This window comes from Salvia miltiorrhiza, chromosome 1 (genome assembly GCF_028751815.1).
Source record: "Salvia miltiorrhiza cultivar Shanhuang (shh) chromosome 1, IMPLAD_Smil_shh, whole genome shotgun sequence".
Taxonomy (NCBI): Eukaryota; Viridiplantae; Streptophyta; class Magnoliopsida; order Lamiales; family Lamiaceae; genus Salvia; species Salvia miltiorrhiza.
In genome coordinates, this window is record NC_080387.1 from 14,705,903 (window position 1) to 14,777,991 (window position 72,089).

At 42.3% G+C, this 72,089-nt stretch overlaps 2 protein-coding genes, 2 long non-coding RNA genes and 1 pseudogene across 4 annotated transcripts; 2 read left to right on the plus strand and 3 right to left on the minus strand.

Annotated features, from left to right (window-relative positions):
- Positions 1-20,778: 20,778 nt before the first annotated feature.
- On the plus strand, positions 20,779-28,519 carry LOC131006670 (DEAD-box ATP-dependent RNA helicase 20-like). Its single transcript, XM_057933832.1, has 15 exons — positions 20,779-21,191; positions 21,866-21,958; positions 22,046-22,210; positions 22,320-22,415; positions 22,985-23,059; positions 23,180-23,341; positions 24,200-24,280; positions 24,478-24,576; positions 25,452-25,547; positions 26,560-26,691; positions 27,315-27,389; positions 27,674-27,763; positions 27,850-27,924; positions 28,033-28,235; positions 28,320-28,519. The coding sequence occupies exons 1-14, from the start codon at positions 20,916-20,918 to the stop codon at positions 28,207-28,209; spliced, it is 1,692 nt and encodes a 563-aa protein (XP_057789815.1). The 5' UTR covers positions 20,779-20,915; the 3' UTR covers positions 28,210-28,235; positions 28,320-28,519.
- A 52-nt stretch (positions 28,520-28,571) lies between these two features.
- On the minus strand, positions 28,572-30,503 carry LOC131006671 (protein NETWORKED 4A-like). The gene has a single exon (XM_057933833.1). The coding sequence runs from the start codon at positions 30,389-30,391 to the stop codon at positions 28,889-28,891; it is 1,503 nt and encodes a 500-aa protein (XP_057789816.1). The 5' UTR covers positions 30,392-30,503; the 3' UTR covers positions 28,572-28,888.
- Positions 30,504-30,740: 237 nt separating this feature from the next.
- LOC131006703 (uncharacterized) lies at positions 30,741-32,593 on the plus strand. Its single transcript, XR_009095718.1, has 2 exons — positions 30,741-31,386; positions 31,830-32,593. It is a non-coding gene; the product is annotated as an uncharacterized LOC131006703 (long non-coding RNA).
- An 8,663-nt stretch (positions 32,594-41,256) lies between these two features.
- On the minus strand, positions 41,257-45,248 carry LOC131006668 (uncharacterized; annotated as a pseudogene).
- Positions 45,249-67,910: 22,662 nt separating this feature from the next.
- Positions 67,911-70,300, minus strand: LOC131006696 (uncharacterized). Its single transcript, XR_009095712.1, has 3 exons — positions 70,146-70,300; positions 68,695-68,757; positions 67,911-68,220 (listed from the first exon to the last, which is right to left on the minus strand). It is a non-coding gene; the product is annotated as an uncharacterized LOC131006696 (long non-coding RNA).
- Positions 70,301-72,089: the final 1,789 nt, after the last annotated feature.

Below are 72,089 nucleotides of genomic sequence, written 5' to 3' on the forward strand. Positions count from 1 at the left end.
TAACTTAAGAATATTAATTTGATTAGTGATTCACTCATCAATCATCACTAATCTAATATTATTACTAAGAATTCAAGATTCTTAGTAAGAAACTTATAATTATAACTTAAGAAAGTTAATTTGATTAGTGATTCACTCATCAATCATCACTAATCTAATATTATTACTAAGAATTCAAGATTCTTAGTAAGAAACTTATAATTATAACTTAAAAATGTTAATTTGATTAGTGATTCACTCATCAATCATCACTAATCTCATATTATTACTAAGAATTGAAGATTCTTAGTAAAAATCTTGTAATTATAACTTAAGAAAGTTAATTTGATTAGTGATTCACTCATCAATCAACACTAATCTAATATTATTACTAAGAATTCAAGATTCTTGGTAAAAATCTTATAATTATAACTTAAGAATGTTAATTTGATTAGTGATTCACTCATCCATCATCACTAATCTCATATTATTACTAAGAATTGAAGATTCTTAGTAAAAATCTTGTAATTATAACTTAAGAATGTTAATTTGATTAGTGATTCACTCATCAATCATCACTAATCTCATATTATTACTAAGAATTGAAGATTCTTAGTAAAAATCTTGTAATTATAACTTAAGAAAGTTAATTTGATTAGTGATTCACTCATCAATCAACACTAATCTAATATTATTACTAAGAATTCAAGATTCTTGGTAAAAATCTTATAATTATAACTTAAGAATGTTAATTTGATTAGTGATTCACTCATCCATCATCACTAATCTCATATTATTACTAAGAATTGAAGATTCTTAGTAAAAATCTTGTAATTATAACTTAAGAATGTTAATTTGATTAGTGATTCACTCATCAATCATCACTAATCTAATATTATTACTAAGCATTCAAGATTATTAGTAAGAAACTTATAATTATAACTTAATAATGTTAATTTGATTAGTGATTCACTCATCAATCAACACTAATCTAATATTATTACTAAGAATTCAAGATTCTTGGTAAAAATCTTATAATTATAACTTAAGAATGTTAATTTGATTAGTGATTCACTCATCCATCATCACTAATCTCATATTAATACTAAGAATTGAAGATTCTTAGTAAAAATCTTGTAATTATAACTTAAGAATGTGAATTTGATTAGTGATTCACTCATCAATCAACACTAAGGTTATGAATGGTGTATAAACTAGATTGATAAAAAAAAAATCAAAAATCAAAAATCAAAAATTAATAATAAATTAATTAATAAATATTTTTCCGACATAAAAATAAGAACGGAAACGAGCCCAATCCGTAATTAACAACATTTTTTGTATATCATCTCGACATATTCTAAGGTTATGAATATATATGATATTGTATATTGAAGTAGACTTTAAATGAATTAATAGATACTATATATATCAATAATACGAGTGTTCTGTACTGGTGACCATTCGAAAAGAACTTCAAGGTTAAGCGTGCTTGACTTAAAGCACAACTAAGATGGGTGACCGACTGGGAAGTTCGTCTAAATTATGCAATACTGTATAAATACCGAAATAAATTGTGGATATACAATAAAATAAATAAATAAATAAAATAAAATAAATAAATAAAATAAAATAAAATAAATAAATTAAAAAATATTACCGAGGGAAAATGCCGTCGGTAATTACCGACGGCATTTTGCCCTCGGTAATACCGTGAACAACTCCGGCGTGTGCGCCACCACCGTCCGGTGGAAATTACCGACGGTGATCTCGTCGCCGCTAATTACCGACGGCATTTGCCGCCGGTAATTTTCCGGCAACTCTCCGCCGTTCAACGGCGGTATTTAACGGCGGAAATGCCGGCGGCTTCGCCGCCGTTAATTGCCGGCGGCGGTCGATCGCCGTCGGTAATGGCGTTACCGACGAGCCGATTAGCGACGGCGAGTTGCCGCCGGTAACGCCGCCGGTAGCCTTTATCACCGGCGGCCGTGTCTTATTACCGACGGCAAAATGCCGTCGGTAATCGTGCGTTTTTTTGTAGTGTATGCTCTACGGGCTCTTTCGTAAAACTTACATTATCTCCATTCTTAATACTATAGAAATCTTCTCTCGAGCTCTGTCGGCAATGTCATCAGAGGAATGGTGATTTCTCTGTCAGAGCAGAGGAATCACTAGCCAGAGCAGCGAAATGAATCGCCAGAGAAAAGGCTTCCGCTCTGGCGCAGATATTTCTCATCTCGTCACAAACTTATGTATATATCTCAGCGCTCCCGTCTCATCAAAAGCGTAACTCAAAAAGCTCATTTATATCGTAGCGCTCTTGTTTCATCTTACTTTCCTCTCCCAATCATCAAGCAATACTAAGTACAACCCATAGTTCTATAGTAATTCATCAATTAAATCTATACCCACTCACTTAGGTTTCACTCAAAACGTAAACTCTCTTTTTGCCTCTACTCTATTGTATTCCTCATCATCTCATAGTTCTCGTTCATCAGTTACTCAATTCTATCGTCACACATCACATTAAGCAACATCAACCTTAAGTCAAACAACATCAACATCAAGTAAAAAAAATTAAGACCCTCTGGTCATCATCATAAATAGTGAAAATTGCCTCTTCGAGGTCTTTTTACAAAAGTTGGGATCTATGTGCATCAAAACAATCCCTATCACTACCATGATGCTCCATCTATACAGGCATCATAAGTACTAACATCTATAGATACACACTAATATAGTATTCTAACTATGTACATTAGTTAGGCATCACCAAAGTCATACTAATATCCAGGCATTCAGCACAGGTCATCGCCCATCATCAGTTCCAGGCATTCCACTCTCTACTTCATCACCTTGCCTGTCCTCCCTCGGCTCAATCTCTTCATCCTCATATTCGTCAATTAAGTGGTACACGCTATCATCATCTGTCTCATCTTCCACATCCGTATCCATCATCGGCCCATAGACAGGTATCTCGGGAACAGGCACCCATGTTTCCTCGCCATTAGCGGCCGTCTTACGCTGCAGTGGCCGGGTCCGTCCGTAGCCAACCGTCATATCGGTAGTTTCTTCCTCGGAATCGTCCTCATCGCTATCAAGTCGGGCAGGCCGTGATCCTCCCTCCTGGGCATCTCGAGATGGCGAAAACAGAATCGCGTGCATATATGTCTGAAAAGCCAAAGTGCCCGGCTCGGGCAAGGGAGTAACCCTTGTATATGGATTAAAGGGGACAATCTCAATCAGCTCAGTAGAAACAATCGGCTGCTCAGCAACCACAACAGACGGTGTCATCTCAGAGGGCGGTAATGGCAAAGGTGCCGTCACCGAAGAAATATCCCATGACGGGAAATTGGCACTGGGAAATGGCATGAGTGTTAAAGATGAAAATGGATCATGATCCCTCACAGGGGAATAAGCCTAAAATACAATCGGCTCTGAGACAACAGGCTCAGATGTAACTGGAATAGGATCAGCTGGAGGTGGAGGAAAAGTTGGATAAGGCTCTGTTGGCAGTGGAGGTGCCTCTTCTGCTCCTCCTTGCGCTGGTCCATTAAGGTTCCCATAAGGCGGTGAAGGTGGATCGCCGAAAGCAAAATAGCGATAACTAATCATCGCAATAAACCCGCGAAAGTCGGCGCCCAAGTAGCGTCCGAAGTCAGTCCGGAAGATATAGTGGGGTACTAGCGAAGCTGCCCAACCTTGCCACTCCGGAGGTAGATGTGGTATCAAGTGAGTAATGGCCTCAGCCTCGCCGATGCCGCAAGAAGTAGTCTCCATCCAGCGACTATGGTAACGCGCTAGGAATTATCCGAGCGTATCACCCTCTCGAGGTCCAGTCTCTCTGAACCATCTTCGCATTGCCTCTCGATATCGTCTTTGCATCGCTGTATCCTCTCGACTCTGCATCCTATAATAGTAACATCGTGTTTATCAAAAGTGGACGTAGCACTTGCCTGATATTCCTCAATCAACAACATACTCGTTCTCATTTGGTACGGTGGTGCAACGGCTATACTAGCCTCAAAATCTCTCCATAAAAGGAACAATTGTTGTCTCATGTCATACTCCATCTCCTCAAGCAGTTCCATCATTAAACCAATTCGTTAACTCATTAGCGAAACAAGTTTAAAACTCATCATAAAAACTCATCATAGAAGCAGTAAAGAACATCAAGAACATCAAGAACATTAAGAACATCAAGAACATCAATAACTCTTACCTCGGTAAGCAGGCGGAGATGGGGTGTCGGGGTGTTGTTTCAAAGAAAAACTCTCAACTAGTCTAAGATTCAAATTTAGACTAGGACTCCTTTTAGGGATAGGTGCTAGCAAAGTTTGACTTAGTTAAGAAACATACTCAGAGCAGACGACCTGCTTTGATACCACTCTGTCGCAGCCCGCCGCCTAGCCATTGATAGCGTAGACCAGGTATCGATACGACTAAATGAAAGAAAGAAACAAATGCTGAAAAACTAATCTCGTTTGTGCAGAAGCGTAAACAACTCGTAATAACTTTAACATTCTTCTAGATTATCAACATCGGTATTTTTATAAAAGTTAAGCATCAGAGTTTTTGTCAACAAATAACAAACGGTCATAGGTCAATATGTACAAGGATTCGATACGTACAGAGTTACACAACAAAAGGTGATCAAACTATATGTATGAAGACATATAGCTGAGAGTGAATTCCTTAAGTAAGTCTAGCACAACTCAAAACATCAAGCTGCCACCGAGGTGAAAGTGTGACAGAAGGTGATCATCCGAAACAACACTCCCCGTCAACACCACACCATCCTCCGTCCATGCTTAACCTGCACATTTAGAAATATATGCAGGGCGTGAGTACATAATACTCAGTGGGCAGGCGCCGAAAGACAAGAAAAGTGCTCTTAGAGCTATATGTTTGAAGCTTGCCATAACATCAGCAATACACAGAAATAAAGTTAACATCAAAGAAGCTGTGTATGCAGTTTTCATAATCAAACATCATAATAAGTGTCTGCAGACAAAAATAATCAACATGTATGTACCGCATCTACAACTCATCATCATAACCAAGGTACTGAGAAGTAGGCCTCCTTCTCAAGCACCGTGATCGGCCGACCCGAAGACGGCTCGCAGTCACCTCTGTGTACACAACCCCGCTTGTGGCAGGATCCAAATTCGTCTCATCAGTAGAGGGTAACACACAAGTTAATCATCAGAAATATTGGCAAGTCAAACAGTTCATAAACATCATTTTAACTCAACATTTGATAAGCTCATAACATCAATAAATCATTTCAGAAAACTCGGTATAATTTCATACTCAACATATTCTCAACATACTGCCCACCTGTAGTGCTCGGCTTACTGGAGGTGGTACTCAGGAAGATCTTCACTTACGTCCTTGACTGGTCTCTGTAGTTGTAACGTCGGAGTTGTGCATGTGACAAGTGAGGAATTAGTTAGAAACTTCCTCACAAAAAGCTTAACCTTAATCTTATAATAACACTCATCATAATTATTCTCCAGCTTATCTCCGTCTAATCGCTCAACTCTATGACAAAAACTCTAATCTTATTCTCAACTTAACGCTGAGATGGCTAGATTAAAAGCAATCAAGCACATAAGCCTGCATAAACACTTAAGCATACAACTCACTCATAAACATATCACAAGTAAGCAAACACAAGTTGACTCGTAGACCAGAGCAGAGGAATGCTCGGCGATCGGAGTGAAAAAACTTAGCAGAGCGGATCGGAGTAGCTCGGCAGAAAAGCGGAGAAAATACGCGCCAGGGCAGAGGAGTCAACTTGCTAAGGCAGCGAAATCATGAACTCTCTGGCATAGTAGCAGAGAAATGCCAGAGGAATGGCGAACTCTCTGTCGCCAGAGGAATCAAACGTCAGAGAAATCAAACGTCAGAGGAATCGATCGTCAGAGGAATCGAACTCAGAGGAATCGAACTCAGAGGAATCGAACTCGCTGACAGGCAGCGGGGAAATGAATTCTCTGGCGTGCCAGCGGGGAAACGATTTCTCTGGCATGCCAGCGGGGAAACGATTTCTCTGGTATTCCCGAGGAATAACTTCTCGGTTCCGAGTAGAGCAAGACTCAAGACAGAACGGTGTAGTCAAGAGCAACTCGAAAACTCATCAACTTTTTCATTCTCAAACATCATCAAACACTCAAAAACATGAAAACTTATCATACATCATCATAACTCACTCACGAACTCTATAAACTCTAAAATCATCAAAATTGTGTTAATCCTATCACGAGTTCTTACTCAACATCAAAACATCTTGCAAGACATCACTTTACAGATCTTTCCCAAAATCTTATCTCAACTATTTTTTGTAAAAACTCATATCTCAAGACTCGGTTTTGCAAAATACACGTTAATCACTTCAAAGCATCACATAACACACAAAGCAACACATATAACACATTTCTCATCTCCATTTAAGAAAAGAAGGATTTTTACAGGGCACGCGCCCAAGTTTTTCGAAAATGAAGAAGAAAGGAGAAGGGGAAGTTTCTCATGCTTAAAACATCTTATTACACACACATATCACCACATACTTCTCACAGCAAGTCTAGACTTAAAGGATCAGAACACTTACTCAAAGAGTTTCAAGAAAAATGGCGTCTTTTATCGATTTCTTCAGGTTATAACTCAACAAATCTTCTTGAAACAAGCGTGGAAAGTGTTTAAGGGTAGATTTAGCGGAGTATTTTATCTCAGTTATGACTGGTGAAGCTTCGAGCTTAGTCTCCAATGGAGGAGAGAGAATGTCGTGCGGGAGAGAGAATAAGTTGAAGGGCCGAAATTGATGAGAAATGACGGAGAGAGAGAGAGACGCTTCGGTTTTAACAAGATTCTTATTCCATAGGATAAGTAGCATTAAATGCTCAATAGTAACTTGTCTCCCCCTTAGCAGCAAGCCTAATCCGGCTAATTATCCACATGTGAGAAAGGGATTAAAAAAATTGATTGTGAGTGTAGGAGTGTGCGACGTTAATTCAAATCATTTGTGCTAATTTCGAAAATTATACTGACTCAACTAATATAAGTGCGCACGTATCATATAAATCGCATAACATCAAATAAATAACTCACAAAGTTATCACATTAAAACAGATCATCACTCGTCATTACTCTAATCGTCACTCTAGATTAATCCTCTCTATAGAAATTCTCAATCACTACCTCGACTCTATCTCTCGCACTTCGTCTCAACTCGAAAACAAATAACATCTCCATCTTAGCTCTAACATCATTCTCAATTCTCTTAACATCTCTATTTCACTCATATTACCATCCATCGATAACTTCATCTCGACTATAGAAAGCTAGTCCTTAACTCTCAAAGTTCTCAATAGTATCGATGCTACTTCAAGGTATTATCATCAAGGGTTCTCTCCTTCTCTTCCTCGACTCTATGTCAAACTCGAAGTTCCTATTTTTCTTAATAGGACAATCAATCTCTGATAACTCGGTATCCGGAAATTCTATTCCCGGTAGTCGGAAGTAAAATAAAATCTCGACTCGTTTCTCAAGTCTCATCACTCCAACTCCATCCTTGGTTCGTCTACTCATAACTCTATTTAATAGAAAACCTGTTTTATCAATCATGAAAGAAAATAATCTAGCATCTCGACATCGCAGTATTCCCAATTGTGTTAAAACTCTATCTCTCAACATAAGGAAAAGTATGGGGTGTTACAAATAATCACTAATCCAAGTCAGATAGTGTGCTTCAAGAAATTGAAGACATTAGACAGGCGATTCCATCACCCAAGCCAAGTGTGCAAGAGTTTTGTACCACAAGACACTGCACGCACTGTTGACACACATGTGCCACCACAGATCCATTGTAGTGGGAGAGTTGTGGGACAACCCGATCGATTTATGTTCTTGGGAAGATCTTTGGATTCAGTCCCTGATAGTGAATATAAGAGAATCGACCCAGATATCTACTTGGAATTAGTGGGAGATGAGAATGTAGATTCCTGGCACGCCTCAATGGAACAATCCATTAAGAATATGGGTGTATACTAGAAAATCTTGCTACCAGGAGGCAGTAAAGCCTTAGGTTGTAAGTGTGTATACAAGATAATAACAGGCCCGAATGAGCAAGGTCGTAGCTTTCGAAGCTAGACTGGTGGCGAAAGGTTATGCCCAGTGTAAGGGTATAGGTTATGATGATATTTTCGCTAGTGCCATGCTCAGAACATTCGGATCATTTTACCCATAGCAGCTCACTTAAACCATCGAGGTCTGGCAAATGGATGTCAATATATTACCTTGAAAAAGGTAAGGACAGCCATGTGCAACAACCTGAAGGTTACGTGAGGGAGGGAGAGAAGCATCTCGTGTCAATCGCTCTCGTGTCATCGGTGATGTGGTTTATCTTGCATTTTATGAGATAATATCCTCCTAATTGGCGACAATATGAAGCTATTGTCAAGACATAAAGTAATGGTTATCTGAACAGTCTCAGATGAAAGACTAAGGAGGTACAGTATACATCTTTGTGATCAAGGTTATAAGGGATCTAGAAAAAGATGTTGGGCTTATCGCGAGTGTCTTACATTGATACTGAGAATACTCGTTGTAGTATGAATACCGCCAAGAAAGGATTGCTACCTTTTAGATATGGCGTTCCTTTATCTATAAAGACTATGTCTTAAGATGCCTTTTAAGGTTGAGGAAATGAAGGCAGTATTCTACGTTTCCGCAGTAGATAGCTTCATGTATGGATTGCTATGTATGAGATCTTATATTTGCTATGCAGTTAGCATGGTTGTAAGATATCTGTATAGTCCTAGTTAAGGACACTGAACTGTGGTAAATTATTTTTTCAAGTCCCTGACTAGAGAATAAGGATAGTTTACCAGTTAGACAGTTTAGTTTCTTTTTGGATTATACGATTTCGGATTTCCAGGCTGACCGGAACAAAGAATAATTACCTCGAGCTATGTGTTTTCCTTGGGAAGTAAAACCTTTTGGTTTGACCACTACCTCCAGGATCTAAGGGTGATTCCTAGTTTGCGTGAGAGCATCACCTTCGTGATACCTCAAGTGCAGTTGCAAACTCTAAGGAATCCAAGAACCACAAGGGGTCAAACACATGGAGCAGTACCAAGTTATACGATTATTCGTAAATCGAGGTTTTTGTGCTCATAGAATAAATTCTCACATATTGGAGAAACCTACTAATTTTTTCACAAAAGGCTTATCGCAAATGGTCATTGGAAGATGGGAATGCGGTTGATGCCACCCACTTAGGAAACTTTAAGTATAAGTGGGAGAAGTGTTAAGTGATTGGTAAATAGACGTATTGTATACTAAAAGTTTGCTTTAGTATAAGTGGGAGATTGTTGGATTTGTATACTGAAAGCAAGAACGTTTTATGCTTGTATACAATGTTTCCTAAGTTCACTATCCAATCTCCTATCTGATTGTGTTCATGATTGCATATGTATGTTCTCTATCTCTATACAAGTAGATTATATGGTGTGTTGTAGATCACAGAAGACCATATAATTGGATTAACCTTAAGAGATATAATATAATCACAGACGAAATAACTCTAGGACAAGTTATTGGTTTAGGTTGCGGTATAGATGGAAGTAGTTTGTCTTGACTACTTATCTATACTGGTACGTCATACGTATTGATAGGACCACAGTGAGATATATTCTTCTATCTGACTTAAGTGAAGAATTAGAGATCTCGGTGACTTATAAGATCTTAATACTAATAAGATGTCAGATATATATGTTGATTCGTTTATCACTTTGACTTACTATGAGCGAGAGTTATATAGTAACTTGAGTACTCTGTATCTTGGGTGATAGCGGTTAATATATGATATCTGATTATCTGTATTAGTACTCGTATCCGATATAGGATAATGACATCCCCTTAAGGAGCTCAATAATGTTTATTGCGCTAAACCCTGCAGGTTGATTAAGTTCAGGCGCAATAATAAGGTTTGAGTGGTACTGCTTAAGGATTACAAAAGAGATTAATTAATTAAGGCTGTCAGAGCTATAATTAATTAATGGATGCCGGAGATTTTAAATATGAGGATTTAATAAGTCTAAATACAAGCCCCGACTCATCACCGGCAATAAAGGGGTAAGTCAATATTGGTTCTCTAGTGGAATGAACTGATATTTATAAATTAATTATGGTCTGGGCTGACCATAGATAAATTAATTTATTTGAGGCCCATCTTTATTCCTTGTATCTGGTCCCTGGACTGGCCCAAAGTCTCTTAGCCCTAGAAGAAGAGAAAAAATGCCTCCTACACTAATTATGTGCCTACACGTATTTATTTTATTATTATAAATACAGTTGTCAGCTCTCAGGAAAACACACTGATAAAATTAGGTCTTTAAGAGCTGTGTGGGGCGCAGGAAATCGTGTGGAGAATTCTCTCTTGGGACTTTCACAGTTCGTTGTCCATCCAACGGTGAAAGCTGAGCGGGATACAGTTCAGAAGATCAGAGCTGGAGTCAGATTTTTCGCAGGAAATCAAGTTCTGGCAGTTTCGGAAGAACAGCCATAACTTCCTCTACAGAAGTCCGATTGATGTGAAACAGGCGTCCACAGAAATCTCTTTCGAAGACGAAGAAGTCGTATTTCTGCACAAAATACGATTGGAGGTCGTTTGAAGGGTCAAACAGAGCGTTGAAGTTGGCTGACCTGTTCAGCGACGGATTGACGAATTCTTAGGAATTCTTCAGGTATTTTCTAACTCCAACGTGCAGTTGTTAAATTCATAGGAGCATGTTAGGGATTAATCGTTGTATGATAAATTAATAATATTCCAAGAAACGATCTTCGGGGCAAATCGAGTATTAATTCAGTTTAATATTCCTTCAGTACCTTCCTGAACTCTGAATCACTCAAACACTCAAATCTTTCTGTCTGAAAGGAGGTTTGAACGGGTGCCAACTTTACTGCAAAGAACAAGTTCTTTGGAGTAAGTTTGACCTTGGCTTCTGGGTAAACAGAGCTTTGCCTAAGGTCTAAGAGAATGTGTGTAATCAGCAGTGACTGATTTTGGCTTTGGAATTCTCTTCTTCGATTCAAGCTTTGGGGAGGTTAAGCTTTAGGCTGAGTAGCGATTTTGGCAGAGCTTCAGCTTATGTCGTTGAATCGGTGAAGATTGAAGTGATCCTCGAGCGCTATTTGTAGGAGAACTCTTGAATAGATCCGTTGGCGTAGAACGTCCTCAAGATTTCTTCCGTTGGAGAGCAATTCGAATTTGGGCTGAGGCTTCAATCTTCGAGGTTCCTTGTCTGGTGGAAACGGCTCTCTTGAGGGACAGGAGATGTGACGTCTCTGATAAAGTAGCCACCAAATAAGAATGACCTCTGCAGAGATAAGAAGATCCTGAGATCTCTGCATTTAATGCGGCTGTACTTTTGTGAGTACGTGGCTTCCTTTGAACGTTGGAAGATCAGTTCGAGGAAGAATGTTCAACTGATACTTGACTTTAGTATCAGTCCGCTGAGTCCACGTGGCACGCATTAAGTAATCAGTTCCAAACTGATTCTTCAACTGATACTTCAGTTGGTATCTTCAGTCTTCAGTCTTCAGTCCTTCGTCCTTCAGTCTTCAGTCTTCAGTCTTCAAAACCGCAAGCTAAACTAGAAACGAACTCTAACACTTGAGTTCAAAATTGTTCTAGTCTATTACAATTACGACCTATGAATTTTGGTATCATCAAAATAAGGATTAGGATATTCCACAAGGTTCCCAACAATTTTCCCCCTGTTTGATGATGCCAAAACCATATTGCAGTTCTAGACAACAAAAAAACTGAACTCACAGCACAAGTTCTAAAATTGGGGTGAAAACAGTTCCCCCTTAACAATAGAACCTAAAAACTTGTACTTAGAGTTAAGAACGAAACAGTTCTAAAACAGAACAAGGAGAAGACAGAAAAACATAATCAGAGCCTAGACAAAGAGTCATTGTCTTCAGGTTGAGATCAAAAAGAAGTTCTTTCCATTAATGAAAGACTGATAAGCCATTAGTCGAGGTACAGAGCAAGACTTACATTGGAGTAAAAAGAAAAACCAACAACAACATGGGAAACCCATGGACTCCAGCAGTCTGTATGGCTGCGCCTTGAACTTCTTGATCTTCATCTTTTGTCTTCGTGTCTTCATGTTCCTAAGCTTGTTCCACTCTCACTTATTTTCCGTTGAGTTGAGGTCTTATCCTTTTGGCTAATCTTTCTCATGATCATCGGATGAATCGGATGATCATTTTGCTTGATCGTCTTCAGTCTTTTGAGAATAAGTCTCTGAAGAACTTTCCCCCTTTTTGGCAACATCAAAAGGTGGGATTGACTGAAGGATGAAGCTAAGACCACTGCGTGGAAACAGAATCACAGAATGGTCCAGAGAAAGATGCTGAGGGTAAGAGGTAGACGGAGAATACGGAGGTTTAGAAAAAGAAGAAAGTGAAAGATGAGAGTAGACGAAGAAAGGGGTAGGGGTTGATTTGCATGGCTCTCGAAACAGGGAAGAAGAGAGCAGTGAACATGCAAACCAAAGGGGGTTGAGGAGAGGGTTTTTGGTGAAGAGAAAGAAGCATAGGAGGAGAGGTGTGTAGGAAAAGAAAATCGAATCAGCGGCTATCGTGAGGATAGACACTGTCGATGTTGCGCCAGTTGACAACGAGCTCTTGCTCATTGCTGTTGCACCACACGGAAGCTTCACAAAAAGGTGAGAAGCTCGCCTGAGAGACAGGGGAAGTCCGTTTTCTTGAGACAGGTACTTCAAGCCGTATGGTCTGGGCATGAGGATGGATGACACTCGCTTCACTGGATACAAGTGAGGGTAGAGCAAACTTTAACGTCGGAGAGACGTTGAGATCCAGTGGAAGGGTCCGGTGAAGACCAAGTATGTGGGCGTCATTCTCCCACTCCATGACTTTGCAGTCATAGATTTCTCCTTTAGTCAGAACAAAATTTCTCTGTAACTTTGGAAAGATTGAAACCTTTTCTCACAGTGAAGGCTGTGGAGAGTTGTTAGTTGATGCAGAAAAAGAGTGAAGACAACATGGTATATAAATTTGTACCAAGTAAGAAGATGAAAAGTTTTTTGAAAATTGTGCCTAAAATGTATTTGAAGAAAAATTCACGTCCGCCGTCACTGCAGGGGACTTGAAGCTTCAAAAAGGTGAGAGGTATCATTGCATTATGTCATATCAATGAGGTTCTCAAGAAATTTTATCACAGAGGCAACAGGTTGGAAAGATTTTTAGAGAAGATTTGGACAAGTTCAATCAAAACAGATTTTCCCTTTTTAAAACACTTGTCCTTCTCGGATATTCCATTTTCCAACAATCAGTTAAAGGTTTTGAAAGAAACTGATCAGTTAGAGAAAGATTTTGAATAAAGACTCAAAGCTCTAAACTGAAATAACTGATTTTAAATAGTAAGCTTTAAAAATACTTACTGATCGACTTATCATTGTAGCCAGTCGATACCACTTGATCCTGGTTGAATCATCAAGATGGCTTCTCTTCAGATGAGTGCTTGACTTCATTGCTTTCCACGTCAGCGGTCGTAGAACAACAGTTGGTTGACCACCAGTCAGCATGACTGTTTGAGAAAATCTTCAAACACAGCATCACTCTTCAGGGTTGATGAGGCCGATCCTTCCACACAGATCGTTGAACCTTTCTTCTGGAAGAGCTTTGGTCAGCAAGTCCGCTCTCTGAACAGCAGTTGGAATCCATTCCACAGAGATATTCTTCTTTTCGACGTGATCACGGATGAAGTCATGTCGAATAGCAATATGCTTGACTCTGGTTTGATGAACTGGATTCTGGGAGATTGCAATAGCACTGGAGCTGTCGCAATATATTAAGACTTCCTTTTCGTCTATCCCATAGTCCTTCAACTGTTGGACTAACCACAGGAGTTGTGAGCAGCAGCTTCCGGCAGCAACATATTCAGCTTCAGTTGTGGAGGTGGCGATTGAAGTCTGCTTCTTTGAAAACCATGAGATGAGCTTGTTGCCTAGGAATTGACAGGTTCCGAAGGTTGATTTGCGATCAATTTTGCATCCAACAAAATCTGAGTCTGAATATCCGGTGAGCTTGAAGTCGTCGTCTGCTGGGTACCACAATCCTAAGTTGGGTGTGCCTTTAAGATATCGCAGAATTCGCTTTGCTGCATCCAAATGAGCTTCCTTTGGATCTGAATGATATCTTGCACATTCTCCGACTGCAAATGAGATGTCTGGTCTACTCGCAGTCAAATACAGCAATGATCCAATGATTTCTTTGTACTTCATCGAAGAGACAGATTTTCCTTCTGAACCTGGATCAACTTTCCAGTTTGTGTTCATTGGGATCTTGACTGATTTCATGTGCTGAATACCGAACTTGGCTATCAGTTCCTTGGCATACTTGGACTGACTGATCAGTATACCTTCGCTGGTCTGCTTGACTTGCAATCCGAGAAAGAAATTTATTTCTCCCATCATGGACATTTGGAACTTGTTGGCCATGATGTCAGCAAACTGATCACTAAATTATTAGCAACAAATTACCGCAACTAACACGGTGCAATTGTAGCACAAATTGGTAACCAAGTATCGTATCCACAGGGACTGACACAACGAAACTACTTTAGCTATCTCCTAAACAAACTTAAGTAGTAGGCAGGCAACAGAACGTAGAGATTGGTTGGCTTAAATTAAAATGCAAATAATGATAATTAAAATCACGTAGGAAATATCAAATATAAAAGACAACTGATCATAGGGTAGTAAATTCATTAACTAAATCCATGCAATAAATCTATTAATCCTATGTACCAATTTAATCCATTTATGATGAGAGATCACTTAATTAATCAATTACTCTCGCTAGAGCAGCAACGATCGTAGATTAGTAAATTATCTATCTCCGTTAGGTCTCAAGAAAATCTACTAACTCCCAATAGCTCCTAAGAATAGCTCTCTATGATCCACCTATCTCCGCTAGGTCTCAAAGTTAAAATTATATCATACATTCCTGAATCTGCTAAACAGTTATCTCCGCTAGGTCTCAAACCGAATAGCTAAACATGCAAACTATTGGCCAAATAATTCACAAGAAAATACGCACCAGGAATTATGAATCATAAACTGGAAGGCACAAAGGTATTAACAAATAAATCACATAAATTCAATCAACTATTTACAAACCCTAGAATCAGCTAAAGGAAATTAGCTAGACATAGCAAAATAAAACATAAACATAATTAAAGAGAACGCAATTGTAAAAACGAATTATATAAAAACCGAATGAAAACTGAAGTAGCGGCTTGAATCTTCAATCTTGATCCAAGCCTTGAAAACTAAAAAGCTAAAATATTCTAAACTATAAAACTGAAAATATGAATGCCAGGGTTCGGGGAATGATGAATAGGTCAAAAGAGGACCTATTTATAGATTTCAGATTTCCTTCGGATCACCATAGAAGTTGCCATGCAAAGTAGAATTCTAAAGGTAATAGAATCGTGTGAAATAAGGCAACTCTCCAGCTGGATACGCGTTCCGAAAAATACTCCCACTGTAGCTAAATTCTCAGCTCTCGCCAGAGGAACGGATGTCACCCGGGAAACGGGTCGCGCCAGAGAAATGACGATTTCTCTGCTATCGCCAGAGGAATGGTATGCCAACGGAATGACGATTTCTCTGCTATCGCCAGAGAAACGGTGATTTCTCTGGCTTCTCGATTCTGCTGTAATGGACTTTTGCTTGGCTGCTCTGACTATTGACTCCTCTGGTGATGACTTCGCTACACTGGCTTCTCGATTTCGCTGACTCCAGATAAATGGTGATTTCTCTGGCGCTTCTTTGTTCTGGTGAGTTGATTTCTCTGACGCCAGAGGAATGGTGATTTCTCTGCTCTGGAGATGTCGGTTTCTCTGCTCTGGAGACCAGAACACCTAGAAAACGCCAAATTCATCCAAAATTCTCCAAAATTGCATTCTTCCATCTCGAAAGCCTAAATCTCCTGCAAAGCATAAAAAACACCATAAAACACACCAATTTCCAGAGGATTATCTTAAAACACGCACCTTCAAACCCTTAAAAATACAGTAAATTAAGCATAAATCAACTCCCCCACACTTAGCCTTTTGCTTGTCCTCGAGCAAAATCTATATGAGTCCTAGGAAGAGATTGATTTCAACAATGTTCATTTCCATTCAAACATTCACAAAGTCAATTCAAAACTTTACCATCAACACACATCTCTCGATCATGCAAGTAACTCAAAGTTTATGAAGCAACAAAAGAGTAATGCGAGTAATTCGATCAGACCCAATTCTCCGCTAGAAGTGAATTCCCTAATGTGATCGCCTTTATAATCAATATCACCAAAATTTTCACACTTTGTATGCTTTGAGATTTCGATAGTTGAGCCATAATTCATGAAATAAAACCATTTGGATGTAATCCAAAGTCTTTTCACGTGGTTTCTCATGCTTATAGTTAGACTAGAGGAGCAGAGACTCAGTGCTATCACGTTGTCAGAACAGGCCAGATGTTTCAGAGCTGGCAATTTTGAAGTTGGCAATTCGTCCAACATTTTCACAGATAAGATACGATCGTAGGCAATCACAATGACAACACTCCTTCTAGCATCTACCGGACAAATCACGTTTTACTAACTTACAAAAGTGTTGCAACAAAACTCATAATTCTTTGCACAATCAAGAAACATATATTAAAAGTAAAATAAGAATAACCACCAAACAAACACAAACCCGAATTCACATCAAAAACCTTATTCTCTTCCACAAATTCATAAAAATTAGCCAGATTCGAGACTAAAAACTAAGCATAGAAAAATCAATTTCGCCCAATTTTGAAAAATATAAGCTCCAAAACACCCCCCACACTTAAAGCATGCCATGTCCTCAGGGCATAAAAAAAATACGAAGAGGTTAGAAAACGTCCCTGATTATCGGCAATGAAAAACTGAACCATCGTGAGAGGCGGCGAAATGAGGTTTGTGATCTTGGGCAGAGTGGAGAGTGGCTTCGCTGGAACATGAAGACCACCAGAAATCTGGCAGAGAAACACCTGCCCCAAACTAAACAAAGAAACAAAAAGAAACAAAACTACACTAAAAGAAAGAAAAACAAAACAAAGAAAAATAGTTGGGTTACCTCCCAACAAGTGCTTAATTTAACGTCTAGAGCTCGACGATACCTCAAAAACTCATGGAGGTCGGAAACAACACTCTAACCATTGGAAAGTTTTTCTACTCTTGGGTGCCCTCTCCACTAAAACACTTCTCTTGGCTCGAACATCCTCCACAAGCATTGCCCCCTTCTCATTCTTGTTCCGAAAAATACGGAATTTCACTTTCTTCTTCTTGGAGGTATGGGTTTTCAAAGACCCCCCATCATGCTCCAAAAACAAACACTTCTCAAAAGTCAGAACTTCTTTTGGTTTTGGAGTCTTTTTCTTGGCTTCATACTTGGGTAGCTCATTTTTGTCAACCTCTTCATCCTCCGAATTTGCTAGAAAACTGTCAGCCAAATTTATCATTTCAGTCTGGGAAACTTCCTTTGGTGGAGGTTTCTTACAAATCACAGTTTCCCCATAGGCTCTCAATGTAATCTTTTCATCATTGACGCGGAAAGTCAGATCTCCCTCTTGCACGTCTATCAATGCACGGCCCGTAGCTAGAAATGGCCGCCCCAAGATCAATGAAGTATTTTTGTCCTCCGGCATGTCCAACACTACGAAATCTGCAGGAAAAATAAATTGTTCCACCTGCACTAGGACATCCTCCACAATTCCCTTGGGATATGTGATGGAACGATCTGCCATCTGCAATGCAATAGAGGTAGGCTTGATATCTCCAATCGGTTGAAAATTGAGAGAGGCATCAAATTGATGCTTGCCCCTGAATCACAAAGAATGCGGGAGAAATTCTGCCCTCCAATCACATAAGCTATAGTAAAGCTGCCAGGGTCCTTTTGCTTCAATGGTAGCTTCCTTTGTAGCACTGCACTGCATTTCTCGGAAAGATTGATCGTCTCATATTTCCCCAACTTCCGCTTGTTGGAGACTGCGTCCTTGAGGAACTTGGCATAGCCTGGCATATCTCTCAAAGCATCAAGTAAAGGAATGTTGATGTGAAGCTTTGAAAACATCTCCATGAACTTGGCTAACTTTTGGTCCATCTTCGGCTTTGCCAGGCTATTCGGGAAGGGTGCTACAGGCTTGTACTCTGGCCTGGGAAACGTAGGATTAGGAATAGGCTTCTTAACAGCAGAGGTTTTCGATGATGCCTTAGAAGTAGGCGGTGAATCGCACACAATCGTCTCCAGGTCATCCTCCTCCATAATCTCTACATTTTTCTCCTTTCCATTCTTGCCGTCCCGCTGCTCTGTAGAGTAATGGTGATTCCTCTGCTCTGGCTGATCTCGCTGCTCTGGCTGACTCCGCTGCTCTGCAGAGGAATGGTGATTTCTCTGCTCTGTATGATCCCGCTGCTCTGCATCCTCAACTGTATTATCAACCACCCGTATGGAATGACATTGCTGATTTTGTTGAGGCTGTTGATGTTGGCTCTTCGGATCGAACTGAGTGTTGCTAGGAAATTTTCCTGGTGTGTGATGCGCAACTGCTTGGTTGGCCATCTGACCAACTTGAGTCTCCAATATCTGCACTTGCTTGGACAATGCTGAAAAATTATTTCCAATTTGACCCACTTGAGACTCCAAATTGGTCATCCTTGTATTAACAGTTGTCTTCATGCTAGACATCTCTGTTAACATCTGCTGCATCATATCCTCAAGCGATACTTTCTTCGACTCATTTATAACTCCTCCGCTAGATACAGAAAATCCAGGTGGAGGCTGCAAAGCATTGTTCGGATTGCCGTAAGAAAGGTTAGGATGCGGGCGTGCTCCTAACTGATATTGCTGTTGAAACTGCTGCCCTCTGTTGTACATTCCTGGCTGCACCTTCTGAAAATTTCCATAGTTTTGGCCATTGACAAAATTTACGTCTTCTATGCATGTGGGATCTCTCACAGTTTGCTCCTGATTTCCAATGGTCAAAGAATTAATCTTAGTAGTCAGCTCTGCCAGCTGCGTAGCAATCGCTGCCTGCTGTGTAACCATCGTTGCCATAGGATCAGAGCTGGAAGTAGCTGCCACCCTTTTCAATTGTACTCTCTCTGATGGCCATTGAAAACTCGTAGCAGCCATATTCTCGATGATGCTCCACGCCTCGGAACTGCCTTTCTGAAGCAGAGAACCTCCTGCAGCTGTGTCCAAATGTATTTTTGTACGCTCTCCACAAGCATTGTAGAACATGATAATGAGCGTCCCTTCATCAAATCCGTGGCCCGGACACTTTCTTAACTTCTCTTGATACCTCTCCCATGTATCTGCCAGCTTTTCTCCCTCAAACTGCTGGAACTGCACAATGCCCATCTTTAATTTCAGGGTCAGGCCAGGAGGATGGAACTTGCGTAGGAAAGCTTGAGCTAAATTCTCCCACATGGTATTCTCTCCCAGCTGTAGTGTATGATACCACGACTTCACCTTATCCCGCAGCGAGAAAGGGAAAAGACGAAGACGGATAATGTCGTCGGGAACACCATTCATCTTTACCGTGCTGCATAGCTCCAGAAAATGCGCCAGGTGTGCATTAGGGTCCTCTATCACGTGCCCTCCATATTGGTTCCGTTGGACCATTGTAATTAAACCAGTCTTCAGCTCAAAATTATTGGCATCTCTGCAATTTGCGAAATAAACCAAAAAAATAACATTTTTATTTGCGAAATAAACCAAAAAAATACTCCCTCCGTCCCTGAAATAAGTTCATCTTTTTCCTTTTTGGGACGTCCCCCAAATAAGTTCCTCTTTTTTTCTTTCTATTTTTGGACAACTCCCCCACCACTAATAATACTCCCTCCGTCCCCAAAATAAGTTCCTCTTTGGGGACGGCACGGGTTTTAAGGAAAAATGATAAAGTGTATTGATAGTGGAGAAAAATATATTACAATTAGTATTGGAAATGATGAAAAGGTGAAAACGTGTTATAATTAGTATTGAGAGTGGTGAAAAAGTGAAAAGTAAGAATAAATAAAGTATTATTAGTGGTGGAGTAGTTGTCCAAAAATAGAAAGAAAGAAAGAGGAACTTATTTGGGGGACGTCCAAAAAGGAAAAAGATGAACTTATTTCACGGACGGAGAGAGTACTTTATTTATTCTTACTTTTCACTTTTTTCACCACTCCCAATACACTTTACCATTTTTCCTTAAAACCCGTACCATCCCCAAAGAGGAACTTATTTTGGGGGCGGAGGGAGTACATTTTTACACACATATAAAACCTGTTTAACAACAATAATTCAATAATACCACAAAAATCCATGAAATGTTAATAATACTAGGGTTTCTGAGTTTTAGAATATTAGAAATAATTAATAATATTAATAAAAATAATAAATATATATTAAATATACATATATTCGGTTCGATCCGATTTTCATCGGTTTTGCCCTCCTCCGGATCCGAAACCGAACCGACTATAATTCGGTCCAGGAAATTTGGACCGGACCGGACCAATCACTGGACCAAAACCGGCCCGAACCGAAAAAATCGACCGATTCGATCCAGTTCGTCGGTTTTGATCCGGTTTTGCTCACCCCTAGTGCAACATATTGCACGAGAGTTTTTGTGATTGTACAATTGCAAGATCCCACCAAAGTTTTGTGATATATTTATGGAAAGAAGTCATATAACACCTAGCCCAACGGAAAGCAGCCCATAGAACCCGAAGCCCAACTCCAAAAACCCCCCCACCCATTTTGGGCAATTTTGCTGCTGCTGCTCTCTCTCTCATTTGCTCTCTATCAGTAAACGTACTCATCCTATCTACCAGCGATGTCGTATGTTCCTCCTCACCTGAGAAACTCTTCCGCCAACCCCGCCTCTGCCGCCAAAACCCTAGTAAACGGAAACTCCGATAATTTCCACTCCAAGCTCAACGGCTCTTACTCTCAATTTGCTTCCGCTAAAACCAACAACAACAATGGCAACTCATTAAATTTGTGGAATGCCGGTTTTCGGGGCTCCGGGAATCACGCCTCATCGGTACCGGAGCCGGTGGCTCCACAGTGGAAGCCGTCCGACCGCGTTATGCAGCTGAATGCGGAACAGGTTCGCCGTTCGATAACTGACTCTACTTTTCTGTTTCTTTATTTTCTAGAATTATTTTGTTTTGTTGTTGTACTGTTTGAATTTTGAGCTAAGAAGTTGAACTGGTTTATCTAGGAATCACACTCGTTGATTTTTTCTCTCTTTCCGATCTTATTGTGTTTTGATGACTGGTAAACTAGGACTCACAACAAAATTTTCATGTGGCTATTATGTATTTGCTGACTTGTTCAGATTATATGCAGATACACCTTAAATCATGTGATTCATCGATGATACAACTCATAAGTTGAAACTAAAACGTACACAATGGTGGCAGTGTTGCTCCAGAAATATATTTGTCGACATACCTTATATTAATCAGAAAACAAAATTATCATTCAGGAGTTTGCTTCAGCTCACTGGATTTTCAAGGAATTGCTATCACATCATCCATTTAATTTTTTTGTTCTTTTTTATAGAATTCTCCTGCTTTCAATTTTATTTATTTATTGGGAAAAAGATCAGTTTATATTACATGGAAGGGGAAGACAGTATTATTTAGGTTCAATGGCCTTTGATTGAGCAACGTATTTTTCTCTTTTGTAAATGATAGTGTTACTACAGGGTTAGCTGGTTATTATATGAGATTTATGTCCTCTCATCTATTAGTGGGTGCCATGTATGTGTATGCTCAGGTCGAGGAGGTCTGCATGAGGCTTAATGTTGATGCTACAGTTCCACCAGATTCAGAACCTGCACCAGCTCCTATCGAGTCATTCACTGACATGGTAATAATTAGCGGGTTTAGTGAATGAATTACTTTGTTATCTCACTGTTGTTCAAATGAGGAAGGTACTCACTTTCACTCTCTGCAGAATTTGCATGCAAGCATCATGAAAGACATAGCATTTCATGGATATACTACCCCAACTTCAATTCAAGCTCAGGCCATGCCAATTGCTCTTATTGGAAGGGATCTTTTGGGTTGTGCAGAAACTGGTAGTGGTAAAACAGCTGCATTCACCATACCTATGATACAGGTTTAAATATCTCACAATGTTCATCTCTTGATTGAATCTCTTTTGCGGTTTATATAATTGATTTCTTTCAGTACTATGTCCTAATCTAGATTAATTACTATTCTTTCAGCATTGCCTGGCTCAGCCTCCTATTCGACGAGGAGATGGACCTTTGGCATTAGTATTAGCCCCAACCAGAGAGCTGGCTCAACAAATAGAAAAAGAAGTGAGGACTGAGATTTTGTTTCTTAGTAGTATCAGATCCGTGCAATTCAATTTTCTGGTTTCTTACAAGTTGTGTCATCTGTAAAGTAATCTTGTATTTGTAATGCTTCTTATGTTTTGTGTCGCTTGAAATTTCCTCTTTGTCCATGGTTCATGATATCTTCCTTATTGCAGATTAAGGGAGATGACTAAACTGGAAAAGTAAGGCTTATCACTAATCAGATTGATGTACAATGACACATTAATTCCCTTATGAGTTTTGGTTCATAATTTCCCCCTTTTTGTTCTTGTGAATTAGGGTAGATGGAGCAAAATACTTGCCTTTCATGTGATGAGTGTCAATTTTAAAACTTTTTTCATGTTTCTCCTTGTAATTTGCTTCTTATCCATTTTCCAGTATTAGCAGTATTTTTTTTTATGTAGATCTACATGGGAACTTTTCTTGCTTTATAGCACAACCCTGATCTTAAGTTTTGTGAGAAGTTGGAAATAATTTATGAATTGGTTAATACAAGTTTCATGTAGGTTTGCACCTGATACTATGTTGGTCATTATATATTGTCTTACCAGGTGAAAGCCTTCAGTCGATCTTTGGACTCATTTAAAACTGCAATTGTTGTGGGCGGAACAAACATTTCTGAGCAGGTATTTAGTTTTGAAATTTGTTAGTTATGCTGGACAACTCATTCTTTGTTTCGTTATTGACGAATCTAATCTGGTGTGATGGTTATTTTCATCACCTTCTACCAATGAATGCCACTACAGAGGTCTGAGCTGCGAGCAGGGGTTAATATAGTAGTTGCTACTCCTGGAAGATTTATTGATCATCTTCAACAAGGAAATACTTCTTTATCGAGGATATCATTTGTCATTCTGGACGAAGCTGATAGAATGCTTGACATGGGATTTGAGCCTCAGATAAGAGAGGTATGATGTCTTAATATTCATACTTTAGTCCCTCCTCACCTCCCCATGTCTCTCAAGCTTTTTAGTTTGCTTGGCTCTTTTGGAGTACACATATTCATAGCTCTTATAAGTTCAAATAGATATAAATGATGGTTTTGGGCTTTCATGTTCTGCTATTGTTATGCCATGTTAACTGTCATTAAATCATCAATGTCATCAGTAGTTATTAGTACTAATTTTAACACTACTGTATATGCTTGCAATAGTTGTTATTGGTTTCCTGGTGTATACTGAAGCTTCAATAAAGCCTGTATTCAGTATTAAACATCTTTTTAAGCTGACAGCTAAAACTTAATAGTTTATGCTCATGCTCTTGCACTTAATCATCACGAGTCACGAGCACTATCATTTACCAGGAGCAGTTGGAAAAAAGACAAAGAGACAAGATTTATTTTCCAAAAGGTTGGATCAATATATTGCTCCGATTTTCTTTTGCTGGACATAATAAAGGCACAATAATTTTGGTGTCCATTGTGTCAGCCAGTAGCATTTTATCACTCTATATGGAAGCTGTAATTTGGTTTATCAAGTATTAGCACTTTATTTCTGAAGAGAGTGAAATATCTTCATTGGCTTTTAGTTATTTAGATTTATCACCTTGGCCATAGGCTTTGTTGAACTAAACATCTGTTGATAGTTGACTAGTTGTTAATGCCCTTTGCTCACTTTGGCACTCCTAGCTCCGGCTACCTCACCTTTGGATTGAAATTTTGCAATAGAAACATGTTCCTTCTTTGTTGCAATTCTATAGTCCGGTAAAAATGTGCACATTGTGTTACCAACTTGAACATTTCCTGCGGTCTGATTATGTTGTTTCAGGTGATGCAAAATATTCCCAAGAAGCATCAAACCTTGCTGTTCAGTGCTACAATGCCAGTGGAGATTGAAGAGTTAGCACAGGTTAGGTTTCAATGAGATTCATGATGATATGTATAACATTCGAGTCTTTGTGTGTGTATATTCTTTAACTTCATAAATTCTGCAGCATTGTATCAGGGGGAAAACAAATAAAAGTAAATAAAAATAAAGAAAAACTTGTTATAAGGTCTTGGTTAAAACATGTAAACTCAATGGCCTTTCTTGTATGCAAATCTTAGGAATACTTAACAGATCCAGTGCGGGTAAAAGTTGGAAAAGTCAGCAGCCCAACAGCAAATGTATCCCAAATTTTGGAGAAGGTACCAGAAAATGAGAAGGTATGTCTCTGACTCTCTGTTGCACTCAATTGATGAAAAATGTCTTGAGGCTGCTATGCAAAATCCTTTTTACCTTTGTTAAGTCTTGCACTTTGTCAGATTTCTTAGTTGAACCTTCTATCCTTACTTTCTAAATGTATATTATTTTGCTTCAGCTTATTTCTTAAGAATTTGTTCATGTGGGTGAGCAGCAGTCGGTGGATTGGAAATGTGAAAGTTGAGCACAAATATCTCTTAACCAGTGGAGCAAAATTTACTTATTGAAATGTAAATATAAAAGTAACAGACAACTGCAGAAACCATTAACTTTTAACAGAAGACTTCCACTGATCATTTTAAATATGACCATATGTTGGACAAGATTATGTTCCCTCAATTCATGTCTCGATATATCATTCCAGTGATGATTCACTGCTAATCTTGTTCCCATGTAAGATATATCATATATGTGAACACCTGCACTCACTGCGTTTTTTAGGTCTTCAAATAAAAAGGCTAATTTCTTAGCTGAGGTGTGGTGTTTTAGTAAGTCTGCGAACATACCCTCCCGAATACTCTAAAAATATATTCAATGTGCTCTCTTGATTAGATATAGAACCTTCAACATATTGTTTGGTAAGGGTGAGGTATTCACAAAAGTTTTTGGGGTTGGGCTCAAATGTTCTTCAAGCTCATAAGATATACTATTTCATACTTACAATGAAATCATGTATTTTGATAAGAATAGCATTTTGCTGAACTCCTGTGATTGTGTGTTTTTAATAGATGTGAAGTCTCATGTTTAATAGTGGGATATTTTTGGGTCAGTGACACTTCATATTTATTGCCAAATATTTGCGGGATTCAACACATTAATAGTTGTTTATGGTATGAAGATTGACAGGCTGCTAGATATGCTTGTTGAGGCAGCTGCCCATTCTGAAAAGTGTAGCCACTCATTCCCCTTGACCATCGTATTTGTGGAACGGAAGGTACAGCAATCAATGCCCATATGCAATTGACATTACACTTCCTGTGTCACCATTCTTGTGCAGCAACTTGTTTAATCTCATAATCTCCAATTAGAGCTGTTCTAATTCTGGTTTAGCTTCTGATGCGATCCCAAGTCACTTTTATGCTAACTGCTGTATCACTTACATTACATTTCCTTTGAAGTCCATTGGTGATATTAATGACCTATTCATTCTTTTATGCTTCCATTTTTTTGTAGTTATGGACTTCTATGTTGGCAACTTTGGCATTGATGGGTTGAAGAACTTAATTATAAACTTCATTTGCAAATATATTAATTCCCTACGTGCAAATGATTAACATATATTCGGCCATGACTATGAATTTGCTTCTAGTTGTATATGAAAAAGGAACTGCTATAAATTGTGCATTTATCCATTTTCTGCTTGTAACATATGACCTTGCCTCAAATTATTGTCTGGCCTGTATGTGTATCGGAATGTTAAGTTACAAAAAACACACTCTTTTTATTCCACGGACAATGAGAAATTTTTTAGAAGTTGTCCTAATTAGCCACTAGATCTGCTTGGTATCAAGTGTAACTAATACATCTGAAAGCATTGAACAATATCACTTATCCGTTTCAGTTTGCAAGTTGACATTCATGTTAAAAAGATCTAATTGAGCAACTGCTTCACTTCTTCAATTTCTGAAAAAGGTCGACCTGTAACACCTGTTAGAATGCCGTGATCCTATTTGGTGATAGTAGTGATGCTTGTTGAACTAAACTAGAGATTGTTTGAATAGTTGTAAAAATTTTCAGTCCTTGCTTGCTAATTGTCCAAATAGTTACAAAAAATTGTCTAGTGTCTGCTTACCTCATTTGTATAATAATGCAGTCATCTTACCATAGCATTTCTTGATAGACTTCCCTTTCAATTGACTTTCTCCCCACCCCTACTTCCCATTTTTTTCTTGAACTTTTCTCTCTGCTGTATGCTCAAATTGCTGCATATGGATATGTTATTTCAGAGCAGATGTGATGAAGTTGCTGAAGCATTGATTCAACAAGGTCTGCAAGCAGCTTCTCTTCATGGTGGTCGTAGTCAAAGTGAAAGAGAGGCTGCTCTCCGTGATTTTAGACATGGTCCTACTAGGATACTGGTAATTTGTAGGAACTGCCCTCTATTTGTTCACTATTTACATTAATTTGATCTTGGTTAGTTTTGCATCTTGTTATGTTCCTTGAATTGCTTCACTTACCTTTTGTTGGTTACATGGTAAACAACTTCAATTGTGAGACTAGAGCAAAACCATTGTCTCTCTTGTAATTTTTTTTCACTCATTCGTCTCATCACTTGTTGGAAAAGGTGAATTTGATAATCTCAATGAAGTATTTATCATATACTATGAAAATTAGATGCAGCTTTCGCTCTCCGAAGAAGTAGCAGAAGCAGCCTATGTAGTTTAGCTTGTTTAACATCTAGTAGTGTCTGAGCATGATTCCTAGTTGATATATAGATCGAATATTCTGGAGCAATAATCATTTCTTGGATTCAGATGGGACAATTAAGGAATAGAGCTAAGGGATATCACTAAACAATGTCTAAGTGTTTGTGGCGGCTCTATCCTATTTGCATTCAAGTAGTTATTTTATCACCTTAATTTGACATGCAACTAGACAAGCATTTATTCTCTGCTCCAAAAACGTTAATTGATTTGACATCATATTTCCATTGTCTTGGACTTTGACAAACCTTCTGCAATCTTTTTGTTATCATTTGCAGGTTGCTACAGATGTTGCATCGCGGGGATTGGACGTCACCGGGGTTGCTCATGTCATCAATCTGGATCTTCCAAAGGTAAATCTAGCTGCTGCGTGGAAGTTTCTTCCTCATATCCTATCAACTTTTCTGGGGATTGCTATCACCAGCTTTATATGTTGATTACCAATTCAGCAGTATATTAGCATTGTAGAGTAATTCATACAGACTTACATAGTTTGTCAAACGGCATACCAACTATAATTGCACGTTTAAATTTGAACCTATAAAGCAGCTTGTTTCTGTCTTATGCTTGATTGATCAGACATAGAAATTTGGAATCCAATGTTTGATTGTTCTATTTTTGGGGATATGAAACTTAGACCATGGAAGATTATGTACACCGGATTGGAAGGACTGGTCGTGCAGGATCAACGGGCCAAGCTACATCATTTTATACTGATCGTGACATGGTAGGGCCTTTGTATTGTCTCTCTTGCATCTCAAACTTGATCGTGTTGTTTCTTTGTAATGCTTCTTACTTGAGCATTTGTTACAGTTTCTTGTAGCTCAAATAAAGAAAGCAATCCAAGATGTCGAGTCTGGTAATTCTTTAACTTTTGCAACGGGAAAGGTATGTTTATTTCATTTTCTTCTAATCTCCTTTAAAGAGCCAGCCAAGCTCTCAAAATTATTAGAATGAGAAATGACAACCTATACTATATGTGCGTGAATTTATTAGACTGCAAGAAGAAAGGAGAGGGAAGCTATAGCTGCTTCAAAAGACCAAAAGCTCACACTATCAAACCTCTCATTGGTGGGTTCAGCAGCAATCAACGTGGAGGACAAATATAGGCATATGATCGTCCCTGCAGTAAGCAGAAAAGAGGGTTCTGCTGACGATGCGTGGGACGACTGAGAAGACGAATCCTAATGCACCCGAAGGTCACTAGAGCTTTAGATCGATCTGATGCTTTCCTCTTCCTCATTTCTGTTTTCTAGTGGTAATCTTTTTTGATCGATTGACAGAAAGGAAAACTTGTCTTTGCTTGAAGACCGTCATGCTGTGATGTGGAAAGTTGCGTACAAAAATGTGCTGAAATGAAGATAGTCTTGTACATTGAGGTGGTTTTTTTTTATACCACTGAATGTAACCCTCTTGTTTTGGATGACTAACCAACTTGCTACCATCTTCGATTTTGTAAATAAAGCCAGGAATTTTCTCGTCTTTTCTTGCAACTGCATATATCGATAAATGGCATCGAGTTTTAAGTGAGAAGATTTAGATAAAACCAAGATAGGCCCATGTAAACAAGTATATGTAAATCACACTGATGTCTGTTGATTTCCTACACTTAACAGACATGGCAGGTGTGCCATTTCTTACATAGGCTACAGAATCTCAAAACTACGAGGTTGGGGTGTTTTATTCTTTCCAAGAATCTGGGATTGCAAAACAGACCATTAAAAAGAAGATGATACACGAACCAGAATTTTGACACGAGCAACGCCAAAACAGGACTCGCCTAAACCAGACCTATAGACAAACAAGAAGACGACGACTGAGACAAAAATAACAGACAAGCACGCCAGTAAGCTTAAGATGATGCCATGGCTTTCTGCCCCGTGACGACCTCACGGAGGCGATGGTAACCATTGCGATAATGCTCGAGAGAGAAGCAAAGCTGCCTTATGGCTTCGCGTTTCTCCTCGGCACCTTGCACTATGATCTGCTGCTTCTTCTCCACCTCTCTCTCCAGCTCCTTAATCTTGGAGCGGAGCTCCTCCGCCAGCTTACGTGCGGCGATTAGATCGACCTGCTCCACCTGCATCTGGTGCAGATGGCTGCTCATTTGGTCGATCCGATCATCTTTCTCATTCATCAGCATCTCGTGCTTCACCTGCAACTCCTCAATGTATCCACTCTTGTAAGCTATCTCCGCCTTCAACTGCTCCATTTGCAAAGCATATGTTTCCTCCATCTCCGCCTTCTCTGCCTCGACTCGTTTCATCTCCTCCTCCAAGAACCGCAACCGCAAGTCCACCTCTTTCACGTTCGCGAATGCTTCTCTCAATCCCGATATCTCCTGATCGCGCTCCGCAACGTCGGCTTTGTACCTTGCGATGATCTCATGCAGCTTGGCCGACTCATCTTTCTCGTCGTCGAGCTTGTCTTTCAACGCGGACAGCTCCTTCTGCATGATTTTGAGCTGATCCTGCAAATTCTGCACAGGAAATCCCTTGCTCGTGAGCTCCTGCCGCAGCCTCGCGATCTCCTGCTCCGACGCGCGTAGCTTCTCGCGCGTGATGCGATGCTCCTCCCAGAGCGTCAGAATCTTACACTCCGACTCCAAAACTTCGCCGTTGCCGCTCTCCTGCACCTCCGCCGCAGTCTGATCCACCAGGTTATAATCGGCGTCTTTATACCTGCGGAGCTCGAAATTCAAACGACGAATTTCCTCATCCGATTGCTGAATCTTGTCTTTCGCAATTCGCAGCTGGTGTTCGTATCTCGCAATTCTATCGTAGTTTTCAACGCCGGCGCTCCTCTCTTTCACCTCGCGGAGCTCGGATTCGACCTCGATAATCTTCCGGCGCAGCGCCTGCTCGTCGTCATTGCTCTGCATGCTGGAGTAGTAATTAACAGAGGAATCGTCGGATTCGGATTCAAACTCGAGCGTGGAGGATTCATCCCCTTCCTTCCCATACACGTCGGCGCCAATGCCGGCGTGATTTCCTAAAAAGAAGTCGAATCCAGGAGCGCGGTGGCCGGATTGGCGCCTGCTGGGGCCCGGCGAGGGCATGGTGGAGGGCGGCTCAGATCCGAGATCGGTGATCCCGGAGCACTGCGACTGGAGATCGGAGGGCATGGTCTTGCGCAGCTCGGAGGTGACGTGATCGTGGCGCTCGGCGAGGGAGCGGTACATCCGGTAGACGTCCTCGACGAGATTGATGAGCTCGGGGCGCTTCTGGTAGTAGGTTTCGACTTTTTTGGTGAAGGTGTCTGCATCCTCTTCGATGAGCTTCAGCATGCGCTTCACGTGGTGATCCATGTCAGGGATGAGCGATCTGCTGGGCGTAAGTTTCATGCTGGACGTCATTATGGGTATTAAATTAATGAAGATCGTCGAATAGTGTTATGTAAATCAAAATTTTGCAACACAGCTCCATTCACATAACACTATATTTTCAGGGGAATGTCTCATTCAGAATACTGTTATTACCAAACTATATTTTCCTTTTTAAGAAGAGTGGTTCAACGTTCACCAACATCGCTCCTTCTATTCTCACCAGAGATATTTCTATTTAAGAGAAGCCACATTTCTATTTAAGAGAAGCCATATAGATCACCTCAACTAATTAAATATAATATTATGATTTTGATTCCAACACAACTTAATTAATTATTCCTAATATAAACAACATCATATTCGTTTAATGCATGGCATTATTACAATGTTGACACAAATCGATAGTTGACGCACATTAATTTCACTTTCGTCGAAGCAAACCAAGTTGACCCCTATTGCTGAAATAGAAATTTTATTAAAAAATGAAAAACAACGTAAAGAATCTAAACCCTTGAGAGTACAGGTGCAGACTAAGGGCCGAGTATCATTAAAACCTCTTTAAGATCGGTTCGGATCCTCTGTCCCGCAAATGGTGTCCCACTCCGTGTCCCACTATCAAAACTACGTAGTTTTGTAGTATTCTAACTTAATACACAAAATAGAGAACTCACGGCTCAACAATCTCACGGCTCGGCTTAGACACAAAAATCAAATCTTTTCGTTTGAAGAAGATCTCCATCCGTTCGGGAAAGAAGGAAACTTTCCGATGGATAGGCTTCCTCTATCCCATGGACTCAAATTATTCGTTCTTCTCCCAGCCATTAATCTATTTTGCATCAAGTTTATTGTTCTGTTCTCTGCCGCTTCTATTGATGCAATTCTCCACGCCAACTGCTCGACGAAAGTTCTGTTCCAGAATTGTGTGTTCTTGAGGCAGCGGCTACGAGTGCTTACGTCCAGGGCAAAGTTCTGTTCCAGAATTTGTGAATTAATTGTGACTTGTATCCACCAAATTAAGAGCTCAGGTACGAATCTTAGTGACATATTAATTGTAATGAAATAGCTAAAAGCTACTTTGTTTGGCAATGTGAGGATATCTTTTACTTTGCAAAACCAGTTAGGCCCTTGATATTTTATTGAGTTTCGTTCAGGTTTGACTTCTCTAAGATTGCAGTGTAGTTTAGGATTAAAAGATGACTTCCTCTATCCCCTAATCGACGCGATTCTTCAATCGTGGTTGAGCCGCACCTAATCGATTTATCTAAAATTGTGAAGATTGATTGCACTTGTAAGATTTCTTTTCTATCATGTAGCATGATATTAAAAAATTTGTTCTTTCAATTGTGTTATTTGAAGTAGAGTCCATTTAGAAGATTGTTGTGAATTGTGATGAAGCATCGTCAACTTTATTGATTTACAATGTTAGTTTTAATGGGAAGTATTTGCTAAACGTTAGCTCGTGTGACAGGCATTCCATGTTCCTTGATGGCCATTTACTAGATCAGCTCTGTGAAGAACTGTGGAGTGCGGCAGATACTATTAAAAACTGCTGCAAGAATACGATGTTATCATAGTTCCTTCTGCTACGTTGGCTGTGAAGTCGTCTATTCCAATTTCTAAAGAACGCAGAGCCAATCAGCCTCTTAAAATTGTGCTGTCAAAATGTTTGAATCCCTGACCAAGATTGCTGCTGTCGAAGATGATGGAGCTTCCAAATTGTTGATAGTCAGCGAGAAAGAAACGGGCAACAAGCAACAGACATGTGCAAGGAGTCCAAACACTATCTCTGTAAAAGATAAGTCTACTCAAATTCTTGAACACTGCAAGAATGAAGGACTCTGTTGGATCTGACGGGTACCATTGTGGATATTGAGGATGTAAACTTAAAGAGGGCTTCAAACAAAACTTGTTCTAGATATTGGTGGTCAAGGTGCTGCCAGTTTTTGGAGGTGACGATGAGAGATGTCTGAGTAACATGGATCTAAAAGGAAGGGTGAAGAAATTGATATCATTGTCCATGGTTAAAGTGTTCTACTTGAAGGATATTTATGATCCAATTATTTGCATAGCTAGACTGCAAATTCTTCTCCACGCCCTCAAAATCTTGTTCAAGACGACATTGTGGTAGATTTTATTACGGTGAAACTCATAGCTCCAAGCTTGTTAAGGAACATCTTTGTATTGAAAAATTTTAGATGTTACTATTTCATAAATGAAAATGCTACTTCTATATCCTTGAGGTTGTCAAAGTCCGTAGCTTTGACTTTATATATATATATATATATATATATATATATATATATATCTTAACAACAAAGCGTAACAAAAAGTTTCTCTTCTGTTTGAATTAAACACATGTTTGCAGGATTCATCATCAACATTTTCTGTTGCAGCAGACTAATCTAATTTAATATAATCATTGGCATTACTATATTTATCTATCCATGATCATCACTTTGTAAATCTCCCTTCCACACAACATCTCTCTCTAGTTGCAGCGCATATTGCTTTCACGATTATTACATGCATTGTAATGTTCCAATAAGAAGTCATCTTTTCACACTTAGATCATTACATGCATTGTAATGTTCCAATAAGAAGTCATCTTTTAATCCTAAACTACACTGCAGTCTTAGAGAAGTCAAACCTGAACGAAACTCAATAAAATATCAAGGGCCTAACTGATTTTGCAAAGTAAAAGATATCCTCACATTGCCAAACAAAGTTGCTTTTAGCTATTTCATTACAATTAATATGTCACTAAGATTCGTACCTGAGCTCTTAATTTGGTGGATACAAGTCACAATTAATTCACAAATTCTGGAACAGAACTTTGCCCTGGACGTAAGCACTCGTAGCCGCTGCCTCAAGAACACACAATTCTGGAACAAAACTTTCGTCGAGCAGTTGGCGTGGAGAATTGCGTCAATAGAAGCGGCAGAGAACAGAACAATAAACTTGATGCAGAATAGATTAATGGCTGGGAGAAGAACGAATAATTTGAGTCCATGGGATAGAGGAAGCCTATCCATCGGAAAGTTTCCTTCTTTCCCGAACGGATGGAGATCTTCTTCAAACGAAAAGATTTGATTTTTGTGTCTAAGCCGAGCCGTGAGATTGTTGAGCCGTGAGTTCTCTATTTTGTGTATTAAGTTAGAATGCTACAAAACTACGTAGTTTTGATAGTGGGACACGGAGTGGGACACCATTTGTGGGACAGAGGATCCGAACCGCTTTAAGATAAACCCAAAGGGAAAATCCTTTAAGAGGAAAAGAGTGCCCGTCAAAAAAGAAAATATGAACAAAAACCGGCAGAAAGCGGAAATGGGACAACCTCAGAGACTCTGGCCGAACCATTGTCCCTAGGAAGCCCGGCTCACTCACCAGAAACAAGTAGCAAGCGAAACAAAACCAAGAACCAAGACCAGAGAAACAAAGAAAAACTAAAAGACAGCAGGCACAAAAAAAAAACAACCTAAGGCCGCCGCCAACCTCCTGCGCAGACAACGCGAAACGCCACTTCTTCACAAAAACTTCGCGAACGGCCCAAAACACTCCTACCACCTGCAAAACCAACAAACTCGAGCAAGAAAAAGGAAGACAAAAAAAAAAAAAAAAAAAAACACAGAGCATGCACGAAGACGCACCAAAAACACCCGCAAAAGCCCAAAAATGAGGAAAACAACCCCCACACTTAAGTCTTTGATTGTCCTCAAGCAACAACCACAACATCCATTATGAGCATGAGAAACCTCGAGGGAAGTCTTTGGTTACCCCCAATTGCTTCATCCCGTGAAGATGGCCTATCTGTTGAAAGCAAAGCTTTTGATCTTATATATAAAAGAATGAGATTAGATTATAAAGGTAATTGCATTAGGAAATTCACTTCTAGCGGAGAACTGAATCTGATCGGATTGGATTGTATCATCTTGATGTTGCTTCTCAATGCCTTAGCTCTGCACATTTCTTGGGATTGTGGTTTCTTGAGAGTCTTGGTTTGGTTTGGGACATGCTTGGTTGCTGGAGCCACTTATGTTCCCTTGCTATTTTGAAGGTGGTCGTTGGGGTTTGTTGGGCCTTGTTTGGAAGGGTTGTTTCCCTTGGAAGGTTGCCGGGCTGGTCTGTCGGTATCTTTCTGTTTGCTTTGGTTTTCTCTGTTTTCTCCTGTGTTTCTTTGGGTTTTGTAGGTTTGTGGTGCTCTGGCTTGGTGTTAGCGCTGTCGGCTCCCGCTTCAAGGCTCTCTTGGGGGATCTTGGTTGTGTGCGTTCGTTTGGCGTGCCCCCTACTTATGTCGTTCCCAGCGTTGCTGCTTGGCCGGTCGTTTATTTGCGGCTTTTCGGTTTGGTCTTGTTTCGAGCTTTAGGGGTCGGGTTAGCCTAGGGGCAATGATTTGGCCGGAGCTTCTGAGCCTGCCTTTCCGCCCCCTTCCCCGCATTATTTTGTTTGCTTGTTTCGTTTTCTGTTTTGTGGTTTTGTTCCCATTTTGTTTGAGATTGTGTTCGTTTGTTTGTTTGAGCTCTCTTACTTGGGGCTCGTCCATTAGTCTGCGCCTGTGCTTTCAAGAGTTTTCGAATTTGATTTTTCTTCAATAAAATTTCCATTTCAGCAACAACCACAACATCCAGAGAAAGTGCACAAGTGAATCCACTCGCCAAACACGACTCCAACCAATCCAAGTCTCTCTAGATATCAACATTCCCCATGAAGTATTCAAAGGCTTTAAGAAGCAACAACAAGATAATATAATTCAATCCGATTAGACCCACTTCTCCTCCGCTAGGAGTGAATTTCCTAATGCAATTGTGATAAACACTCATTTTGCATAGTTTTTATGGCTTATATCTGGTGATTTATGTCAAACTTGTGCTCATTGTGTGATCGTTTAGAGTTTATTTCTTATCGTTTCGTGATTTCACGTTTGAGTATAGTTTTGGCTAATTTGATGCATGAATGAGTGTTTCTTGGAGCATGATGAATGAGGGATGTGTCTAAGGGAAGATATGAGAGAGAATCGAGCCTGGAAATCGAGAAGAGACGAAGAAATTGAGCTAAAATTGAGAAAATGAGTAACTAGGCGGTCAAAGGTGTTGACCGCCGAAATTGGAGTTTTTGAAGAAGAAATTCGACAACTAACTCGGCGACCGCCGAGTAAGGTCGCCGATATTTCTGGAAGGTTTTAAGGCTTGGAGGTGGAAATTCGGCGATCGCCGAATTTGGGGCTTTTTCAAAAGAAATTCGGTGACCTGATCGGTGGTCGCCGATCAGGGCGCCGTTTCCGCCGCGTTTTTTCAGCTTTTACATTTTTTCCATTTTTTAGAGTTATTTTCGGTTTCAAACTCTGTGTTTTACCCTGGCACTATATATAGGTCCTCTTTTGACCTATTTAGGGTTCCTAGCTTTAGTTTTTCAGTTTCATAGCTTTAGATTATTATTGCTTTCCAGTTTTTAGAGCTTGGATTGGATTTCTACAAGATTGAAGATTCAAGTCGTTACAATCGTTTTATTTCCGATTTTATATAATTCAGTTTTTACAATTGCGTTCTTTTTAATTATATTTCTATTTTATTTCAATATGTCTGGCTAAGTCTGATTCTAGGGTTTATTCCTGGTGCTTGAATTCGTATGAATTATCTGATCAATAGTTTGCATGTGTAGCTATTCGGTTTGAGACCTAGCGGAGATAACTGTTTAGTGGATTCAGGAATGTATGATATGATCTTAACCTTGAGACCTAGCGGAGATAGGTGGATCATAGAGAGCTATTCTTATGTGCTTTTGGGGAGTTAGTAGATTTTCTTAAGATCTAGCGGAGATAGAGAATTTACTAATCTACGATCGTTGCTGGTCTAACGAGAATAATTGATTAATTAAGTGATCTCTCATCATTACTGGATTAAATTGGTTAATAGGATTAATATATTTGTTATGTGGATTTAGTTAATGAATTTACTACCCTAGGATCAGTCGTTGTCATTATTTATTTTTTTCTATTGAATTTTATTTGCTGCTATTTGAATTTAGCTTTAGTTAAATCTTTTTCGTTTTATGTTTGTCTGTCTACTGTGGTAGTTTGTTTAGGGAGTAGTTAGGGTTATTTCGGTTTTCAGTCCCTGTGGGGACGATACTTGGCTTACTATTTGTTACTACAGTTGCGCTGTGTGAGTTGCGGTTTTGTTGCTAATAAAAATAGTGATCAACTTTTTGGCGCCGTTGCCGGGGACTGATTAGAAATTTTGATAATATATCTGATAAAACTGAGCAGTATTTCAGGCCTTTATTGTTTTTTTCCCTCTTTATTTGGGGATCTGATTTGAAGCTGGTGACTTTTTTAGGTTGCTCATGAACACAAGATCTCAGGGTCGTCCATTTTTAGATTTTGATCATGAAATTGAAGCTACCTGTCTCCATATCAAGAGTCAAAAGAAGCAAGCTGCAGTGGATACGATGGCTACTGCTGAACAAGTTCAATCCCTGCAACAACAACTGAAACAGCTGATTGACGCTCAAGCTGCTTTAGAGGCTCAGAGACAGCCTCCAATTAATGAGGCATTCATACCGCATTATAACTACCAGGAACCTCCTCGCGTCAATGCAAATAATTTCGAGCTGAAGATTGGTTTGATCACAATGGTCCAGTAGAACCAATATGGAGGACACGTGATAGAATATCGTAATGCGCATCTGGCGCATTTTCTGGAGCTATGCAGCACGGTGAAGATGAATGGTGTTTCCAATGACATTATCCGTCTTCATCTTTTCCCCTTTTCACTGAGGGATAAATCGAAGTCGTGGTATCATACGCTGTAGTTGGGAGAGACTACTGTGTGGGAAGACGTTCCTATGCAAGTTTCATCCTCCTGGCCTAACCCTGAAATTAAAGATGGATATTGTGCAGTTCCAGCAATTTGAGGGAGAAAAACTGGCAGAAACATGGGAGAGGTATCAAGAAAAGTGATGCAGCTCAAGGTTCGTTGGTGCAAGACCCGATGCATGTTCCTATTGGTCCTGTTACAAGAGCTCGAGCCAAGAAGTTCAAGGAGAACTTGATGATCTTAGCTGAAAAAGTTTGGAAGTAAGAGTTGATCAAGAAGCCAATTGGAGATTGTGGAGTTGGCGAATTGAGTCCGTGTTTGATTAATCTTATTACGTGCGAGTGGGCCGAAGTTTGAAAGACTTCATTTTTATTTATTTAGCTCTGTTTTCGCAGCCCATTAGTTTTAGGGCTTGTTAATTTCGAATTTTAAGATTAAGGGCCTTGTTTGCCTTATTAGGGCTTGTTTTAAGTTGTTTCCTTATTAGACTAGGTTTAGTTTTTGCCTATATATATATATGGCTGCTTTGTGTTGGACAAAAATTAGCTTTATCATTAATCAAATTGTGAGTTTATTTATTTAGCTCTTGAGAGTTTCAAATTAATCTTGGTTTTTCCAAGACGAGTTCAATTATTCGGCGTAACGGCTAGTCAACCAACCCGTCGGGTGTCATTCAGCGTCCCGAGTTGCTGCTTCAACGTCATGTTGGGGTTTAGGGAATTCAATTCGCCTAAATCATTATGTGGGTTAGAATAAGAGGTTTTGGGATCTTCCATCCAATCTGTTTCAATTCGTTTCATGTCTTCTGTTCGCGTTCAATCGATCTGACATAGATGGACTCTCATTCCAGCGCTGACTTCTCGACATAGCTGGACTCTCATTCCAGCGCTGCCTACTCGACATAGCTGGACATCTCATTCCAACGCTGTCTACTCGACCTAGCTGGACACCTCATTCCAGCGCTGCCTACTCGACATAGCCAGAGCTGGAAACTTGACAGAGCTGAACTCAGCAGCCAGAGCTGAACTCAACTCGACAGAGCTGAACTCAATAGCCAGAGCTGAACTCAACTCGCCAGAGCTGAACTCAACAGCCAGAGCTGAACTCAACCCGACAGAGCTGAACTCAACCCGACAGAGCTGAACTTCAACAGTCAGAGCTGAACTCAACAGCACTTCAACTGTCAGAGCTGACAAGCTCGGCAGAGCTGGAATCCACACGTCCGAGCTGACCAACCCGGCAACGCTGTACTCAACCGCCAAAGCTGACCAACCCGACAGAGATGGATTCCGCCGCCAGAGCTGACTAGCGCGGCAGAGCTGGAATTTACGTACCAACTCAAAAAGCTCAACACTCACCACTCATGCTCATCAGCCAAACGGTTCTCATGCTTCTCTCTTTTCTAACATTCCTCAAAACTTCAAACTTAATCTATCATGCTCAACTTCCAATCCTAGAACACAAAAACATACTAACATACCTGATGCAACCCAAGGTTCGTTAGTACAAGATCCAGTGCACGTGCCTGTTGGTCCAGTCACAAGAGCCCGAGCCAAGAAGTTTAAGGAGAGTTTGATGGTGTTAGTCCAAGAAATTTGGAATCAAGAGTTGATGAAGAAACCAATTGGAGATAGAAGAATTGACGATTTGGACAGCGCACTTTTGATTACTCTTGTTAGCTGCGAAGGGGTCCAAGATTGAAGACTTTTATTTATGTGGAAGGCATATTATTATTTTCGAATTTAATCTTTTAGTTTTCAGTATTTAGTAGTTCGAAAACAAGGGCCTTTTTTGGATGCCTTGTGATTTTTGAAATTAGGGTTTCTTTGTTTCTTAGTCAAGTTGTTTCCTTAATAGATTAGGTTTAAGTTTTGCCTATAAATAGGCCTCTATGTGATGGACGAAATTCAGACTACTTTTATCAATAAACTTGTGAGTTTTTATTTCTCTCTTGAGAATTCCGACTTCCTCTTGATTATTCCAAGACGAATTCAATTATCGACGTAACGGCCGAGTCAACCAACCCTCGTCGGGTGTCATTCAGCGTCCCCGAGTTGCTGCGTCAACTTTACGTTGGGGTTTAGGGATTCGTTCGCCTAAATCATTTCGTGGGTTAGATTCAGAGGTTTTGGGATTCCATCTTCTGTTCATTTTTTTCAAGTCTTCCGTTTGCGTGGTGTTTGATTGGTCGGCAAGGATCGTATCATTTGGCACCAGAGCCGCGTTTCGTATCCAGGTTTCATTTTTTTTCGTTTCTGTGTCAAGGGTAGAATTTTAGGTTTTCTATTTTCTGCGGTTTAGTGTTCTCTACGTCCGAGTTTTCTGTTCCGCTTTCTGCGGTAGTTTTAATTTCTAGGGTTTCGATTTTACCTAGGTCTACCGTCTGATTTTGTTCTGCTGTGATTTCAATACCATAATATCTTTCGAATTAAGATATCTGCGTGGTCTGAATTACTCATAAACATACACGCTTATACACATCTATCATCATATGACTTACACGGAGTAGCAATTTTTTAATAACAGACTTATTTTTAAAACGAGTGATGCTCTCGCTAAGGTTTCCCGCCGCTGCTTCCTAGGCGGCCGTTTTCTTGTGGTTTGGCCGGCCGGCTCTGGTTTTCTCCGGCCGGCATGACGACCTCTTCTGCTCCCTCGGTTTTCCCTCCGTTGGGAATCAACAACACGAATTGGTTCCCTCCCTTGCGTGCTGCTTCCAATGGCAACGCACGGACTGGTTTTGTTTCGGACTCCACTAGGGTTACTTCACCTTCAACTCTCATGGATCCTCCTTCGTCTGGCATAGGATTCCTTTGGAACGGGGCTTTGCCACTGACATCTCTAGAAAAGAATTCTAAGGTTTCGCAGTCCTTCAACCCCTCGTCATGCACTGAGGGTTTTCTCTTTGCGGCTCATTCGTCCGCGCTGCAGGGAGCCTTCTCCGGGCTGCTAGCAGCGGAGTTTGACTGGAGTGCTTTCATAACCAAGGCCAACGTTCATTCGCAACTTTCACAATTGGCGGCTCTTCCTAGGGTTTATGTTTTGGAGACGGCTGCTGCGGATTTTACGCGAAATCCCAATTCCTCCTTCGATTCCCTTATAGTGGCTTCAACTCCGGCACAATTTGGGGAGGGTTCGGGAGTTTTTTTCTCCGGTATTACACGTACGGCGAGTTCTCAGTCGCTGGAGTTTGCGAACTCTCAAGAGATGCCTCAACTGGAAACTAGGGTTCATCACACTACGTCTGATATGATCCTTGCCGACCAATCGAACACCACGCAAATGAAAGACTTGAAAAACGAACAGAAGATGGAATCCCAAAACCTCTGAATCTAACCCACGGAATGATTTAGGCGAACGGATCCGTAAACCCCAACGTGAAGTTGATGCAGCAACTCGGGGACGCTGAATGACACCCGACGAGGGTTGGTTGACTCGCCGTTACGTCGATAATTGAATTCGTCTTGGAATAATCAAGAGGAATTTGGAATTCTCAAGAGAGAAATAAAAACTCACAAGTTTATTGATAAAAGTAGGCTGAAAATTCGTCCAACACAAAGCCTTATATATAGGCAAAGTAAAGACTAAACCTAACTTGACTAACAAGCAAAAGAAGCCCTAATTTCGAAATTCATAAGGCTGCCAAACAAGGCCCTTATTAATTCGAAAATAACAGAAGCCCTTTAAACTAATGGGCTGCGAAAATAACAATACTGAAATAAATAAATGAAGTCTTCAAAATAAATAAAATCTTCAAGCTTCGGCCCACTCGCATGTAATGAGATTAATTAAGCACGGGCTCAATTCGCCAACTCCACAATCTCCAATTGGCTTCTTGATCAACTCTTGCTTCCACATTTCTTCAACTAAGATCATCAAGCTCTCCTTGAACTTCTTGGCTCGAGCTCTTATAACTGGACCAACAGGAACATGCACTGGATCTTGTACTAACGAACCTTGGGCTGCATCATTCCCCTCCTCTTGAAGAGGATTTGTCCTCAAATCCAAATCGTCACCTACATCAAAATGACTCAAATCAGTCACATTAAAAGAAGCACTCACATTATACTCACCTGGTAAGTCCAACTTGTAGGCATTGTCATTGATGCGCTCCAACACTTGAAATGGCCCGTCGCCTCTAGGAAGTAACTTGGATCTCCGCTGCAATGGAAACCTTTCCTTGCGCATGTGCAACCATACCCAGTCACCGGGCTCAAACACTACTTTGCGACGTCCTTGGTTGGCTCGCTCGGCATACTGCTTCGTGCGCCTCTCAATTTTCATCCTTGCCTTCTCACTGAATCTGCTTTCACAAAATCAGCCTTTTTCTTGCCATCAAGGTTAGTATACTCATGTTCAGGTAATGGAGATAAATCCAATGGAGTCAAAGGATTAAATCCATACACAATCTCAAATGGCGAAAATTGAGTAGCAGAATGAACATAACGATTATAAGCAAACTCAACATGAGGCAAACAATCTTCCCAAGACTTAATGTTCTTCTTGATAATAGCTCTAAGTAAAGTAGACAAAGTCCGATTCACTACCTCTGTTTGACCATCAGTTTGTGGATGACAAGCAGTAGAAAACAAAAGTTTAGTACCCATCTTACACCACAAAGTCTTCCAAAAGTAGCTCAAGAACTTCGAATCTCTATCAGAAACAATAGTCCTAGGCATGCCATGCAATCTAACAATCTCTCTAAAGAATAGATCAGCTACATGAGATGCATCATCAGATTTATGACATGGAATAAAATGTGCCATCTTAGAAAATCGATCAACAACCACAAAGATGGAATCTCGACCACGCTTAGTCCTAGGCAAACCTAACAAAAAATCCATAGAAATATCAATCCAAGGTGCTGTAGGAATAGGCAATGGTGTATACAATCCATGGGAACTCACCCTAGACTTAGCTTGTTTACATGTAACACATCGACCACAAATTCTCTCAACATCACGTTTCATATGAGGCCAAAAGAAATGCTCATGCAGAACAGCTAAAGTCTTAGCAATGCCAAAATGTCCCATCAAACCCCCACCATGAGACTCAAACAATAACAACTCACGTAAAGAATATTTAGGAACACATAACTTATTCTTCCTAAAAAGATAGTCATCATGCCTAAAATACTCTCCACTAGCAGCTCTCGCACATGCTAGATAAATCTCACCAAAATCACCATCATGCTCATACAAACTCTTGATACACTCAAAACCAAGCAACTTAGCATCTAAGGTAGAGATCAAGGCATACCTCCGAGAAAGAGCATCAGCCACAACATTCTCTTTACCTTGCTTGTATTTGATGACGTAGGGAAACGTCTCAATGAACTCCATCCACCTCGCATGCCGCTTGTTCAACTTATGCTGCCCCTTCAAGTGTTTCAACGACTCATGATCCGTGTGAATGACGAACTCATTGGGCCACAAGTAGTGCTGCCACGTTTGCAAAGCTCTCACCAATGCGTACAACTCCTTATCATACGTGGGATAACTCAACGTCGCCCCGTTTAGCTTCTCGCTGAAGTACGCAATGAGTCGTCTCTCTTGCATCAACACTGCACCAATACCAACACCAGAAGCATCACATTCAATCTCAAAAGATTTGGAAAAATTAGGAAGAGATAATACCGGGGCGTGGGTCAATTTGTATTTCAACTGCTGAAACGCATCCTCTTGCGCCTTGCCCACTTAAACTCCACATTTTTCTTGATGACTTCCGTCAAAGGTGCTGCAACACTGCTAAAATGAGGTACGAATCGCCTGTAGAAGCTAGCAAGTCCATGAAAGCTTCGAACTGCTGCCACGTTCGTCGGCGTTGGCCACTCTTGGATAGCTCGTATCTTCTCCTCATCAACCTGTACACCCTGTGCACTAACAACAAAACTAAGAAATACAAGCTTGTCCGTACCGAAAGTGCACTTCTTAAGGTTAGCAAACAACTTTTCCTTTCAAAGCACATCCATAACAGACCTCAAATGTTCAACATGCTCATCATGATTCTGGCTATAAATGAGGATATCATCAAAGTAGACAACAACAAATCTGCCAATGAAAGCACGCAAAACATGATTCATAAGATGCATGAACGTACTAGGCGCATTAGTCAAACCAAAAGGCATAACTAACCACTCATACAAACCAAGTTTTGTCTTAAAAGCAGTTTTCCATTCATCACCTTCCTTAATCCTAATCTGATGGTATCCACTACGCAAATCGATCTTAGAAAAGACACAAGAACCATGTAACTCATCTAGCATATCATCTAAACGAGGGATAGGATGGCGATACTTTATCGTGATGTTATTGATGGCTCGGCAATCACAGCACATCCTCAAAGACGAGTCCTTCTTTGGTACAAGTAGAACGGGTACCGCACAAGGACTCAAACTCTCTCTCACATGCCCTTCGGCCAATAACTCGCCAATTTGCCTCTCCAACTCCTTTGTCTCCTCCGGATTGGTTCGGTAAGCTGGTTGGTTCGGCAGTGTAGCGCTGGGCACAAAGTCAATCTGATGCTCAATCCCTTGAATTGGTGGTAAACCGGCAGGTGTATCTTCGGGAAAAACACCATCAAACTCCTGCAAAACAGAACGAATAGAAGGGGGTAGAGAAGAAAGATCAGTTAGTAATAACCAAGTTCTCCTGATATCACAACAGCATGATCGGCCTCTCCTCCTGTACACACCACTTCAAATCACTAGCCATAGCAAGAAAGGACTTATGAATCAACCCATTCTCCTTCTTCTCCACGGGCTGCTCCTTTGACTTCACCTTGTCCGCCTCCTTTTGCAATTGCACTTGATCCTCATAAACTTGTTTAGGAGTAAGAGGAACAAGCGACACCTTTTTCTGCTTGTATTCAAATGAATATTTGTTGGTGAAGCCATCATGAATAACACGGCGATCAAACTGCCACGGTCGCCCCAACAGGATGTGGCTCGCTTGCATAGGGACCATATCACACATAACCTCATCCTCATACTTCCCAATGCAAAATGGAACCTTCACTTGCTTCGTCACTTTGATGACGCCTGTCTCATTCAGCCACTGCAAACGATACGGCTTGGAATGCTTCTCCGTGGTCAGCCCCAATCTCTCAACCATGGCTCTACTAGCCACATTCGTGTAACTCCCGCCATCAATGATCACACTACATACCTTGTCTTGAATAAGACATCTCATGTGAAAGAGGTTCTCCCGCTGCTCTCGCTCATCGGGTTGAGTTTGGACACTCAAGGCTCTCCTAGCTACAAAAAGTTGTCCATTGGGCGCGAAAATCTCCTCACACTCCTCCTCATCATCGGCATCATCTACATTCTCCAATTTCGGCATATCAGGATCGGTCTCATCACCATCCGTCATGACTTCACCGTCATCTCTCATGATCATAATTCTCCTGTTCGGGCAGTCACTCATAATATGCCCGAAGCCTTGGCACTTGAAGCACTTCTTATCTCGATTTCAACCATCGGAAACGGCCGGAATGCCCTGATTTGCTGCACCGGATCCCTCAGGTCGGGACCTAACGAATGACTTCTTCTCCTCTCTCGGCGGTGCCTCCTTTTTCCATTGATTCCCTTTTGACGAGGAACCACTAGAAACTGGTTGCGATTGCCTCTAATTGCCCTGATTCTGGCGCTGGTTGCTGCTGTTGTTACCCCTCCTCTTGAGTTGATTCTCGATCTTTATGGCCATGTGAACCATGTCCTCCAACTCAACGTAGTGCTGCAACTCCACCTTATCATGAATATCCCAATGCAAACCAGTCAAGAATCTCGCCATGGTCGCCTCTCGCTCCTCCACCACATTGGCTCGAATCATGGCAACCTCCATCTCCTTATAATACTCATCCACACTCCGACTGCCTTGCCTCAAAGTCTGCAACTTGTTGAAAAGCTCGCGGTAGTAATGATTCGACACAAAACGCTTCCTCATCACAACCTTCATCTCCTGCCAAGTCTGAATAGGTGGCTCACTGTTTCTCCTCCTACTCGTCACCATCTGATCCCACCAAACAAGTGCATAATCTGAGAACTCAATCGCTGCCAACTTCACCTTCTTGAGCTTTGAATAGTTGTGGCAATCGAACATAAGCTCCACCTTTCTCTCCCAATCAAGATACAATTCGGGGTCATTCTTCCCTTGGAAGGGAGGAATGTTTATCTTGATGTTGCCCAGATTGTTATCTTGCCATGTTCTACCGCCATCGTCCTCTTCTTCAAATCCTGTATCATCTACATGCTCCTCATATGGACGGTGGAATCGACCTCCTCCACCACCACGGCCTCCTCGCCCGCGTCGGCCTCCTCGTGTGAAATTGGTCTCTTGAGAATGAGACTGCTCCATCAGTTCGATCTTGTCGTACACTCCCTCGATTTCTGAGTGTAGCATCTTGCCAAATTCTGAGCGAAGTGCCTCCACCACGAGTTTTAACTGTGGATCCATAACAGGGCTATCGCTCACATCCGCACCCTGTTCATCTTTCTTAGACATAGTGACACAGACAAAAAACAAGAAACGGTTAGTGAAACAAAATAAAAGGACCTCACCACCTCACAAACACTCGTGTATCACTCAAGATGAAATCACTCAGCGCTCGTGTATCACACACAAATCACGGCTTTTTCCCTCTAATAGTCTCACCACTCTTGCCTTTTTCCGCTCAATTTCTCTCTTAAGGAATCAAATTCCCTCAATCTACCAACTGAACTCAAAAACCAACTGCACCAACGAGATTGCCAAACTGTCTCAACGAGAGCACTCAACGAAACGTCCCACAACAGACCACACCAACAACACTAAACGGACACGAAAAGGTGGGAAACCCCCAACCGAAATCGAAGATAACCAGAAACGCAGACTGAACAACCCAAAAAGTACTGCGCAGAAATAGGCTCAAAACGCTCTATACTACCCAAGGACTCCAGAAAACACAACGAGAAATAAGCAAGAATTGGAAAAAGTGTACGCAGAAATAGGCTCAAAACGCTCTATACTACCCAAGGACTCCAGAAAACACAATGAGAAATAAGAAAAAACCGAAAAAAATGTACGCAGAAACTGCCCCAAAAGGGTCTATACAATGCCAGTGAACTATAGGAACAAAATGCTGTAAGAAAATTTTCGGAAATTCTATATTTTTTTTTCTTTTTTTTTTCAACCCTAACGGACAATAGGTTCTGAAAAAAATTAAAGAACCAAACGAAATTATGACGTATGGATTTATATGGATGTGTGTAAGTCGTATGATGATAGATGTGTATAAGCGTGTATGTTTATGAGTAATTCAGACCACGCAGATATTATGGTATTGAAATCACAGCAGAACAAAATCAGACGCAGAAAGCGGAACAGAAAACTCGGACGTAGGGAAACCCTAAAACGCAGAAAATGGAAACCCTAAAATTCTACCCTTGACACAGAAACGAAAACGAAACCTAGATACGAAACGCGGCTCTGGTGCCAAACGATATGATCCTTGCCGACCAATCGAACACCACGCAAACGGAAGACATGAAAAACGAACAGAAGATGGAATCCCAAAACCTCTGAATCTAACCCACGGAATGATTTAGGCGAACGGATCCGTAAACCCCAACGTGAAGTTCACGCAGCAACTCGGGGACGCTGAATGACACCCGACGAGGGTTGGTTGACTCGCCGTTACGTCGATAATTGAATTCGTCTTGGAATAATCAAGAGGAATTCGGAATTCTCAAGAGAGAAATAAAAACTCACAAGTTTATTGATAAAAGTAGGCTGAAAATTCGTCTAACACAAAGCCTTATATATAGGCAAAGTAAAGACTAAACCTAACTTGACTAACAAGCAAAAGAAGCCCTAATTTCGAAATTCATAAGGCTGCCAAACAAGGCCCTTATTAATTCGAAAATAACAGAAGCCCTTTAAACTAATGGGCTGCGAAAATAACAATACTGAAATAAATAAATGAAGTCTTCAAAATAAATAAAATCTTCAAGCTTCGGCCCACTCGCATGTAATGAGATTAATTAAGCACGGGCTCAATTCGCCAACTCCACAATCTCCAATTGGCTTCTTGATAAACTCTTGCTTCCACACTTCTTCAACTAAGATCATCAAGCTCTCCTTGAACTTCTTAGCTCGAGCTCTTATAACTAGACCAACAGGAACATGCACTGGATCTTGTACTAACGAACCTTGGGCTGCATCAACGTCGGCGCCACAGCAACAGCCTCATAGTATTCCTCTTAACAGGAAAACGTTTGCAGAATCTCTGAAATCCTCTACTGATCGTCCGGCTGATGTTCCGGCACACGATTATGCGGTGTTGAAGCCGACGTTAGTGGCAGACCGTCCTTGTCTCATTCTCTCTTCTGCCTTCCGTCAAAGACAAATTAGGTCTTTTCAACATGCCATCCATGGCCGGATTTTACTCAAGAAAGGTCAGGCGCCTAGGTTCGCTGCCGACCTCTACTCGGAGCTCTCTGATATTTGGAAACCGTCGGCGAAATGGGAAGTGATCCCTCTCGGGAAGGGATATTTTACGCTAAAATTTTCAACACATTCTGACTTTGCTGCTGCTTTTGCTAAAAACACTTGGAGACTCAAATCCGGAATTCTCTTCCTTCAAGCTTGGACTCCGAATTTCAATCCGCACAAGCTGGATTCCTCCTTGGCTCAGGTTTGGGTGTGAATTTTCAACTTACCTCACGAGCTCTGGCATCCTGAGGTCATTACGGGTATTGCTCGCCAGGTCGGTACTCCTTTACTTATTGATGGTTTGTCGGCTAGGGCGGCTGTGGGTAACTTTACCAGGATATTAGTGGAAATTAATTTGGCTCTGGAACAACCTTCGTTCCTTGATGTTACATGTGATGAAAATACTTGTGAAATTGAGTTTCGTTATGAGGAGTTGCCTTCGTTTTGTTGCCTTTGCTATACTATTGGCCACTCTACTGAGAATTGCAGGAAAGCTTGCTCGGATACTGACACAGAGCCGCCTTCCCCGACCCAGCCGGCTGGGCGGAAGGGAGGTGGTCGTGGCAGACATCGCAGGGGTAGATCCAGACAGAAACGTGCCAGGAACAGGATTGTGACGCTCTCTTTAGCTCCACCGGAAGGCAGGAATGTTGTTGTGCCCGCTGCCTCGCTCGGTTCTAAGGAGGACCTTCCCTTGTCTCAGGAGACCCCTCCGGAGGACTCTCCTCGCACCCCTATTGCTGTTTCTTCGGGTATCTCCACGTCTAATTCCTTTGAGGTTCTTGAGGATGGACTGGAAACGGAGTTTGGGAAAGGACCAAATGATATGAGTATCATCAAGGGTACTTCTGGGTTTCAGGTGGATAGCTCCTCTGCTATTGTGTGCTCCTTAAACAAAAGTAATGACGCGGCCTCGGTGGAGGGTGGTTTCTCTGGCTCAGACCTATTGGGGGGTCCCTCTTCCCGGCCGATTAGCTCACAACCGGCTCAGTTGGCGGTCACTGGTGCTCTGGCTTCCGGTTCGCATCGCTCCCTGGGTCCCCCTTCTCCGCACCCTAAGAAGGTTCTGGCTGCTCGTCCTCCCCTTCCTATGGGCCGTGGTGGGAGAGGTGGGCGGAATCAACCGGCTGTTGACTCGGGAAGGTATAGTTATGTCTCTTTTCGGAATCCTTCCACGCAAGGAGGAGGCATTTCTTTCGATCCGCCGCAGATGAAAGGGGGGCTCAACACTCGGATAACAGCGCGGCGGGGCTGCTCCCCGGAACCTGCGGTTTTCTTGGAGAAAGTTTTTGTCGCTCAATCCGCTGGCGCTGTGATTCAGAACTTCACCATTGAGACCCCAAGCTCTGGAGCCCTACAGAGAATGTCTGATGTCGCTACAAAATCCTCTACGACTAGATGGGGGGATGAGGAATCAGACACTGATGGAAATCCTCTTCAGGAGGATGGCTTTCTTTCTGTTTCTCAATGAATGTACTGAGTTGGAATATCCGAGGCATCTCCTCGTCTATGCCTCTTCTTTCCCAGTACTGCAGCATTCATAGACCGAGCCTCCTCGGTGTTCTCGAGCCCAAGTCTCAGTTTTCTAGCATCCCGAGTTCTTATTGGCGTTCTTTGCATCTTTCCCCGGTTCATCAGAACGATCGTGGCTCACGGCGTTCTAATATTTGGGTTTTTGCTGACTCTGCTTTGACCCCGGCGGTGGTCTTCTCCTCTGATCAGGTTGTGATTCTTCGCTGCTCCATTATGGGAATTTTTTGCACGATTGCTTTCACTCACGCTTCTTGTGATTACATTGAGCGTCGTCAGCTCTGGCGGGATGCGGGCCCTTTCATGGTGGGTGCTTGTCTTATGATTGGGGATTTCAACGCGATTTTGGGCGCTCACGAGCGTCGGGGTCGTAGAACCCCTGCTTCTAGACCTTACTCCGAGTTTCGCTCCTTCATTGAGGATCATGACTTAATTCAATCGGACTCGACTGGCTCTTTCTTCACTTGGACTGATCGGCGTAGGTTCCCTTTCCCGATTGAATCTGTTCTAGATAGAGCCCTTTTCTCTCAGGATTTCTTTGACATTTGGTACTCTGCCTCTGCGTTGATTCTTCCTAGGCTGGGGTCCGATCACTCTCCTATTCTTTTGAAGTGCCAGGATACGGCCACCCCCCCTGCCGGTCGTCGGTTCCGGTTCTTGAATATGTGGTGCTCTCATGAGGGCTTTCTGGATCAGGTTCGTGCTTCTTGGTCTTCGCCTCTTGACTGTGCTTGTCCTATGGTCCGCATGATGAAAAAGCTGAAACGTCTTCGCCCGATTCTCAAGGCCTGGAACAGAGAGACCTTTGGGAACTATAATACTGCCTCTGCTGATCTATAGCAGGATTTGAGCCTTCTTCAGGAGAATATTGATGAGCAAGGCTATACGGAGGATCTCTTCGATCAGGAAGTTAGTTTGTAGGCGCGCATTAGCACTGTTCTTCTGAGGAAATCTGAGCACCTTCGGCAGCAAAGTCGGGTCTCGTGGCTTTCCGATGGTGATCGTAATACTCGCTTCTTCCACTCTATGGTGAAATGGCGTCGGGCTAGTCAATCCATCAAGAAGCTTAATATTGATGGCGTCACTTCAGACGATCCGACCGCTATGGCGACTCACGTGGTTAGCTTCTATGAGGATCTCTTTACGGAGCCGAGCGCTGGGGCAGTGGACAGATCTTGGATCTCTGGTTACATTCCCCATTCTGTCACTGCGACTCACGCTGCTCGGCTTACCTCGCTCCCTTCTGCGGAGGATGTTCGCGAGGTGGTCTTCTCGATGGATGGGAATAGCGCTCCTGGCCCGGACAGCTTCAATGGTGCCTTCTTCCAACACTCTTGGGAGGTGGTGGGGGAAGTTGTGGTCGGCGCGGTTAGACGTTTCTTCTCGCTTGGGTATATTCCTCATGGTCTTAACTCCAATCTTCTTTGCCTTCTTCCTAAGAAAGCGGATGCGGTTATGGTTTCGGATTATGGGCCTATTGTCCTTGGTAATTTCTTCTTCAAAGTCATCACCAAAATTCTGGCTTCTCGTCTTAATTTGGTGGCGGCTGAGATCGTTTCGGCCAACCAGTTCGGTTTTCTTTCTGGACGTTCTATTCAGGAGTGTATTCTGCTGGCTTTTGAAGGGGTCAACTGCATGGAACGTTCGATTCAGGGGAGGAATTTGGCACTCAAAGTGGACATCCGGAAAGCCTTTGATACCTTGAGTTGGGAGTTCGTCGACGTCGTCTTAGATTGCTTTGGGTTCCATCTTCCTTTTCGCCACTGGATCAGCGCTATCTTCCAGTCGGCTAAGATCTCCGTCCTTTTTAACGGTGAGCAGCATGGGTTTTTCAGTTGCTCTCGGGGGGTTCGTCAGGGGGACCCCCTCTCTCCGATTTTGTTTGCTTTAGCGGAGGAGGTTCTGAGTCACCTTCTTTTGGACGCTGCGGATAGGGGCTTCATTAGTTGTATGAGGATGTCCCGCTCGGTGCTTTTTCCTTCTCATCTCCTGTACGCTGATGACGTACTCTTATTTTGTAAAGCGGACAAGCGCAGTTGTCGGATGATTGATTCTATCCTGCAGATTTATGCTAGCGTTCCGGGCAACATTGCAATAAGATCAAGTCCACCATTTTTTTTGGCAAAGGGTTTTCTCTTCCGTCCCGTCGCAGGCTTCAACGTGATTTGGGCTTCTCCTCGGGCTCCTTGCCTTTTACCTATTTAGGGGTCCCTGTTTTCGCGGGCCAGGCCTCCTCTGTGCGTCTGGCGGGTATTCGGGACCGCATTATTGCTCATTTTCCCAAGTGGCAAGGCATGCAGCTTTCTATGGCCGGTCGCCTCTATCTGGTTACCTCCGTCATCCAGAGTGCCGAGGTGCACAGCATGTTAATTTATAAGTGGCCGGCTAAGCTCCTTCATGACTTGGATTGCGCTTTTCGGTCCTTTATTTGGACGGGCAGCACCTCTTCGAAACCTCGGTCTTCGGTGGCTTGGAATAGGGTTTGTGCACCGAAGGAACAGGGAGGGTTGAATGTTAAGTCGTTCACTCACATCAGTCAGGGTTTCATGCTTAGATTGGGGTGGTTGCTGATCACTTCTGATTCCTTTGGCTTTCGCCTCTTCAGAGAGCGTTATCTTGATTCCTGTCTGCGGTCTCGGTCGCCTTGGTTTTCTTCCACGATTTGGCTGGGCTAGAGGGGGTCCATTAGTACTTTGATCAGAGACACCCACTATTCTATCGGCCCTGGCTCCTCTGTTCTGTTCTGGTTTGATAATTGGCTTGGCTACAGGCTGGTTGATCGTATTGGGATTTCAGAGGCAGATTATCATTTTCTCATGCAGCCGGTTTCGGATTATTATTTTGACGACACTTGGCACTTCACTCTGGACTTCGTGCAAGCTTTTCCGGATATTTCTGTTGATATTGTGTCAACTCCTATCAGCGGGGGGGAGGATTGTCGTGCTTGGATTCACTCTCACTTTGGTGATGTCTCTTCCGCGATCGCCACAGATCATGTTCGTCCTTCCTACCCGAAGGTGAGCTGGGGCAAGTGAATTTGGGCCCCGTTTATTCCGGTGCGTCGCTCTATTGTGACCTGGAGGGTTATTCTGAGCAGGCTCCCTACGGCCAGCGCTTTGAGTCGTTCGGGCTACTGCGGTCCGGGTTGGTGCCCTTTGTGTAAGAATGCGAGCGAAGATATATGTCACCTTTTTTGGGAGTGCGAGGTTGCTAGACAAGTTTGGGGTTCCCTTTTTACCTGGTTCAGGATAGACGGTTCTGGATCTCAGGAGATTGGAAGCTTCATCATTTGGGCCATGAACAGGACAGTGAGCAGGCAGGTGAATAACCTCTAGCGGGTGGGTGTTATGTCTACTATTTGGAGTATTTGGAATCTGAGGAACAAGGCTATTTTCGATGACGCTCCGGTGTCTGCTATAGCCTTAGCTGTGCAGATCAAAGCTTTCATTTTAGAAGCCTCTCGCATCAGCCTGGGGGAGATGGCGAATTCTGTGGACGATCTTCTTGTACTTCATGGTCTTGGGGTCCCGGGTCGACCTCGCCGGCCTACTTCTTACATCTATGTGTTTTGGCTTCCTCCTCCTCAGCCTTGGCGGAAGATTAATATTGATGGCTCGGTGCATGGCTCCCCTTCCCTTATTCACGCTGGTGGGGTTATGCGTGACGCCTCGTCTGTCTTAGGTTGCTTCCATTTCTCTGCTGGCCGTGGTTGGGCGTTTGAAGCCGAGCTTCTTACCCTCATCATTGCCCTGGAGCAGATCATTGCTCAGAGCTGGGATTTCGTGTGGATTAAGACGGACTGCACTTACATGGTCGATCTCCTCCATTCGCGCTCCCACACGGTCCCATGGAGATTCTTCAGTCGTTGGCGGAAGGTACTTTCTTCCATTGCTGATTTGCACATTATTATCACTCACATTTACAGGGAAGGCAACAGGGTTGCTGACTACATGGCCTCTTCGGTTACGGAGGAGGGGTTTTGGCCTTTTGCGATCTCGGATATTCTTCATTTGGTGAGAGATGACAGAAGAGGTCTTCCTTACATTCGTATCGTTCCCTAGGAGCGATGTGTTGTACAGGGAAGTTTCTGTCTTTTTCCTGTTTTTTGTTGTTTTTTGTTTTTCGGTTACTTTGGGCTGTCGTTTTCGGGCTTTGCCCTTGGGCTCCCTGGGTCCGCTGGTCTTGGGTGGTAATCTCTTCTTTGCGTGCCGCTGAGCTACTTCACTGCTTTGGTTTTGCCTTGGCTTCCGAGGCTCTGGCTTGTGTTGGGTTCTGGTGGCTTACCTTGGCCTTAAGCTCGGCGCATACCTTGGGTATGATCCGGAGCTCACGGTTTTGGGAGGCAACAGATGGATGAGCTTCTTTGATGGGATTTGTCCGGTTGATGTTTGCAGGAGTGTCTTCATGGCAAGCTGGTTTCTCTGGTTGTGTTGTTTATTTTCTTGGTCTCTGCTCCGATGACAATTGAACCGTTATGAGCATGGGTAACCTCGCGGGAAGTCTTTGGTGATCCCAACTACTTCATCCCGTGAAGTTGGCCTCCTCTAGGCCTCTGCTCCTATGATGGTGGTATTGTTATGAGCATGGGAAACCTCGCGGGCTTTCTTTGGCTACCTCAACTTCTTCATCCCGTGAAGATGGACTTCAAAGTTTATGTATAAGTTTGTTTCGGTTGAGTTTCTTAACGGCTTCGCTTTAGGAGATTCACTGCTTGCGGGGAACCGGGTCTGACCGGATTGGTCGCTTTTCTTGAGGTTGCCTCCACGGACGTTCTTCGTTCTCATCCTCGGTCTGTAGGGCTTGAGGCAGGTCTGTTTCGGACTTGTTTTGGTGGGGGAGCCTCATGAAGCCTTTGCTTTCCAGAGCCAGTTTGGTGGTTTGTTGGAACGATTGAGGTGCTGATCCACCCTTGACCTTTGTCCCTGGGGGGAAGGGTCGGCTTTTCGCTTTGTCGTTCTTCTTTTCTTTGTTGCTCCGTTGTGTTTTGGTTTGTTTGGTCTGCTTCTGTTTTGTTTCTTGTTTGGCAGGTTTGCTCTGTCTGGATTGATTTCGCTGCACTGGATCGACTTCGCCGCTCTAGAGCGACTTCTCTGCTCTGGAGCGACTTCGCTGCTCTGGAGCGACTCCGCTGCGCTGGAACAATTCCGCTGCGCTGAACTGACTTCGCTGCTCTGGAGTGCCTTCTCTGCTCTGGATTGATTTCGCTGCACTGGATCGACTTCGCCGCTCTGGAGCGACTTCTCTGCTCTGGAAAGACTTCGCTGCCCTGGATCGACTTCGCTGCTTTGGAGCGACTTCGCTGCTCTGGAATGACTTCTCTGCTCTGAAACATTTTTGCCTCTGGAGTGACTTCGCTGGTTCCGCTGCCCGGGCCCAGGCTGTCTTCCTCGGAGGCTCCGTTCTTTGCTGTCTTGTTTTAGTTTGTTTTTCGCTTTGGGTGTTGTTTTTCCTCGTTTTGGGGTTTTTTCTGATTTTCGCCTTGTTAGCGCTTGTGCTCTTAAGGGTTTTATTTTTTCTTTAATAAAATTTCTATTTCAGCATCATACGACTTACACACATCCATATAAATCCATACGTCATAATTCGTTCGGTTCTTGACTTTTTTTTCAGAACCTATAGTCCGTTAGAGTATAGAATTTCCAAAAAATTTTCTTGCAGCATCTTGTTCCTACAGTTCACTGGCGTCGTATAGAGCCTTTTGGGGCCGTTTCTGCGTACATTTTTTCCGGTTTTCGATTACTTCTCGTTGTGTTTTCTGGAATCCTTGGGTAGTATAGAGCGTTTTGAGCCTATTTCTGCGTAGTACTTTTTGGGTTGTTGATATGATCCTTGCCGATCAAATCGAATACGCAAGCGGAAGACTGAAAAACAAACGAATAAAATTAAAGATAGATAAAATATGGAATCCCAAAACCTCTGAATCTAACCCACAGAATGATTTAGGCGAACGAATCCCTAAACCCCAACGTGAAGTTGACGCAGCAACTCGGGGACGATGAATGACACGCGACGAGGGATGGTTGACTCGCCGTTACGCCGGATAAATGAACTCTCTTGGAATATACAAGAGAAAATTCAAACCTCTCAAGGAGAAGTGATAACTCACAAAATTTGATATAAAATTGGTTGATCATTCGTTCATAACTAGAGGCCTTTATATAGGCAACAATAAAGAGACCTAATCTAATAAGGAAACAACTAAACCTATCTAAACCCTAATTTTCGTCCATCATAAAGACTATAAATAAGGTATGCGAAAACCTAACCAAACTAGGAGAATAAACATGGAAAATAACTCCTAATCTAATAAGGAAACATATCCTTAGTCAAAACAAGGTATAAAACTCAAAATTGACTCAACTAAGGCCTAATTTCAGCCACCCTAACATAACCCACGAAAATTATAAGATAAAACAAAGTAAAAGACTCTATTAAATCAGCCCACATATGCAACGTAACTTGGGCCTCCATGGCATGCATCATTCCCCTCCTCTTGAAAGGGATTTGTCCTCAAATCCAAGTCGTCAATCCAAATGCCGGGATCAAAAATTAAATTTTCGTTCCTTGCATTAATTGACTGTTGGATCATAGCTTTTCTCCCTTGTGCATTATTCTTCTTCTTCGGCTCTAACTCTGACTTCTCTTGAACCTTGAACCGCAACACAATGATCAGCCTCTCCTTCTTCACGGCCCACATCCAATCACAAGCCCTTGCAAGAAATGACTTCTGCATAAACCCAATCTCCTTTTTATCTATGGGCTGCTCCTTTTCAACGCCCTTAGCTTGCGTCAAAGCCTTGGCTTCCAAAGTAGTTGGAGTAGATTCCTCAAGCACTTCGTCACTTGAATCCTTCAATTTTAGCAACTTAGGAGTAGACTCATCATCTTTGACATCAACCTCTCTATCAACTTCCACCAACTCCTTTGGATTCAAACATGCCTCTTCATTGATATACGCCATGACTTCCACTTCAACATTCATCTTCTTTGGATTCAAACGGTGGCTTGTCTGGTTGAGAGTGACAGTGTCTTCTAGTTGTTGCATTGGCAATGACTGATTCTCTTCATAGATCCAATTATCCCACTCCCCTCCAAGATACGATTTATGATCGTGTTTCTTTTGGATTGATGGAATATTTTTCAACTTGAAATTCTCATGATCCCTTGCTTCATCTCGCCTTTTCTTGCAGCTATAAAATTGTCGAGAAGCATTCTCGAACTCTTCCTCGTAAGATTTTTCTTCTTTCATAAGACCCCTTCGAGGATGCCTAACTGACTGAAGAAAATTCTGATCCGGTCTCCGTTGAGATTGCTCTAACCTCTCATGAATAGGCTTAAACGCATTCTCTATGATTCTCTGCAGCTCTTCCACCATATATGTAGGCAAATCGACTCCAGTCATACTCCTGAAGAATTCCTAGGAATTTATCAATTTGTCGCTGAACAGGTCAGCCAACTTCAACCCTTCGTTTTAAGCATCAAACGTTCTCCAATCGTATTTTGCCCAGAAATACGACTTCTTCGTCTTCACGAGAGCTTTCTGTGGCCACCTGTTACGCCTTAATCCGAGCTCTGTACAGAAAGTTATGGCCGTTTTTCGGAGACTGCCAGAACTTAATTTCCTACGAAAATCTGGATATGAAACGCGGCTCTGGTGCCAAATGATATGATCCTTGCCGATCAAATGGAATACGCAAGCGGAAGACTGAAAAACAAACGAATAAAATTAAAGATAGATAAAATATGGAATCCCAAAACCTCTGAATCTAACCCACGGAATGATTTAGGCGAACGAATCCCTAAACCCCAACGTGAAGTTGACGCAGCAACTCGGGGACGATGAATGACACGCGACGAGGGATGGTTGACTCGCCGTTACGCCGGATAAATGAACTCTCTTGGAATATACAAGAGAAAATTCGAAACTCTCAAGGAGAAGTGATAACTCACGAAATTTGATATAAAATTGGTTGATCATTCGTTCATAACAAGAGGCCTTTATATAGGCAACAATAAAGAGACCTAATCTAATAAGGAAACAACTAAACCTATCTAAACCCTAATTTTCGTCCATCATAAAGACTATAAATAAGGTATGCGAAAACCTAACCAAACTAGGAGAATAAACATGGAAAATAACTCCTAATCTAATAAGGAAACATATCCTTAGTCAAAACAAGGTATAAAACTCAAAATTGACTCAACTAAGGCCTAATTTCAGCCACCCTAACATAACCCACGAAAATTATAAGATAAAACAAAGTAAAAGACTCTATTAAATCAGCCCACATATGCAACGTAACTTGGGCCTCCATGGCATGCATCATTCCCCTCCTCTTGAAAGGGATTTGTCCTCAAATCCAAGTCGTCAATCCAAATGCCGGGATCAAAAATTAAATTTTCGTTCCTTGCATTAATTGACTGTTGGATCATAGCTTTTCTCCCTTGTGCATTATTCTTCTTCTTCGGCTCTAACTCTGACTTCTCTTGAACCTTGAACCGCAACACAATTATCAGCCTCTCCTTCTTCACGGCCCACATCCAATCACAAGCCCTTGCAAGAAATGACTTCTGCATAAACCCAATCTCCTTTTTATCTATGGGCTGCTCCTTTTCAACGCCCTTAGCTTGCGTCAAAGCCTTGGCTTCCAAAGTAGTTGGAGTAGATTCCTCAAGCACTTCGTCACTTGAATCCTTCAATTTTAGCAACTTAGGAGTAGACTCATCATCTTTGACATCAACCTCTCTATCAACTTCCACCAACTCCTTTGGATTCAAACATGCCTCTTCATTGATATACGCCATGACTTCCACTTCAACATTCATCTTCTTTGGATTCAAACGGTGGCTTGTCTGGTTGAGAGTGACAGTGTCTTCTAGTTGTTGCATTGGCAATGACTGATTCTCTTCATAGATCCAATTATCCCACTCCCCTCCAAGATACGATTTATGATCGTGTTTCTTTTGGATTGATGGAATATTTTTCAACTTGAAATTCTCATGATCCCTTGCTTCATCTCGCCTTTTCTTGCAGCTATAAAATTGTCGAGAAGCATTCTCGAACTCTTCCTCGTAAGATTTTTCTTCTTTCATAAGACCCCTTCGAGGATGCCTAACTGACTGAAGAAAATTCTGATCCGGTCTCCGTTGAGATTGCTCTAACCTCTCATGAATAGGCTTAAACGCATTCTCTATGATTCTCTGCAGCTCTTCCACCATATATGTAGGCAAATCGACTCCAGTCATACTCCTGAAGAATTCCTAGGAATTTATCAATTTGTCGCTGAACAGGTCAGCCAACTTCAACCCTTCGTTTTAAGCATCAAACGTTCTCCAATCGTATTTTGCCCAGAAATACGACTTCTTCGTCTTCACGAGAGCTTTCTGTGGCCACCTGTTACGCCTTAATCCGAGCTCTGTACAGAAAGTTATGGCCGTTTTTCGGAGACTGCCAGAACTTAATTTCCTACGAAAATCTGGATATGAAACGCGGCTCTGGTGCCAAATGATATGATCCTTGCCGATCAAATCGAATACGCAAGCGGAAGACTGAAAAACAAACGAATAAAATTAAAGATAGATAAAATATGGAATCCCAAAACCTCTGAATCTAACCCACGTAATGATTTAGGCGAACGAATCCCTAAACCCCAACGTGAAGTTGACGCAGCAACTCGGGGACGATGAATGACACGCGACGAGGGATGGTTGACTCGCCGTTACGCCGGATAAATGAACTCTCTTGGAATATACAAGAGAAAATTCGAAACTCTCAAGGAGAAGTGATAACTCACGAAATTTGATATAAAATTGGTTGATCATTCGTTCATAACAAGAGGCCTTTATATAGGCAACAATAAAGAGACCTAATCTAATAAGGAAACAACTAAACCTATCTAAACCCTAATTTTCGTCCATCATAAAGACTATAAATAAGGTATGCGAAAACCTAACCAAACTAGGAGAATAAACATGGAAAATAACTCCTAATCTAATAAGGAAACATATCCTTAGTCAAAACAAGGTATAAAACTCAAAATTGACTCAACTAAGGCCTAATTTCAGCCACCCTAACATAACCCACGAAAATTATAAGATAAAACAAAGTAAAAGACTCTATTAAATCAGCCCACATATGCAACGTAACTTGGGCCTCCATGGCATGCATCAGTTGTTCAGTCTGCGTTTCTGGTTGTCTTCGATTTCGTTTGGGGGCTTCCCACCTTTTCGTGTCCGTTTAGTATTGTTGGCGTGGTCTCTTGTGGGACGTTTCGTTGAGTGCTCTCGTTGAGACAGTTTGGCAATCTCGTTGGTGCAGTTGCTTTTTTAGTTCAGTTGGTAGATTGAGGGAATTTGATTCCTTGAGAGAGAAATTGAGCGGAAAAAGGCAAGAGTGGTGAGACTATTAGAGGGAAAAAGCCGTGATTTGTGTGTGATACACGAGCGCTGAGTGATTTCATCTTGAGTGATACACGAGTGTTTGTGAGGTGGTGAGGTCCTTTTATTTTGTTTCACTAACCGTTTCTTATTTTCTGTCTGTGTCACTATGTCTAAGAAAGATGAACAGGGTGCGGATTTGAGCGATAGCCTTGTTATGGATCCAAAGTTTAAACTCGTGATGGAGGCACTTCGCTCAGAATTTGGCAAGATGCTACACTCAGAAATCGAGGGAGTGTACGACAAGATCGAACAGATGGAGCAGTCTCATTCTCGAGAGATCAATTTCATACGAGGAGGCCGAGGCGGGCGAGGAGGCCGTGGTGGTAGAGGAGGTCGATTCCACCGTCCGTATGAGGAGCATGTAGATGATACAGGTGTAATACCCAAGCTTTTGATGACGTGTTTAATTGTTAAGTTTGAGTAATTAGGGTTTAGATCCCTTGTTAGAAATTACTTTGTGTAATGATGTGAAGTGTTATATGAAGTTTTCTTGTTATATTTTTTAAAGATGTTGAGATGTTCTTTTGATGATGTTAGAATGATGTGGGATTTTATATCCGTAATTGAGTTTGAGTATTTGAATAATTCGAGATAACTATTTGAATGAGAACGGTGAACTCGGAAGTGAGATCTGAGTCCGTTAAGACGTTTTTGAAATTTTTAACTTTTTGACGATGAATAGTAAAATACTGCTATTTCGTCTTTTTGTCGACTTTCAAAAATCTTACGTGCACGTCGTCGAGAAATATTCTTAGTTTTTCGATACGAGTCCAACGACGAAAGTTTTTATTTTTGGACGATGAGTGAATAGTGAATCGGAATTTCTCGATAAACGAACCGAGCTCGTTTATCAGATTTTCGAGAACGGGCTTACGTTTTCTATATTTATATAGAATTACGAGTGTGATGAAAGTGAGTAGAGGTTGAGAGGGCGAGTAACGAAGAGTACGGGCAGTTAGTCGTTAAAACGAGACGAGACGAGACGAGAAGAAGCGTCTAACTGCGCCGACCACATCTTCCCCCACCGCCTCCCAAGAGTGTTTGAAGAAGGCACCATTGAAACCGTCCGGGCCAGGAGCGCTATTCCCATCCATCGAGAAGACCACCTCTCGAACATCCTCCGCAGAAGGAAGCGAGGTAAGCCGAGCAGCGTGAGCCGCAGTGACAGAATGGGGAATGTAACCAGCGATCCAGGATCTGTCCACTGCCCTAGAGCTCGGCTCCATGAAGAGATCCTCATAGAACTAACCACGTGAGCCGCCATAGCGGTCGGATCGTCTGAAGTGACGCCATCAATACTGAGCTTCTTGATGGATTGACTAGCCCGACGCCATTTCACCATAGAGTGGAAGAAGCGAGTATTACGATCACCATCGGAAAGCCACGAGACCCGACTTTGCTGTCGAAGGTGCTCAGATTTCCTCAGAAGAATAGTGCTAAGGCGCGCCTGCAAACTAACTTCCTGATCAAAGAGATCCTCCGTATAGCCTTGCTCATCAATATTCTCCTGAAGAAGGCTCAGATCCTGCTGTAGATCAGCAAAGGCAGTATTATAGTTCCCAAAGGTCTCTCTGTTCCAGGCCTTGAGGATCGGACGAAGACGTTTCAGCTTTTTCATCACGCGGACCATAGGACAAGCATAATCAAGAGGCGAGGACCAAGAAGCACGAACCTGATCCAGAAAGCCCTCATGAGAGAACCACATATTCAGGAACCGGAACCGACGACCGGTAGGGGGGAAGGCCGTATCCTGGCACTTCAAAAGAATAGGAGAGTGATCGGACCCCAGCCTAGGGAGAACCAACGCCGAGGCAGAGTACCAAATATCAAAGAAATCCTGAGAGAAAAGGGCTCTATCCAGAACCGACTCAATCAGGAAAGGGAACCTACGCCGATCAGTCCAAGTGAAGAAAGGGCCAGACGAATCCGATTGAATTAAGTCATGATCCTCAATGAAGGAGCGAAACTCTGAGCAAGGTCTAGAAGCAGGGGTTCTACGACCCCGACGCTCGTGAGCGCCCAAAATCGCGTTGAAATACCCAATCATAAGACAAGCACCCACCATGAAAGGGCCCGCATCCCGCCAGAGCTGACGACGCTCAATGTAATCACAAGAAGCGTGAGTGAAAGCAATCGTTCTGATGAACCGGGGAAAGATGTAAAGAACGCCAATAAGAATTCGGGATGCTAGAAAACCGAGACTTGGGCTCGAGAACACCAAGGAGGCTCGGTCTATGAGTGTTGCAGTACTGGGAGAGAAGAGGCATAGACGAGGAGATGCCTCGGATATTCCAACTCAGCACATTCATTGAGAAACAGAAAGAAAGCCATCCACCTGAAGGGGATCTCCATCAAAGGCCGAATCTGCATCCCCCCATCTAGTCTTAGAGGACTTAGTAGCAACATCAGACATACTCTGTAGAGCTCCCGAGCTTGGGGACTCAATGGTGAAGTTCTGAATCACAGCGCCAGCGGATTGAGCGACAGCAACTTTCTCCAAGAAAACCGCAGGTTCCGGGGAGCAGCCCCGCCGCGCAGTTATCCGAGTGTTGAGCCCCCCTTTCATCTGCGGCGGATCGATAGAGATGCCTTCTCCTGGCGTAGGAAGGACTCCGAAAAGAGACATAACTATATCTTCCCGAGTCAGCCGCCGGTTGATTCCGCCCACCTCTCCCACCACGGCCCAAAGGGAGGGGAGGACGAGCAGCCAGAACCTTCTTAGGATGTGGAGAAGGGGGGCCCAGGAAACGATGCGAGCCGAAAGCCAGAGTACCAGAGACCGCCAACTAAGCCGGTTGCGAGCTCATCGGCCGGGAAGAGGAACCCCCCAACGGGTCTGAGCCAGAGAAATCACCCGCCTAGCCAGAGAGACCACTCTCCGAGCTAGAGAGACCACCCGCCGAGCCAGAGAGATCACCCGCCAAGCCAGAGAGACCACCCCCAGAGAGACCCTCCGAGCCAGAGAGACCGCCCTCAGAGAGACCACCCTCCGCCGAGGCCGCTTTCAATACTCTTTTTTAAGGAGCACACAATATCAGGGGAACCATCCACCTGAAACCCTAGAAGAATCCTTGATGATACTCATATCATGTGGACCTTTCCCAACCTCCGTTTCCAGTCCATCCTCAAGAACCTCAAAGGAATTAGACGTGGAGATACCCGAAGAAACAGCAATAGAGGTGCGAGGAGAGTCCTCCGGAGGGGACTCCTGCGACAAGGGAAGGTCCGCCTTAGAACCCAGCGAATCAGCGGGCATACCAACATTTCTGCCTTCCGGCGGAGCTAAAGAGGGCGTCGCAGTCCTGTTCCTGGCACGTTTCCGTCTGGAACGACCCCTGTGCCGTCTGCCACGACCACCTTGTCTACCTGTGACCTGACCGGAATCCCTGTTAGGCGGGGGCAGCTCCGTGCCATCGGAATTAGCCTCCGGGTTCATCTTCCGGCAATTGTCAGTAGAGTGACCAAAAGAAGAGCAAACATAGCAAAAAGAAGGCATATCCTCATATCGAAACTCAATCTCATAAGTGTTTTCATCACATTGAACATCAAGGAACGAAGGGTGTTCCAGAGCCACATTAATTTCCACTAAGATCCTGGCAAAGTTACCCACAGACGCCCTAGCCGACAAACCATCAATAAGTAAAGGAGTGCCTACCTGGCGAGCAATACCCGTAATGACCTCAGGATGCCAGAGCTCGTGAGGTAAGTTGAAAATCCGCACCCAAACCTGAGCCAAGGAGGAATCCAGCTTATGCGGATTGAAATTCGGAGTCCAAGCTTGAAGGAAGAGGATTCCGGATCGGAGTCTCCAAGTGTTCTTAGCAAAAGCAGCGGCAAAGTCAGAATGTGTAGAAAATTTTAGTGTAAAATATCCCTTCCCGAGAGGAATGACTTCCCAGTTCGCCGACGGTTTCCAAAGATCAGAGAGCTTCGAGTAGAGGTCGGCAGCGAACCTAGGCGCCTGACCTTTCTTGAGTAAAATCCGGCCATAGGATGGCATGTTGAAAAGACCTAATTTGTCTTTGACGGAAGGCAGAAGAGAGAATGAGACAAGGACGGTCTGCCACTAACGTCGGCTTCAACACCGCATAATCGTGCGCCGGAACATCAGCCGGACGATCAGTAGAGGATTTCAGAGATTCCGCAAACGTCTTCCTGTTAAGATGAATACCATGAGGCTGCTGCTGTGGTGCCGACGTAGTGTGATGAACCCTAGTTTCCCGTTGAAGCATCTCTTGAGAGATCGCGAACTCCAGCAGCTGAGAACTCGCCGTGCGTGTATTACCGGAGATAGAGATTCCCGAACCCTCCCCAAAATATACCTGAGTAGAAACCACGATAAGGGAATCTGAGGAGGAAGTGGGATTTCGCGTAAAATCCGCAGCCGCCGTCTCCGAAGCAGAAACCCTAGGAACAGCTGCCAATTGTGAAGGTTGCGAATGAACGTTGGCCTTGGCTATGAAAGCACTCCAGTCAAACTCCGCTGCCGGCAGCCCGGAGGAGACTCCATGAAGCGCGGACGAAGGATCCGCAAAGAGAAAACCCTCAGTGCAGGACGAGGGGTTGAAGGAGTGTGAAACCCTATAATTATTTTCTAGAGACGCCGGCGGCAAACCGCCGTTCCAATGGAATCCTGCACCAGACGACGGAGGAACCAGGAGGGTTGAAGGTGGAGTAACCCTAATTGAGTCCGAAACCAACCCAAACCGTGCGTTGCCATTGGGAGTAGAACGCAATGGAGGGAACCAATTCGAGTTGTTGATTCCCAACGGAGGGAAAGCCGAGAGAACAGAAGAGGTCGTCATGCCGGCCGGAGAAAACTAGAGTCGGCCGGCCAAACAAAGAGAGAAAGTAGCCGCCTAGAAGGCGGCAGTAGGAAACCCTAGCGAGAGAGAGTCAACTGCAAAATTTGGTATGTGGAGTTTAAGTGGGGAAAGGCGCAAGAGGATGCATTTCAGCAGTTGAAATACAAATTGACCCACGCCCCGGTATTATCTCTTCCTAATTTTTCCAAATCTTTTGAAATTGAATGCGATGCTTCTGGTGTTGGTATTGGTGCAGTGTTGATGCAAGAGAGACGACCCATTGCGTACTTCAGCGAGAAACTAAACGGGGCGACGTTGAGTTATCCCACGTATGATAAGGAGCTGTACGCATTGGTGAGAGCTTTGCAAACGTGGCAGCACTACTTGTGGCCCAATGAGTTCGTCATTCACATGGATCATGAGTCGTTGAAACACTTGAAGGGGCAGCACAAGTTGAACAAGCGGCATGCGAGGTGGATGGAGTTCATTGAGACGTTTCCCTACGTCATCAAATACAAGCAAGGTAAAGAGAATGTTGTGGCTGACGCACTTTCTCGGAGGTATACCTTGATCTCTACCTTAGATGCTAAGTTACTTGGTTTTGAGTGTATCAAGAGTTTGTATGAGCATGATGATGATTTTGGTGAGATTTATCTAGCATGTGCGAGAGCTGCTAGTGAAGAGTATTTTAGGCATGATGATTATCTTTTTAGGAAGAATAAGTTATGTGTTCCTAAATGTTCTTTACGTGAGTTGTTATTGCTTGAGTCTCATGGTGGGGGTTTGATGGGACATTTTGGCATTGCTAAGACTTTAGTTGTTCTGCATGAGCATTTCTTTTGGCCTCATATGAAACGTGATGTTGAGAGAATTTGTGGTCGATGTGTTACATGTAAACAAGCTAAGTCTAGGGTGAGTTCCCATGGATTGTATACACCATTGCCTATTCCTACAGCACCTTGGATTGATATTTCTATGGATTTTGTGTTAGGTTTGCCTAGGACTAAGCGTGGTCGAGATTCCATCTTTGTGGTTGTTGATCGATTTTCTAAGATGGCACATTTTATTCCATGTCATAAATCTGATGATGCATCTCATGTAGCTGATCTATTCTTTAGAGAGATTGTTAGATTGCATGGCATGCCTAGGACTATTGTTTCTGATAGGGATTCTAAGTTCTTGAGCTATTTTTGGAAGACTTTGTGGTGTAAGTTGGGTACTAAACTTTTGTTTTCTACTGCTTGTCATCCACAAACTGATGGTCAAACAGAGGTAGTGAATCGGACTTTGTCTACTTTGCTTAGAGCTATTATCAAGAAGAACATTAAGTCTTGGGAAGATTGTTTGCCTCATGTTGAGTTTGCTTATAATTGTTCTGTTCATTCTGCTACTCAATTTTCGCTATTTGAGATTGTGTATGGATTTAATCCTTTGACTCCATTGGATTTATCTCCCTTACCTGAGCATGAGTATACTAACCTTGATGGCAAGAAAAATGTTGATTTTGTGAAGCAGATTCATGAGAAGGCAAGGATGAATATTGAGAGGCGCACGAAGCAGTATGTCCAAGCGAGCTAACCAAGGACGTCGCAAAGTAGTGTTTGAGCTCGGTGATTGGGTATGGCTGCACATGCGCAAGGAAAGGTTTCCATTGCAGCGTCGATCCAAGTTACTTCCTAGGGGGGATGGACCATTCCAAGTGTTGGAGCGCATCAATGATAATGCCTACAAGTTGTCCTTACCAGGTGAGTATAATGTGAGTGCTTCTTTTAATGTAACTGATTTGAGTCCTTTTGATGTAGGTGACGATTTGGATTTGAGGACAAATCCTCTTCAATAGGAGGGGAATGATGCAGCCCAAGGTTCGTTAGTACAAGATCCAGTGCACGTGCCTGTTGATCGAGTCACAAGAGCCGAGCCAAGAAGTTTAAGGAGAGTTTGATGGTGTTAGTCCAAGAGATTTGGAATCAAGAGTTGATGAAGAAACCAATTGGAGATAGAAGAATTGACGATTTGGACAGTGCACTTTTGATTACTCTTGTTAGCTGCGAAGGGGTACAAGATTGAAGACTTTTATTTATGTGGAAGGCATATTATTATTTTCGAATTTAATCTTTTAGTTTTCAGTATTTAGTAGTTCGAAAACAAGGGCCTTGTTTGGATGCCTTGTTATTTTCGAAATTAGGGTTTCTTTGCTTCTTAGTCAAGTTGTTTCCTTAATAGATTAGGTTTAAGTTTTGCCTATAAATAGGCCTCTATGTGATGGATGAAATTCAGCCTACTTTTATCAATAAACTTGTGAGTTTTTATTTCTCTCTTGAGAATTTTGAATTCCTCTTGATTATTCCAAGACGAATTCAATTATCGACGTAACGGCGAGTCAACCAACCCTCGTCGGGTGTCATTCAGCGTCCCCGAGTTGCTGCATCAACTTCACGTTGGGGTTTAGGGATTCGTTCGCCTAAATCATTATGTGGGTTAGATTCAGAGGTTTTGGGATTCCATCTTCTGTTCGTTTTTTTCAAGTCTTCCGTTTGCGTGGTGTTCGATTGGTCGGCAAGGATCGTATCACGCATACACGCACGAACACACACTACACTCGCACTTTCCTCCATTAAAGCTTGTTCGAGCTTTTGAGCTCCGATTTGAGTACCGAGACGAGCGCCGACACCTTTTCGAGCACGTATCTACGTAGGTAACATCTCTACCTACGTTTTGATGGTTTGATTTTCGATTTTAGTCGACGTCGAAAAATGTCGATTCTCGACTTTATTTTGAAATGACGTTGGATCGTCGTGAGTTTTTAGTATGTTGTTCTTGGGTAATTGTTGAGAATGTTTAATGAAAGAGTTAAGGATGGTTCGAACCCTAGCTATGAAACCCATGAGGGCAGCCGTCTGTATTCTTTGATATGATCCTCGCCGGTAACCTCTTGAACTTCACCGGAATGAACAAATAAATACGCGCGGAAGACTTGAAACGAGAAATAAAGTAAAGATAAAGGGTGGAAGTTTGTCCCAAAACCCCTGACCTAATCTATGAAGTTTTCTAGAGAACGGACCTCTAAACCCCAACGATGTGATCGGTGCAGCAACTCGGAGACGTTGAATGACACACGACGAGGGATGATGAACTCGCCGATACGCCGATAAGTTGAATTTGCTTGGGCAAAATTCAGGAAGAACTCGTAGTTCTCAAGAGAGATTAACTCACAAATATCATATATCAAAATTAGTTAGGTTTTTCGTTCACATGTAGCCATATATATAGGCAAACTAAACCCTAATTTAAAGAAGAAAATAACGTAAAAACAAGGAAACTTAAAAACAAGGAAACAAAGAAACTTGATCAGCAAGCTTTGACAACTCGGACGAGAACGCCTGTGATGGCCCGACTTATCTAGGGGCCAGCCACGCTGAACTGGGTGTGATTATCAAGCTCATTTAGCGGAAGTAAGTAACTTAACTATTTTGGTAAAAGAAAAACTTGGTTAATTAGCGGAATTAATGAACCTATTCTTTAATCGTTCTGCTCAAAGGAAACCCAACTTAACACGAAGTATGAGGACTCCGGTCAAGTTTAGAGAGTTCGTTATCACGGTGTCTGAGTGCCCAAGAGCAACTCAATTGTTCAGTTGTTTAGGGAAAGCAGTAAACAAGCTCATAATCGCCACGCAGGGCATAACCAACAAAATAAAATGTTTGGTGATCGAGGTTATGGGAAATAAATATCATTGAGAAACCTTGTCGACAGCTCCAGACCACCACCACCACCTAGCCCCCGCTGCGCCCGACTCCGTTAACCTGAAATGATTTAAAACTTTGGGCTGAGTACTAATGCACTCAGTGAAGTTAATGCCCCATTTTCTTTAAACTGGTTTTAAAGAACTGTGATACTTAGTGAAATGCATGCCCGTAAGAAAATATAGCAATACTTGAAAAACAATTACTATAAATTCTGAAATACTTGTGAGCCGTAGCTCCTTTAACCTTTGCGCGCCTTTCTGGTTTGGTGTTACCTTTCTTGGTGCTAAGTATGGGAGACCCGGCCGAATCAATCCCATACTTAGACTTCTTACTGGTGTACACTACCCTGGCCCCCGTCGGGGACAGAGCCGATCGTTTGGGGACGACCCCGTTTATTCTGTGGGGACAACCCCGTTTGTTCTTTGTAACAACCAAACAAAATATTTGCATGCATTCACAATTTAAAACATATTTGCTTGTATAAAAAGAGAGGGCTTACTAACCCAATATACTTTTGCAAATATAACCCACCTGATCTTCGGTGTGAAAGAGAGAGGTGATCTTAAGCTGTGGCACCGTCCTGCGGACCAATTCCTACAAGACGAGTTCTTAACTCTTAGAGCATATCATGGATAACAAAAACCATTGTCTACTTAGGATCTCTAGGTCAACCTATTCCCGGACTTACAACGCAAAATCGAGCTAGGGATTATGCATTTTACATACGTTAGCTTATCTTGATGCCTTATCTAGGTTAACTCACTCAATTTCATGAAAACTTTGCACAAAACATATCCCAAACTTGTCATGCACATATACATAATATTTCATGAAACATCCTTTAAAACCAACTTTCAAACTTAGAAAATAATTCAACAACTTGAGCTCTTAAGGGGCTGTTTTGCAACAGACACCAATTCTGCCTCGGATCTCTAAATGAGGCTCCAAAGGACATTCTGGAAACTAGACATTTCAAGGATCATTCTCCAATTTGAATCTAATGAAACGGAGTTCAAACGAGCAAGATATGCCCATTCAAAGATGGGTACTTAACAAGCAAAAATCTGGAAATTTCAGATTTCCAGATTAGAACCAAGTCAATGGGCCTTCTTTAAAAATTCATATCTCCCATTACAAAAGGCCACTAGGAACTCCAAGGGTCAATCCGAAAACTAGGGAGAAAGTGTAACACTCTCCAGTTGAATTTACCCCAAGCAGATTCATGGTTTAGGAGATATTAACATCCAAAGTTCAGTGCACAAAAATAGTTCAAGTTCGGCAGATTCAAAGTTTAAATCAGAAAAACCACTTTAGGCTTTACCAAAAATTCTACAAATAAACAAATAACTTTCTGACATGCCAATCAATATTCAGTAGAAAAATGGGCTTGAGAATCAAATATTTAGGTTGGCCTTTGCCACCTCAAAGTCGTAGGTTTGTAAGACCTACTGGATGGTACAAAGAATAAGAACTAGATTTCAAGAATTTATACCGGTTGTTTTCTTTACTCAAAAATGGTGAGGCCGGTACCAAAAGAAAGATACGGGAGTCTAGAGTGACATATTCAAGTTTCAAAGGTTTTCACCGATTGAAACTTGACTTATGGCCTCTCAAAGATTGTTTACCAGAAATGCATTCCAGACAGGCAGTCATGATCAAAAATTCATAAATAAAACATACGAGCTCCAAATATTCTGAAATTTTATCATAGTATAGACAACATATTGAACACGATAAAAAATTAATTTGGGAATTTTTGGGGACCGTTTGGATGGCTGGAATCGCCTTGCAAAACACTGCCGGAGCAGTGTGCTTATGGCAGATTCGCTGCCTTACCTCATGCACGGTTTTTCACCCAATAAACTTTACCAAAATGAACATCTAAAATCATAAAACATATCCTCACATAATATATCACACACATGTGTAAAAATCCATAGCCATAAAGCTTTTTCAGTTGAGAAAATCAAAGAAAAACTCACCCTCGAAGCACAACCTTCACTCTAACTTTACGCCCTAGTTTTTCCACGCTCTCCCTTGCTTTGATACTTCTCTTGGGGCTTCAAGGGCTTCTATGGAGTGTGATAATGGTGGGAGAAAAGTTGTGAGGGTGGGGGAAGGAAGGAGGGACGAAAATGGAGGGGGAGTGAGGCTTTAGGCTTTGTAGAGAGAGTTAAAGAGTATAGAGGAAGTTGCATCAGCCAAATGACTTAAGTGGAGGGAGGGGGGAACGAAAATAAGGCCTAGGGGAGGGTAGGGTGGCTGCCACCAATGCATGGGTGCATTGGTTGTGAGACTCTTGCACTTCCCATGCATTTTGGTAGTTCCCCATGCATGTAATGATCACCCTTGTCCCCTTTTGAATTTGAAAGGGTGGCTGATGTGTAAGTGGGCTTTGGGGGCTGAAATGGGCTGCATTTGGGCTCTAAAATAGGGCCTTAAAATCGGCCCAAGGCTCTCTAAGAATCGGCCCACCTTTGGCCCTCTATACGGGCCCGTAATCGTTCAAACCCGAACTAAAACAAACGCGTATTCGAAATAAATGTGCACTTTGCTTTTCATACTTTGAAATGAAAATAAATATATATATTTATTGAAATCAACAACACACGGAAAAATAAAATAATCATCTTCTTATTTACCGTCTCTTTTTTTTTTTAGAGAAAACCTAGGCATCAAGACTCATTAAATCATTGCTAGGATAATTATTCTTTTTATCCGGGAATTAGGGATCTATCATATCTTAATAATATCAATAGGATCATGTGAAACCTAGGATCGAAAATCCGGGGTATTACAACGCCAGCACTGGAAAACGCCCCTTTGGAAACACCCGTTCCTCTACTTTGGGAATTCCGCTCTGCTCTGGCAATTCCGCTCCTCTGCTGTGGAAAGTCGGCTTCTCTGCTCTGGTAGCTTCGATTTCGCTGTTTGGGCAGACTTGACTTCTCTGCTCGGGCATAGTCGATTTCTCTGCTCTGGCAGTTCGACATTTCTGTTCGGGCAGACTTGACTTCTCTGCTCGGGCATAGTCGATTTCTCTGCTCTGGCAGTTCGACTTCTCTGCTCGGGCAGACTTGACTTCTCTGCTCGGGCATAGTCGATTTCTCTGCTCTGGCAGTTCTACTTCTCTGCTCTGGAAAGTCCACTCCTCTGCTCTGGGATTTCTCTACTCTGCTCTGGCATGTGTGCTCTAGTGAGTTAGCTCTGTTCTGGCGCGAGTTTGGCTTTGTTCGGGCTGCATCATTCCCCTCTTCTTGAAGAGGATTTGTCCTCAAATCCAAGTCGTCGATGTAAATGCCTGGATCAAAAACCAAATCTTCATTGGCTGCTAGAAACTGCTGAAATAGAAATTTTATTGAAGAAAAACAAAAACCCTTGAGAGCACAGGCACAAACAAGGAGAGTCCGAAAAAACCAAAACCAGTAAAAGACAAAAAACCCAAGCGAAAGGAGAAAGAAAACAATAAGAACAAACAAAAGACGGGATCGCAAAGGGTCACAACCGAGGCCGAGCAAAGTCCACGCCAGCGCCGTCCCGGGTAGAGCAGAGCCGAGCAGTGAAGTCAATCCAAAGCAGAGCAACAAAGTCATTACAGTGCAGAGCAGCGAAGACAATCCAGTGCAGAGCAGCGAAGTCCTCCAAAGCAGAGCAGCGAAATCCTCCACGCCAGAGCAGCGAGAACCTCCAGGCCAGAGCAGCGAGCTTCTCCAGGCCTGAGCAGCGAGTTCCTCCAGGCCAGAGCAGCGAGTTCCTCCAGACTTCCAAAGCAGAGCAGCGAAAACCTCCACGCCAGAGCAGCGAGTTCCTCCAGGTCAGAGCAGCGAGTTCCTCCAGGCCAAAGCAGTGAGTTCCTCCACGCCAGAGCAGCGAGATCCTCCAGGGCAGAGCTGATCAAAGGACCAGAGCAGAGCAGCCATCCGAGC

Excerpts from the sequence above, each read along its gene's own strand:
- LOC131006671 (XM_057933833.1), bottom strand. The coding sequence starts at position 30,391 with ATGACGTCCAGCATGAAACTTACGCCCAGCAGATCGCTCATCCCTGAC.
- LOC131006670 (XM_057933832.1), top strand. The coding sequence starts at position 20,916 with ATGTCGTATGTTCCTCCTCACCTGAGAAACTCTTCCGCCAACCCCGCC. Across the intron at positions 22,416-22,984 it reads CTCAACAAATAGAAAAAGAA|GTGAAAGCCTTCAGTCGATC; the intron begins GTGAGGACTGAG and ends TTGTCTTACCAG. Across the intron at positions 27,925-28,032 it reads TAACTTTTGCAACGGGAAAG|ACTGCAAGAAGAAAGGAGAG; the intron begins GTATGTTTATTT and ends TGAATTTATTAG.